The following is a 72,089-nucleotide window of genomic DNA, read 5'->3' as shown; positions in this document are numbered from 1 at the left end:
GAGCCTGATGGATTCCCTGGGAATTCTACCAAACATTCAAAGAAGAAATAATACCTATTCTCTGGAAGCTATTTCAAAAAATAGAAACAGAGGGAAGGCTTCCAGACTCATTATATGAAGCTAGCATTACCTTGATCCCCAAACCAGGCAAAGACCCCATCAAAAAGGAGAATTTCAGATCCATATCACTGATAAATATGGATTCTAAAATTCTCAACAAAATCATAGCTAATAGGATCCAACAATACATTAAAAGCATCATCCCTCACGACCAAGTGGGATTTATCCACAAGATGCAAGGTTGGTTGAACACTCGCAAATCAATCAATGTGATAGATAGCCCAGTGATGGGTATTAAGGAGGGTATGTACTGCCTGGACATTGGTTGTTATTCGAAAACAATGAATCTTGGATCACTACATCAATAAGGAAGGATGTATTGTATGGTGACTAACATAACATAATAAAAAATTAAAATTAAATGTATTATTCCCACAATCATGTTGGATTTATTCCTGAACTGAAGCGGTCGTACAGTGTTTGTAAATCACTCAACAGGATACACCACATTAATAAAAAAAATGATAAGAACCATGTGATCCTATCAATAGATGCAAATTTTAAAAAAAAAGCATTTGACAAAATACAGCCTCCATTCTTCATTAAAAAAAAACCCTAAACAAAAGAGGTATAGATATAAAATACCTCATCATAAATGCCATATATGAAAGACTCACAGCTAATATCATCCTCAATGGGGAAAAACTTTTCCTCTAAGATCAGGGTTAAGATAGTGATATCCACCCTCTTCATCATTATTAACATAGTACTGCAAGACCTAGCCTCAATAATCAGAAAACATAAAAGAATAAAAGACATCCAAATTGGCAAGAAAAGAAGTCAAACTTTTTCAGTATTTGCAGATGACATGATACTGTATGTAGAAAACCCAAACGGGGACGCCTGGGTGGCTCAGTCGGTTAAGCATCTGCCTGCGGCTCAGGTCATGATCCCAGGGTCCTGGGATCAAGTCCCGCATTGGGCTCCCTGCTCAGCGGGGAGCCTGCTTCTCCCACCGCACTCCCCCTGCTTGTGTTTCCTTTCTCGCTGTGTCTCTCTCTGTCAAATAAATAAATAAAATATTTAAAAAGAAAAAAAGAAAACCCAAACGGCTCCACCAAAAAATTGTTCAAACTAATACATGAATTAATCAACACTGCAGGATATAAAGTCAATGTACAGAAATCTGTTTCACTACAATACACACCAATAATGAAGCAACAGAAAGAGAAATCAAGTAATGTATCCCATTTACAATTACACCAAAACCCATAAGATACCTAGGAATAAACTTAACCATAAAAGATCTATACTCTGAAAACTATAGAAAACTTATGAAAGAAGTTGAACATGATACAAAGATTTGGAAAAGTATTCCATGCTCATGGATTGGAAGAACAAATATTGTTAAAATGTCTATGCTACCCAAAGCAATCTACACATTCAATGCAAACCTTATCAACAACACCAGCAGTTTTTGCAGAGCTAGAACAAACAATTTTAAAATTTGTATGGAGGGGCGCTTGGGTGGCTCGGTCATTGGGCATCTGCCTTTGGCTCAGGTCTTGATCCCAGGGTTCTGGGATTGGGCCCCACTTCGGGCTCCCTGCTCAGTGGGAAGCCTGCTTCTCCCTCACCCACTCCCCCTGCTTGTGTTCCTGCTCTCACTATCTCTCTCTCTCTGTCAAATAAATAAATAAAATATTTAAAAAATAAAAATAAAAAATAAAATAAAATAAAATTTGTATGGAGCCACAAAGATCCTAAATAGCCAAGACAATTCTGAAAAAGAAAAGCAAAGCTGGAGGCATCACAATTCCAGACTTCAAGCTATACTACAAAGCTTTAGACATCAAAACAGTATGGTACAGGCACAAAAACAGACACATAGATCAATGGAATAGAATAAAAAACCCAGAAATGAACCCAGAACTATATGGTCAACTAATCTCCAATAAAGTAGGAAAGAATAATTAATTGAAAAAAGACAGTTTCTTCAACAAATGCTGTTCTGTTAATAGGACAGCAACATGTAGTAGAATGAAAGTGGACCACTCTTACACCACACAGAAAATAATGGATGAAACACCTAAAGTGTTTTTGAAACCATCAAAATCCTAGAGGAGAACACAGGCAGCAACCACTTTGATCTCAGCCATAAAAACTTACTAGACACATCTTTGGAGGCAAGGGAAACAAAAGCAAAAATTAAGTATTTTGACTTCATCAAGATAAAAATCTTGTGCTCAGTGAAGGAAATAATCAACAAAACTAAAAGGCAGCCTGTGGAATGAGAGAAGATAGTTACAAATGATGTATCAGATAAAGGGCTACTATCCAAAATTTTTAAAGAACTTATCAAACTCAATACACAAATAAACAAATAATCCAGTTAAGAAATGTGCAGAAGACATTTTTCCAAAGAAGGTAATCAGATGGCTAACAGACAAATGAAAAGATGCTCAACATCACTCATCATCAGGAAAATATAAATCTAACCACAATGATATACCACCTCACACCTTTCAGAATAGCTAAAATTAACAACAGAAGAAACAACAGATGTTGGCAAGGGTGTGGAGAAAGTGGAACCCACTTACATTGTTGGTAAGAATGCAAACTGGTGCAGCCATTCTGAAAAACAATATGGATGTTCCTCAAAAAGTAAAAAATAGAACTCCCCTATGACTCAGCAATTACATTAGTAAGTATTTACCCAAAGGATAAAATAATACTGATTTGAAGGGGCACATGCAAATCAATATTTATAGCAGTATTATCAATAATAGCCTAATTATGGAGAGAGTCCAATGTGCATTAGATGAATGGATAAAGAGCATGTGGTACATATATGCAATGAAATATTATTCAGCCATCAAAAGGAATGAAATCTTGCCATTTGTTATAACATGGATGGACTTAGAGCATATTATGCTAAACAAAGTAAGTCAGTCAGAGAAAGACAAATACCATATGGTTTCACTCATATGTGGAATTTAAGAAGGAAAACAGATGGATATATGGGAAGGGGAAAAAAGAGATAGGGATGGGAACCATAAGAGACTCTTAAGTATAGAGAACAAACTGAAGGTTGATGGATGGAGGTAGGTGGGCCATGGGCTAAATGGGTGATGGGTATTAAGGAGGTCACTTGTTATGATCAGCACTGCATGTTATATACGAGTGCTGAATCACTAAATTGTACTCTTGAAACCAAAATTACACTATATGATAGCTAACTAGAATTTAAATAAAAATTTGAAACAACAACAAAAAAATAGAAGTGTTACACATCTTCTGATAAACTTATTCCTCAATATTTTATGCTTTGGAATGTTGTATATACAAGCATATTTCATTTGTTAATTTTTATTCCTATTATATAGAAATAAAATCGATTTTTAGGAACTGAAAAAAATTTAAAAATCAATCTTTTACATTAATCTCAAAAATATAGAGTTATATATATATAAATTTACCTCTAAATAGGTAAATTTAACCAAGAAACTGAAGGATCTGTGTAATGAAAACAATAAAACATTGATTAAAGTAACTGAAGATGGGCCTCAGTTAGACAAGATGGCAGGAGAGTAAGGGACCTCCTTTCATCTGGTCCCTTAAATTTGGCTACATAATTATCAAATCATTCTGACCACCTGTGAATTCGACCTGAAATGTAAGACAAGAATTGCTGGAATTCTACAAACAGTAAAGAGATGACTTTTTGCAAGGTAGGAGGTGAGAAGTGAATCTAAGGGGATATATCAGAAATTAATCAGTAGAGGGAGGGAGCCTCTGTAGGCCGGCTACCAGAAAGTGATATAACCCCAGAGTGCAAAGAACAGAACCTTTAGAAATCTGCTCCAGTGAGAGACATCTCTGCCTGAAAGGCGTTCAGGTGGTGAAGTGGGGCAGGATCCTACATGGGACATCATGGTCTCAGGATTCCCTGGGTCACAGAAAAAACAGGGGTCCGTGAGCCAGCAGAGTTCCCAAGCATTGGAGCAGGGAAACTGGTTAGGGTCAGTGAGTCCAGGAGGGGCTCTCAACTCAATCTGCCATAAACTGCAAACCACGCTAGGTTGGACAACAGCTCTCCTTATGAGGACCCTGTAAAGGTCAGAAAAAGTGGTGACCCTCCACCTTCCCCCAGGATGATCAGTGCAGGCGTGCAGCACAGGAGACTGCAGAGTTTGGCACACACAAAAGTGAAGACAGCTTATTCCTGAGGGTTTACTGAAGAGAGGGGACCACGATCTATCAGCTCTGGGGCTGGAGATCTGGGTACGGCCATTTTTATTTCCATCCTGTTAAGAGGCTCAGAAAGCCTTTAGGGAACAAAAGCCACATAGAGCAACCAGAAGCAGTTTACACTGAGCCCAACCCCCTGGCAAGGGGAGGTGCAACTCCACTCAGGAAAAGACACCTGAGAATCAGGGCACGAGGCCTTTCCCCCAGAAGACCAGCTGACAGAACAGGTGAACACCAAGTATACGTGCACACAAGATGGGAAAACTCCAGCATTAGGGGAAAATAGTATATAGCATTCAAGGGTTTTTCTCCTTATGATTCATTTAATGATCAGTTTAAAATTTTCCCTTTCTTTTTTCATTTTATTTTCCTTCTCACCTAGTTTCCTATTTTATCACCTCTTTGTTTTTAAGTCTTATTTAAACTTTCATTTTCTACATTTACATTTTATAGATATATTCTTCATTTTTAGCTTCCTTTCCCTGTACTCAATTTTATTTATGTATATATAACTTCTGCATTCTTTACAATTTGGGGATTTAGTATCTTCTAACAAACAGACCAAAATACACTCAGGACCAAGTAGATCACCCTGTTTGGACCACCTGGGACATTATATTCCCTCCTTTTTTTTCCTTTTCTTTATTCTTTCTTCTTTGGTTTCTGACCTCTTTAGATTTGTCTAGTTTGTATTTCACTTGGGTTGTGGTTGATATTTTGGTTTACCTTTCTCATTCACCCATTCTTCTCTGGGCATAATGACTATAAGGAAGACTTCACAACAAAAGAAAGAAAGAGAGGTAATACTCTTTGACACAGATCTACTCAATATGGATATAAGTAAAATATCACAGTGGGAATTCAGGATAATGATTATAAATTTACTAGCTTGGTTTGAAAAAAAAGCATAAAAGACACTAGAGAATCTCTTAGTGCAGAAAAAAAAATCTAATCAGTCCAAAATTAAAAATGCTTTAACTGAGCTGCAGTCTAAATTGGATGCTCTAAGAGCTAGGGTAAATGAGGCAGAAGAGAAAGTGACATAGAAGACAAAGTGATGGAAAGGAAGGAAGCTGAGGAAAAGAAAGAAAAACAACTAATGGACCATGAAGGGAGGCTTTCAGAAATCTGTGATACCATAAAGATAAACAATATTAGAATTATTGGGGTGCCAGAGGGAGAAGAAAGAGAGATGACAGAAGGTATATTTGTTTTTTTATATATTATGTTATGTTAGTCACCATACAGTACATCATTATTTTTTGATGTAGTGTTCCATTATTCACTGTTTGTGTATAACATCCAGTGCTCCATGCAATACGTGCCTTCCTTAATATTTGACCAAATCATAACTGAGAGCATCCTTAATCTGGGGAAGAAAGCAGGCATACAAGTCTAAAGATAGAGAGGACACCTCTCAAAATCAATAAAAATAGATTAACCCCCCAACGTATAATAATGAAGCTTGGAAATTTCAGAGATTAAGAGAAAATCCTGAAGGCAGCTTGAGACAAGAGGTTCTTACAGATGTACGAATATTAGATTGGCAACAGACCTATCCACAAAGATCTGGAAGGTCAGAAATGGCTGCCATGATATATTCAGGGTACTAAATGAGAAAAACATACAGCCAAGAATACTTTATCCAGCAGGACTGTCAATCAGAATGGAAGGAGAGATTATGAGCTTCCAGGAAAAACAGAAACTACAAGAAACTGTGACACTAAATTAGCCCTGCAAGAAATATTAAAGGGGATCCTCTAAGAGGAGAGACCAAAAGAAACATAGACCAGAAAGAAACAGACCATCTACAAAAACATGAACTTTACAGGTAATAGAATGGCATTAAATTCATATCTTTCTTTTTTTTTTTTTTAAAGATTTTATTTATTTGACAGAGAGAGACCCACAGCAAGAGAGGGAACACAAGCAGGGGAGTGGGACAGGGAGAAGCAGGCTTCCCACGGAGCAGAAAGCCCATTGTGGGGCTCGATCCCAGGACCCTGAGATCGTGACCTGAGCCAAAGGCAGACGCTTAACGACTGAGCCACCCAAGCACCGAAATTCATATCTTTCAATAGTTATTCTGAATGAAAATTGGTTAAATGCTCCAATCAAAAGACACAGGGTATCAGAGTAGATAAAAAAGCAAGACCGATCATATGCTGTCTACAAGAGATGCGTTTTAGACCTAAAAACACATCCAAATTGAAAGTGAGGAGGTGGAGAACCACTTATCATGCCAACGGACCTCAAAAGAAAGCTGGGGTACCAATCCTCATATCAGACAAATTAGATTTTAACCAAAAACTGTAGTAAGGGATGAAGAGGGACACTATATCATACTTAAGGAGTCTATCCAAAAAGAAGATATAAAACTTATAAGTATTTATGCTCCTAACATAGGAGCAACCAAATATATAAACCAATTAACAACCAAATTAAAGAAACACAATTATAATAATACAATATTAACAGGGGACATCAAAACCCCACTCACATTTAAGACCATCTAGACCATCTAACCAAAGATCAATAAGGAAACAAAGGCCTTGAATGACACACTGGACCAGATGGACTTCACAGATATATACAGAACATTCCATCATTTTTTTTTTAATTTCATTATGCTATGTTAGTCACCATACAATACATTATTGGTTTATGATGTGGTGATCCATGATCCACAGTTTTCGTATAACACCCAGTGCTCCATGCACTACATGCCCTCCTTAATACCCATCACCGAGCTAACTAATCCTCCCTCCCCCCTCCCCTCTAAAACCCTTTTTGTTTCTCAGAGTCCAGAGTTTCTCATAGTTCATCTCTCCCTCCAATTCCTGCTCCCCATTTTCCCCTTCCTTCTCCTAATGTCCTCCATGTTATTCCTTATGTTCCACAAATAAGTGAAACCATATGATAATTGACTTTCTCTGCTTGACTTATTTCACTTAGCATAATCTCCTACAGTCCCATCCATGTTGACGTAAAAGTTGGGTATTCATTTTTTTTTGATGGCTGAGTAATATTCCATTGTATATACGGACCACATCTTCTTTATCCATTCATCTGTTGAAGGGCATCTCGGCTCTTGCAACAGTTTGGCTATTGTGGCCAGTGGTTTATCGATCTTATTAATTCTTTCAAAGAAACAACTTCTAGTTTCGTTGATCTGATCTACCCTGTTTCTGGTTTCTAATTCATTGATTTCTGCTCTAATTTTAATTATTTCTCTTCTAATGCATGGCTTAGGGATCATGTGTTCCTTTTTGTCTAGTTCTTTAAGGTGTAGAGTTACTTGGTGAATTCAGGATTTTTCTATTTTTTTGAGTGAGGCTTGGATGGCTATGTATTTCCCCCTTAGGACTGCCTTTGCAGTATCCCATAGGTTTTGGACCAATGTGTTTTTGTTCTCATTGATTTCCATGAATTGTTTAAGTTCTTCTTTGATTTCCTGGTTGACCCAAACATTCTTGAGCAGAGTGGTCTTTAGCTTCCAAGTGTTTGAATTTCTGCCCAATTCTTTCTTGTGATTGAGTTCCAGTTTTAGAGCATTGTGGTCTGAGAATATGCAGGGAATAATCTCAATCTTTTGGTATCAGTTGAGACCTGATTTGTGACCCAGTATATGGTCTATTCTGGAGAAAGTTCCATGTGCTCTCAAGAAGAATGAGTATTCTGTTGTTTTAAGGTGGAATGTTCTGTAAATATCTATGAGGTCCATCTGGTCCAATGTATCATTCAAACCTCTTGTTGCCTTGCTGATTTTCTGCTTAGATGATCTGTCCATTGCTGAGAGTAAAGCGTTGAGGTCCCCTACAATTAACGTATTGTTATCAATATGACTCTTTATTTTGGTTAACAGTTGGCTTATATAGATGGCTGCTCCCATGTTGGGGGCATAGATATTTACAATTGTTAGATCTTCTTGTTGGATAGACCCTTTAAGAATGATATAGTGTCCTTCTGTGTCTCTTATTACAGACTTTAGTTTAAAATCTAATTTGTCTGATATAAGAATTGCTAACACAGCTTACTTTTGAGGTCCGCTGGCATGGAAGATGGATCTCCATCCCTTCATTTTCAGTCTGGATGTATCTTTAGGTTCAAAATGAGTCTCTTGTAGACAGCATATGGATGGGTCCTGTCTTTTTATCCAATCTGCAACCCTGTGCCGTTTTATGGCAGCATTTAGGCCATTCACGTTGAGAGTGATTATTGAAAGTTATGAATTAATTGTCATCATGTTGCCTGTGAAGATGTTGTTTTTATAGATTGTCCCTGTAAATTTCTGTTGTAGATCACTCTTAGGGTCTTTCTCCTTTTATAGGACCCCCTTTAATATTTCTTGCAGGGCCGGCTTAGTAGTCACATATTCTTTCACCTTCTGCCGGTCGTGGAAGCTCTGCATCTCTCCATCCATTCTAAATGAAAGCCTTGTCGGATAAAGTATTCTTGGCTGCATGTTCCTCTCATTTAGTACCCTGAATATGTCTTGCCAGGCCTTTCTGGCTTGCCAGGTCTCTGTGGATAGGTCTGACGTTATTCTGATGTTCCTCCCTCTGTACGTAAGGAATCTCTCCCCCCTAACTGCCCTTAAGATGGTTTCCTTGGTTCTAAGATTTGCAAGTTTTACCATTACATGCCAGGGTGTTGGCCTATTTTCCTTGATCTTGGGAGGGGTCCTCTCTGCCTCTAGGACTCGAAAGTTTGTTTCATTCCCCAGATTAGGGAAGTTCTCAGCCACAATTTGCTCAAATACATCTTCTAGTACTTTCTCTCCACTCCCTCCGGGATTCCAAATATTCTGACATTGGAATGCTTCATGATGTCAATTATTTCTCTGATTCTATTTTCATGGATTCTGTGTTGTTTTTCCTTGGCCTCCTCTTTTCCCTTTTTATCTATTATATTGTCTTCCAGGTCGCTTATTTCTTCTTCTGCCTCAGTTACCCTAGCTGTTAGATTATCTAGATTGGATTGAATCTCATTGATAGCATTTTTAAGTTCTGCCAATTCAGCTTTCATTTCTCCCCTTAGAGACTCTAGGTTGCCATTAATTGATTTCTCCATTCTAGCCATTGTCTTCACAATTGTTAGCCTGAATTCCATCTCCGACATCTTGTTTATATCTGCATCCATTTGTAAATCTGAAGCATAAGTCATAGTCTCTGAGCCTTTTGTATTTGGGGGGCTCCTCCTAGTCATTCTGTGGATGGGTGTTTGAGGGAATGTAGAGTCCAAATTATTGACCAGAACCCAAGCAAGATGCACCTGTTTTCTTGGGACCTTAGGGTTGCTGGCCTCTTGTTTTCCCAGCACGTTTTCTGTGGGAGGGGCTTGCCGTGCTGTTACTCAGGCAACCCTGTTTGGGCGGAGTTGCCCTGCCCCCGTGTGGTGGAGGATGGGCTAAGCGGGTATCAGTTTGGGGGGCTTTTGTTGTCTGGTGGCTTTCCCTGGTGGCTTTCCGCATCTCTCCCATGAGTCAGAGCAGAAGAGACTGTTTCCAACCCTCTGCCTCAGAGCAGAGAGATCACAGTCTGTTCTTCAGTGAGCTCTCCAGGCCACACCATCCCCGTTTCTGTCCACACTGCTATAAACTGCAGCGTCCTGGGTTGTGGGCCCCTCCCCAGCACTCCCAGTCCTGCCTCTAGGTCAGGGCACGTCTCTACCCTTTGTGCTTCTAAAACCACCAGCCGTTCCCAGTTCATGCGCGAGCAACCCCGCCACTCCAGGATTCTGACCCGGGGGTTGTAGTTCGCAGGTGCCACCCCACCGCTCCGGGTTTCCCTCTGTAGGCTGCAGTTCACCCGCTCTACCCCGCCGCTCCGTGTTTCCACCCTGGGGGCTACAGTTCATAGGCGCGATCCCACTGCTCCGGGTTTGCATCCCAGGGGCTGCAGTTCGCCAGCACGAACCCACCACTCCAGGTTTCCACCCCGGGGACTGCCCTAGATTCCTTTCCCTGTCACTACTGGTCTGCGAGTCTGTGCCTGTCCACAGCGCAGGAGGCTGTTGCTCACCAGTGGTGTTGGATCCCCATGCCAGGCACCCTCCCACTGCCATTTATCCTCCGATACCTGCCTGAAGAATCACAGCTCCCGCTTTGGACCTGAAAACCAACCGCCCGCAATATTCTGTTTGTAGAGATCCAGATCTTCTTACATCTCAGGCTGGTTTTGTGGGTGCTCAGAGTGGTCTAGTGGCTATCCAGCTCAATTCCGGGGACCAGTTGAAATAGGGTCCCCTACTCCTCCGCCATCTTTCCCCCTTCCCAGAGCATTCCATCCTAAAGCAACAGAATACACATTCTCCTCAAGGGCACATGGAACATTCTTCAAAATAGATCACATACTGGGTCACAAATGAGGTCTCGACCAATAGCAAAAGACTGGGATTATTCCCTGAATATTTTTGGATGACAATGCTTTGAAATCTGAACCCATTCACAGGAGGACTTTTGGAAGGTACTCAAACACTTGGAGGCTAAAGAGCATCCTACTAAAGAAAGAATGGGTGAACCAGGAAATTAAAGAATTAAAACAATTCATGGAAAAGAATGAAAATGAAAACACAGCTGTTCAAAACCTTTGGGATACAGCAAAGGCCTCTTAAGAGGGAAGTACATAGCAATACAACCCTTTCTCAAAAAATTAGAGAAGTCTCAAATACACAGGTAAACATATACCTAAAGGAGCTGGAGAAAGAAGAGCAAATAAAGCCTAATCTGAATAGAAAAGAAATTACAAATATTAGAGCAGTAATCAATGAAATAAAAACCAGAAGAACAGTAGAACAGATCAATGAAACTAGAAGTTGGTTCTTTGAAAAAATTTAATAAGATCAATAAATCCCTAGCCAGAATTATCAAAAAGAAAAGAGAAAGGACCCAAATTAATAAAATCATGAATAAAAGAGGAGACATCACGACCAACACCAAGGAAATAAAAACAATCTTAAGAAGATATTATGAGCAACCATATGCCAAGAAATTATTCAATCTGGAAGAAATGGATGCATTCCTGGAAATTTATAAACTACTGAAACTGAAACAGGAAGAAATAAAAAACCTGAGCTGACCCATAACCTGCAAGGAAATTGAAGTATTAATCAAAAATTCCCCAACACACAAGAGTCCAGGGTCAGATAGCTTCCCAGGGGAATTGTACCAAACATTTAAATAAGAACTAATATCTATTCTTCTGAAGCTGTTTCAGAAAATAGAAATGGAAGGAAAACTTCCAAGCTTGTTCTATGAGGCCAGAATTACCTTGATACCAAAAACAGACAAGGACCCCAATCAAAAACAATAACAGACCTGTATCCCTGATGAATATGGATGCCAAAATTCTCACCAAGATACTAGCCAAGAGGATCCAAGAGTACATTAAAAGGATTGTTCTCCATGACCAACTGGGATTTATTCCTGGCAGGCAAGGGTGGTTCAACATTCTCAAATCAATCAATGTAATACAATACATGAATAAAAGAAAGGATAAGAACCATAGGATCTTCTCAACTGATGCAGAAAAAGCATTTGACAAAATACACCATCCTTTCTTGATTAAAACTCTCCACAGTGTAGGGACAAAAGGAACGTACTTCAGTATCATAAAATCTATCTGAAAAATGCCCACAGTGAATATCATTCTCAATGGGGAAAAGCAGATCATTTCCCCTAAGGCCAAGACCATGACAGGGATACCCACTCTCACCACTGTTGTTCAGCAGAGTACTAGAAGTCCTAGCCTCAGCAATCAGAAAACCAAAAGTAAAAGGCATTCAAATTGGCAAAGAAGAAGTCAAACTCTCACTCTTTGCAGCTGACATGATACTTTATGTGAAAACCCAATAGACCCCACCTCCAAAATTGCTAGAACTCATACAGTAATTCAGCAACGTGGCAGAATATAAAATCAATGAAGAGAAATGAGTTGCATTTCTATACACTAACAATGAAACAGAAGAAAGAGAAATTAAGGAATTGATCCTATGTACAATTGCACCAAAAACCATAAAATACCTAGGAATAACCTTAACCAAAGAGATAAAGGATCTGTACTGTGAGCACTACAGAACACTTATGAAAGAAGTGGAGAAAGACACAAAGAATTTGAGTAATAATCCATGCTCATTGATGGGAAGAATAAATATTTTTAAAATGTCTATGCTACCCAGAGCAATCTCCACATTCAATGCAATACCTAGCAAAATACCATCAACATTTTTCACAGAGTTGGAACAAATAATCTTAAAATTTGTATGGAACCAGAAAAGACCCCGAATACCCAGTAGAATGTTGAAAGAGAAAATCAAAGCTGTTGAAATCACAATTCCAGATTTCAAGCTATATTACAAAGTTGTAATCATCAAGAAAGTATGGTATTGGCACAAAAACAGACATATAGATCAATGGAACCGAATGGAAAACCCAGAAATGGACCTTAAACTCTATGGTCAACTATTCTTTGACAAAGCAGGAAAGAATATCCAATGGAAAAAAGGACAATCTCTTCAATAAATAGTGCTGGAAAATTGGACAGCCACATGTAGAAGAATAAATCTGGAACATTTCCTTACACCATACACAAAGATAGACTCAAAATGGATGAAAGACCTAAATGTGAGAGAGGAATCCATCAAAATCCTAGAGGAGAAAACAGGCAGCAATCTGTTCGACCTCGGCCACTGCAACTTCTTGCAAGACACGTCTCTAAAGGCAAGGGAAACAAAAGCAAAAATGAACTATTGGGACTGCATTAAGATAAAAAAGCTTCTGTACAGTAAAGAAAACTAAAAGGCAACCTACAGAATGGGAGATATTTTCAAATGACATAGCAGATAAAGGGCTAGTATCCACAATCTATAAAAAACTTATTAAACTCAACACCCCAAAAACATCCACTCAACAAATGGGCAGAAGACATGAACAGACATTTCTCCAAAGAAGGCATACAAAAGGCAAACAGATACATGATAAAATGCTCCATATCACTTGGCATCAGGGAAATACAAATGAAAACCACAGAGATACCACATTACACCAGTCAGAATGGCTAAAATTAATAAGACAGGAAACAAGAAATGTTGGCGAGAATGCAGAGAAAGGGGAACAGTCTTACACTGTTTTAGGAATGCAAGCTGATACAGCCACTCTGGAAAATGGTATGTAGGTTCCTCAAGAAGTTAAAAATAGAGCTACCCTATGACCCAGCAATTGTACTACTAGGTATTTACCCCAATGATACAAATGTTACAAATGTTGAGATCCGAAGAGCACTTGCACCCCAATGTTCATAGCAGCAATGTCCACAATAGCCAAACTGTGGAAAGAGCCAAGGTGTCCATCGACAGATGAATGGATAAGGAAGATGTGGTATATATATATATATACAATGGGATATTACTCAGCCCCCAGAAAGGATGAATACACTGCATTTACATTGATGTGGATGGAACTGGAGGTTATTATGCTGAGCAAAATAAGCCAAGCAGAGAAAGACAATTATCATATGGTTTCACTCATATATGGAACATAAGAAACAGGACAGAGGATCATAGGGGAATGAATGGAAAACAGAATGGGAAGTCATCAAAGTTGGCAAAAAAACATGGGAAATTCTTAACTATAGGAAACAAACTGAGGGTTGCTAGAGGGGAGGTGGTTGGGAGGAGGGGGTATTTGGGTGATGGGCATTAAGGAGGGCATGTCATGTGATGAGCACTGGATGTTATAAGAAACTGAGAAATTCCTGAATACTACATCTAATGTAGAAACTAATGATGTACTGTAAATTGGCTAATTGAATTTAAATAAAATTTTAAAAAAGAAAGAAAGTGAAGATGATGCAAATAAATGTAAAGATTTAATGTGTTCATGGATCAGAAGATTTAATAATGTTAGAAAGTCCATACTACACAAGGCTATCTACAGACTTGATGCAATGTTTACCAAAATTCTGATGTTGATTTTTCACAGAAATTTTTTAAAAATCCTAAAATTTATTTGGAACAACAAAATACCCTGTATAGCTACAGCTATGTGATGGAAGAAGAACAGAGCTGGAGGCATCAAACTTATTGATTTCAAAATATATTACAAAGCTACAGTAAACATATCAGTATGCCCCTGACATAACAACAGACATATAAACCAATTGAACTGAATATAAAGCCCAGAATTTTTTAAAAAGTTATTTATCAAAAGTGATATTTAACAAGAGTTCTAAGAGCACACAATGAGGAAATGGTAGTCTCTTGAATAAATGCTATTAGGAAAAGCAGATATCCACCTACAGAATAATAAAACATGACACTAATCTCAAATTATATTAAAAAATCAACCAATTTCAAGCCTAAAGCATAATTATTCAACCCATAAAACTTCAGCAAAAAAATAAATAAATAAGGAAAAGCTTATTGACATTGGTTTAAGCAATGATTTTTTGGATATGCCATCAAAAACACAGACAACAGAAGCAAAAGTAGGTAACTGTGATTTTATAAAACTAAAATGCTTCTACAAAATAAAGAAAACAATCAACAGAGTTAAGAGACAACCTAAAGAATGAGAGAAAACATTTGCAAACAATACATCTGGTAAGTGGCTTATATTAAAAGTATTTAAGGAACTCAACTCCTTAGCATAAAAATGTAAATATCTGGATAAAAAAAATAGGCAAATTATCCGGACAGACATTTCCCTAAAGAAGATATATGAATGGCCAACAGATATATGAAAGGGTGCTCAAAATTTCTAATCATCTGGGAAATGCAAATCAAGACCACAATGAGATCTCTCACAAATCTTTGAATGGCTATTACCAAAAGACAAGACACTACAGCAGAGAACTACAAGAAGGCTTTAGGATCCAGGGTTACTTCCAGCTGACACCCAGTAAAAACAAAAACTCTTAGTCATAGAACCTAAAGAATATTAGTTCTGCCAAATCCTGAATGAATTTGCAAGAACATTCTTCCTCAGCCAAGCACTCAGGTGACAAAAGAGAAAAGAGAAAAGAAAAGAGCCTAACACCGTGGATTTTATGAGATATTACAGGTGTCTTATTGTAAGCCGTTAATTTGTGATAATGTGTTATGCAGCAATACAAAACTAATACAAGTACCAAAACTGACTCAAGAATAAATAGAAAACGAATAGATCTGTTCCTGCTGAAGTAATTTAATTTATAATCAACAACTCTCCCACAAAGAAAATAGGAACAAATGGTTTCTCTGGCAAGTTTACCACATTTAAATTTTTTTTTATTTTAAGATTTTTAAATTTTTTATTTCATTTATTTGAGAGAGTGTGAGCCAGTGAGAGAGACAGAGAGCACAGGCAAGGGGGAGGAGCAGAGGGATAAGCAGACTCCCCATCGAGCAGGGACCCCAAGGTGGGACTCTATCCCAGAACCCTGGGATCATGACGCAAGTGGAAGGCATACACCTAACAAACTGAGCCACCCAGGAGCCCCAAGTTTACCACATTTATAAGGTACCAATCCTACACAATGGTCTAAAAAATTGATTGAAAAACCCCCTTGAGGCCAGCTTTACCATGATACCATAAGCAAACAAAAATATTAAAAGAAAACTACAAAATATTTTTCATTAACATAGATTCAGCTATTTAAAAATATTAACAAATTGAACTCACCAACACTTAAAATGAAGATAGTTTATCCCCAAAATACCAAGAGTGAGTTAACATTCAAAAGTCAAATAATTTAATTTACCATAGTAGAATACAGCTTTAATCTCAATAAATGTAAATACTACAAATTGTTCACAAACTAAAAATAGAAGATAACATTCTCAACTTGATAAAGTAAATCTAAAAAACCCTACTAAAGTTAATATGTCCATAATGGGGAAGAAGTGAAAACTTTCCCCCAGGATCAGAAATAGAGTAAGCATGTGCCCATCACTATTTCTATTCAGCATTGTACTGGATTTCTTATATGATACAATGAGGCAAGAAAAATAAATAAAAGACATAAACATTTGAATGAAATAAGTAAAATTAAATTCATTCAGAGATAACATGGCTGTTTACATGGAAAATCCCAAAGAATCTATACAAAAGTGAGGGGGGGAAAGATGGCGGAGGAGTAGGGGACCCTATTTCACTGGTCCCCAGAATTGAGCTGGATATCTACCAGATCACTCTGAGCACCCACAAACCAGCCTGAGATGTAAGAAAATCTGGATCTCTACAAACAGAATATTGCAGGCGGTTGGTTTTGAGGTAAGAATTGGAGAGCCATGATTCTGTGGGCAGATATCTGAAGATAAATGGCAGCAGGAGGGTGCCTGGCTGTGGGGATCCTACACCACCAGTGAGTAACAGCCTCCCGCGCTGTGGACAGGCACAGACTCGCAGACCGGCAAGGTCGGGGACAGGACTTTAGGGCAGCCCCCAGGACTGAAACCCAGAGCGGTGGGGTCGCGCGCAGGCGAACTGCAGCCCCCCAGATGGAAACCCGGACTGGCGGACTCGCGCGCAGGTGAATTGCACCCGCTGGGGCGGAAACCCAGAGCGCCGGGGTCGCGCCAGTGAACTGCAGGTCCCAGGGTGGAAAACCAGAGCTCCGGGGTTGCGCGCAAGCGAACTGCAGCTCCCGGGTCAGAAACCAAAGTGGTGGAGTCACACGTGCATGAACTGGGAGAGGCTGGCAGTTTTAGAAGCACAAAGGGCAGAGACGTGCCCCAACCTGGAGGCAGGACTGGGAGCACTACAGTGGGGCGCACAACCCAGGACACTGCAGTTTAAAGCAGCACGGACAGAAATGCAGACAGTGTGGCCTGGAGGGCTCATTGAAGAACAGACTGCAGTCTCTCTGCTCTGAGGCAGAGGGTTGGAAAAGCTCTCTTCTGCTCTGACTCGTGGAAGAGATACGGAAAGCCACCAGGGAAAGCCACCAGAGAACAAAAGCCCCAAAGACTGATTCCCACTGAGCCCATTCTCCACCACAGGGGAGTATGGCAACTCCGCCCAAACAGGGTTACCTGAGTAACAGCACGGCAGGCCCCTCCCGCAGAAGACAGGCTGGGAAAACAAGAGGCCAGCAACCCTAAGGTCCCAAGAAAACAGGTGCATCTTGCTTGGGTTCTGGTCAATAATTTGGACTCTATACTTTCCCTCAAACACCCATCAACAGAATGACTAGAAGGAGGAGCCCCCAAAACAGAAAAGACTCAGAGATTAGGATTTATGCTGAAAATTTACAAATGGATGCAGATATAATCAAGATGTCAGAGATGGAATTCAAGCTAGCAATTGTGAAGACAATGGCTAGAAGGGAGAAATCAATTAATGGCAACCTAGAGTCTCTAAGGGCAGAAATAAAAGGTGAATTGGCAGAACTTAAAAATGCTATCAATGAGATCCAATCCAATCTAGATAATCTAACACCTAGGGTAACTGAGACAGAAGAGAGAATAAGCGACCTGGAAGACAATATAATAGATAAAAAGGGAAAAGAGGAGGCCAGGGAAAAACAACTCAGAATCCATGAAAATAGAATCAGAAATAAGTGACACCATGAAGCGTTCCAATGTCAGAATAATTGGAATCCCGGAGGAGTGGAGAGAGAGAGAGGACTAGAAGATGTATTTGAGCAAATCATAGCTGAGAACTTCCCTAATCTGGAGAATGAAACAAACATTCGAGTCCTAGAGGCAGAGAGGACCCCTCCTAAGATCAAGGAAAACAGGCCAACACCCCGGCATGTAATAGTAAAACTCGCAAATTTTAGAACCAAGGAAACCATCTTAAGGGCAGTTAGGGGGAAGAGATTCCTTACGTACAGAGGGAGGAACATCAGAATAACGTCAGACCTATCCACAGAGACCTGGCAAGCCAGAAAGGCCTGGCAAGACATACTCAGGGAACTAAATGAGAAGAACATGCAGCCAAGAATACTTTATCCGGCAAGGCTTTCATTTAGAATGGATGGAGAGATGCAGAGCTTCCACGACCGGCAGAAGGTGAAAGAATATGTGACCACTAAGCTGGCCCTGCAAGAAATATTAAGGGGGCTTGTATAAAAGGAGAAAGACCCCAAGAGTGATCTACAACAGAAATTTACAGGGACAATCTATAAAAACAACATCTTCACAGGCAACATGATGATAATTAATTCAGAACTTTCAATAATCACTCTCAACGTGAATGGCCTAAATGCTCCCATAAAACGGCACAGGGTTGCAGATTGGATAAAAAGACAGGACCCATCCATATGCTGTCTACAAGAGACCCATTTTGAACCTAAAGATACATCCAGACTGAAAGTGAAGGCATGGAGATCCATCTTCCATGCCAACGGACCTCAAAAGTAAGCTGTGTTAGCAATTCTTATATCAGACAAATTAGATTTTAAACTAAAGTTTGTAATAAGAGACACAGAAGGACACTATATCATTCTTAAAGGGTCTATCCAACAAGAAGATCTAACAATTGTAAATATCTATGCCCCCAACATGGGAGCAGCCATCTATATAAGCCAACTGTTAACCAAAATAAAGAGTCATATTGATAACAATATGTTAATTGTAGGAGACCTCAATACTCCACTCTCAGCAATGGACAGATCATCTAAGCAGAAAATCAGCAAGGCACCAAGAGCTTTGAATGATACATTGGACCAGATGGACCTCATAGATATTTACAGAACATTCCACCCTAAAACAACAGAATACTCATTCTTCTCGAGAGCACATGGAACTTTCTCCAGAATAGACCACATACTGGGTCACAAATCAGGTCTCAACCAATACCAAAAGATTGAGATTATTCCCTGCATATTCTCAGACCACAATGCTCTAAAACTGGAACTCAATCACAAGAAAAAATTGGACAGAAATTCAAACACTTGGAAGCTAAAGACCACTCTGCTCAAGAATGTTTGGGTCAACCAAGAAATCAAAGAAGAACTTAAACAATTCATGGAAATCAATGAGAACAAAAACACATTGGTTCAAAACCTATGGGATACTGCAAAGGCGGTCCTAAGGGGGAAATACATAGCCATCCAAGCCTCACTCAAAAAAATAGAAAAACCCTGAATTCACCAAGTAACTCTACACCTTAAAGAACTAGAGAAAAAGCAACAAACGATGCCTAAGCCATGCATTAGAAGAGAAATAATTATAATTAGAGCATAAATCAATGAATTAGAAACCAGAAACATAGTAGATCAGATCAATGAAACTAGAAGTTGGTTCTTTGAAAGAATTAATAAGATTGATAAACCACTGGCCAGACTTATCCAAAGAAAAGAGAAAGGACCCAAATTAATAAAATGATGAATGAAAGGGGAGAGATCATGACTAACACCAAGGAAATAGAAACAATTATTAGAAATTATTATCAACAACTATATGCCAATAAACTGAGCAATCTGGATGAAATGGAGGCCTTCCTGGAAACCTATAAGCTGCCAAGACTGAAACAGGAAGAAATTGACAACCTGAATAGGCCAATAACCAGTAATGAGGTTGAAGCAGTGATCAAAAACCTCCGAACAAACAACAGTCAGGGCCTGATGGATTTCCTGGGGAATTGAAACAAACATTCAAAGAAGAAATAATACCTATTCTACTGAAGCTGTTTCAAAAAATAGAAACAGAAGGAAAACTTCCAAGCTCATTCGATGAGGCCAGCATTACCTTCATCCCCAAACCAGGCAAAGACCCCATCAAAAAGGAGAATTTCAGACCGATATCCCTGATGAATATGGATTCCAAAATCCTCAACAAAATCCTAGCTAATAGGATCCAACAATACATTCAAAGTATCATCCACCATGACCAAGTGGGATTTATCCCCAGGATGCAAGTGTGGTTCAACATTCTCAAATCAATCAATGTGATAGAACACATTAATAAGAGGAGGGAGAAGAACCATATGGTCCTCTCAATTGATGCAGAAAAAGCATTTGACAAAATACAACATCCTTTCCTGATTAAAACTCTCCAGAGTATAGGGATAGAGGGAACATTCCTCAAGCTCATAAAATCCATCTATGAAAAACTCACAGCGAATATCATCCTCAATGGGGAAAAGCTGAGAGCCTTTCCCTTAAGTCAGGAACACGTCAAGGGTGCCCACTCTCACCACTGTTGTTCAATATAGTACTAGAAGTCCTAGCAACAGCAATCAGACAACAAAAAGAAATAAAAGGTATTCAAATTGGCAAAGAAGAAGTCGAACTCTCTCTTTTCGCAGACGACATGATACTTTATGTGGAAAACCCAAAAGACTCCACCCCCAAATTACTAGAACTCATCCAGCAATTCAGTAATGTGGCAGGATACAAAATCAATGCACAGAAATCAGTTGCTTTCTTATACACTAACAACGCAACTGTAGAAAGAGAAATTAAGGAAACAATTCCATTTACAATAGCACCAAAAACCATAAGATACCTCAGAATAAACCTAACCAAAGAGGTAAAGGATCTATACTCTAGGAACTACAGAACACTCATGAAAGAAATGGAAGAAGACACAAAAAGATGGAAAAATATTCCATGCTCATGGATCAGAAGAATAAACATTGTTAAAATGTCTATGCTACCCAGAGCAATCTATACCTTCAATGCCATCCCGATCAAAATTCCCATGACATTTTTCAAAGTGCTGGAACAAACAATCCTAAAATTTGTATGGAATCAGAAAAGACCCCGAATCACGATGGAAATTTTGAAAAAGAAAAACAAAGCCTGGGGCATCACGTTGCCCGATTTCAAGCTATATTAAAAGCTGTGATCACCAAGACAGCACGGTACTGGCACAAAAATAGACATACAGACCAATGGAACAGAATAGAGAAGGGAAGCACTCTAAAAGTGAATAATCTCCTCCTGCATGACCCAGGAGTTTTTCAGATCCCTGTTTCCACACTGTCTGCCTCTGGGTTGTTAACCTGCCTTCTCCCCAGTAGTCCAGTGCCCTCAAGGCTCTATCCTAGCTACGACTACTAAAATTCCAGGCTTTAGGGATGTGGTGTGGGCAGGGGTCTGTGCTGGTCTTCTGAGGGAGAGGCCCACCATGCTGGAACTGAGGCAAGCTTGGCAGACAAGGGCAGTCATGCGAAACATGGGGCGGGGGGGACCTGGTATAAGTAAGTTAGACAGCCAGTGTCCATGCTGCACTGCTTACCACAGGTAGCTCTGTTCATGCTAAAGTGCTGGGGAGGGAAATGGCACCAACTGGTCCCTTTGCCCCCCTCGAAGCATCTCCACGAACACTCAGGGACTCACTCCAAGAAGACAGAATAATCTCTCTCCTTTGTGCCCCAGGTGTTCTTCAGATCACTGTATCATGCCATCTATCCCCCAGTTGTTAGCTGCCTTCTCTCCAGGAGTAGGGCAGTACTCTCAGGGCCCTATCCCAGCCAAGCCCACTGACCTTTAAAACTCCAGTCTTTAAGCCCTGCTGGTTGCAAGAACTCATAAAAGTTATCCCCTCTCATTTTTCCAGCCAATGGCTTCTCCTTGTGCATTCCCCTGTATGCTTCTCTCTCACACACATTTCTCTATGACCGCAGCTCCATCCCTTCTGCAATACCCATGGTTCATTTCTCCTCTAAACCAAGTCTGCATACTTCCTACCTTCTTCAATGTGGCTTCTTCTCTCCCTTTAACTGTTGACTTTGATCTGCCAGTCTTCAGGTTGATTTCTGAGGTATATAGAATGCTTTGATAGTTATCTAGTTGTGTTCCAGGGAAGAGATGAACCTAGGGCCTCCTATTCCACTGCCACAGTAGCACTCAAAACTTAGTATAATTAATTAGTGATATAAATCATCAAGGTTGCAGGACAAAAGTCAACGTATAAAAGCACCGCAATGTTTATAGCAGTATTATTAAAATAGCCAATATATAGAACAGCCCAAGTGTCCATCAAGTGTTCATCAATTGATGAATGAATAAAGAATATATATATATATATTCTTTATATACACACATATATATATGTATGATCCTCAGTGATAAGTACAACTTCTATCATGGTGGGTATATTTTACTATCTCATTCCAGGAGCTATGGCTACAAACTGCTGGGCAAACATGCTGAACCCTCCCTTCTGGAAGCCCCTAACATAGGCTGACTTGCTCTTGTCAGTGTTGAAAAATAACTCTAACTGGGTAGGAGGAACCTCCTTCCCTTTTTCCCAACCCCAGCTTAATGGCTCCTTCTGGGCTCCTGTGCCATATAATGAAAACTTGTATCCCACAATTCTTCCCATATGCACCTCCCTGTATGATCCTCTTTGCATAACTGTCTCACCACAAATTTGGTTGCATTTTGTGCCCAAAGACACAATAAATAAGCTCAACTAACATTTATCTCTGTTGATAGTATCTGTCATGGCACTCAGACCCATAATAAAAGCGACTCCTCCTTCCCTCCTGAGAGAAAAGTATTATATGGACTGCATCATCAATATGGGTAACATGGGCAACATGTAGAGAGCTCTTAATCCCCATATTCTTTTTTTTCATTATGTTCAATTAGCCAACATTTAGGATGTCATTAGTTTTTGATGTAGCATTCAAAGATTCATTAGTTGCATATAACTGTGCTGATAACCACACGTGCCCTCATTAATACCTATCACTGGTTACCCCATCCCCCCCCCACCTTCCCTTCTGTAACTCTGTTTGGTTCCCAGAGTCCAGAGTCTCTCATGGTTTGTCTCCCACTTTGATTTCTTCCCATTCAGGTTTCCCTCCCTTCCTCTGTGGTCCTGTGCTATTCCTTATCTTCCACATATGAGTGAAACCATATGATAATTGTCTTTCTCTGATTGACTTACTTCACATAACATAATCCCCTCCAGTTCCATACATGTCGATGCAAATGGCAAGTATTCATGCTTTGTGATGGCTGAGTAATATTCCATTATATATATGTACCACATCTTCTTTATTCACTCACCTGTTGAAGGACATCCTGTGTCCTTCCACAATTTGGCTATTGTGGACATTGCTACTATGAACATTGGGGTGCATGTGCCCCTTCTTTTCACTAGATCTGTATCTTTGGGGTAAATACCTAGCAGTGCGATTGCTGGGTCATAGGGTAGCTCTATTTTTAACAGCTTGAGGAACCTCCATACTGTTTTCCAGAGTGGCTGTACCAGCTTGCATTCCCACCAACAGTATAAGAGAGTTCCCCTTTCTCCACATCTTCACCAACATATGTTGTTTCCTGTCTTGTTAATTTTTGCCATTCTAACTGATGTAAGGTGGTATCTCATTGTGGTTTTGATTTGTATTTCCCTGATGACTAGTGATATTGAACATTTTTTCATATATCTGTAAGCCATTTGTACGTCTTCTTTGGAGAAGTGTCTGTTCATGTCTTCTGCCAACTTCTTGGCTGGATTAATTGTTTTTTGGGTGTTGAGTTTGATAAGTTCTTTATAAATCTTAGATACCAGTCCTTTATCTGTAATGTCATTTGCAAATATCTGCACTTAGGTTTGTTGACTGTTTCCTTTGTTGTGCAGAAGCTTTTTATCTTAATGAGGTCTCAAAAGTTCATTTTGCTTTTGTTTCTCTTGCCTTTAGAGACATGTCTTGAAAGAAGTTGCTGTGGCCAATGTGGAAAAGGTTACTGCCTATGTTCCCCTCTAGGATTTTGATGGATTCCAGTCTCACATTGAGATTTTTCATCCATTTTGACATTATCTTTGTGTATGGTGTGAGAGAATGGTCCAGTTTCATTTTTCTGCATGTGGCTATCCAATTTTCCCACACCATTTATTGAAGAGACTGTCCTTTTTCCATTCGATAGTCTTTCTGGCTTTGTCAAAGATTAGTTGATCATAGAGTAAAGGGTCCATTTCTGGTGTCTCTATTCTGTTCCATTGATCTATGTGTCTGTTTTTGTGCCAATACCATGCTGTCTTGATGATGACAGCTTTGTAATATAGCTTGAAGTCAGGCAGCATGATGCTCTCAGCTGTGGTTTTCATTTTCAACAATCCCCTGGCGATTCAGGGTCTTTTCTAGTTCCATACAAATTTTAGGATTGTTTGTTCCAGCTCTGTGAAAAAAAAATGGTATTTTGATAGGGATCGCATTGAAAGTGTAGATTGTGCAGCATAGACATTTTCACAATATTTATTCTTTCAATCCCTGAGTATGGAACATTTTTCCATCAGTTTGTGTCTTCCTCCATTTCTTTCATAAGTGTTCTGTAGTTTCTAGAGTATAGATCCTTGACCTCTTTGATTAGGTTTATTCCTAGGTATCTTATAGTTTTGGTGTTATTGTAAATGGAATCGATTCCTTATTACCACATGCTTCAGTCACATTGTTAGCATATAGAAATTCAACTGATTTCTGTGCATTGATTTTGTATCCTGCCACATTGCTTAATTTCTGTATGAGTTCTAGAAATTTGGGGGTGGAGTCTTTTGTGTTTTCATCTGCAAAGAGAGATAGTTTGACTTCTTCTTTGACAATTTGAATGCCTTTTATTTCTTTTTGTTGTCTGATTGCTGAGGCTAGGACTTAATGTTGAACAATAATGGTGAGAGTGGGCATCCCTGTCATGTTCATAACCTTAAGGGAAAAGCTCACAGTTTTTCACCATTGAGAATGATATTCGCTGTGGGCTTTTCATAGATGGCTTTTATGATATTGAGGTATGTTTCCTCTATCCCTATATTTTGAAGAGTGTCAATCAGGAAATGATGCTTTATTTTGTGAAATGCTTTTTCTCCATCCATTGAGAGGATAATATGGTTCTTGTCTCTTCTTTTTTCAATGTGCTCTATCACGTTGATTGATTTGTGAATGTTGAACCACCCTTGCATCCCAGGAATAAACCCCACCTGGTCATGGTGAATAATCCTTTTAATATACTGTTGGATCCTATTGGCTAGGTTCTTGTTGAGTATTTTGGCATCCACATTCATCAGGGATATTGGTCCATAATTCTCCTTCTTGATGGGGTCTTTGTCTGGTTTTGAGATCAGGGTAATGCTGGCCTCATAGAACGAGTTTGGAAGTTTTCCTTCCATTTCTATTTTTTTGAAACAGCTTCAGTAGAATAGATATGATTTCTTCTTGAAATGTTTGGTAGAATATCCTGGGAAGACATCTGGCCCTGGACTCTTGTTTTTTGGGAGGTTTTTGATTACTGTTTCAATATCCTTCTTGGCTATTGGTCTGTTCAGATTGTCTATTTCTTCCTGTTTCAGGCTTGGTAGTTGATAAGTGTCCAGGAGTGCATCCATATCTTCCAGATTGCCTAGTTTGTTGGCATATAGCTGCTCATAATAATTTCTAACAATTGTCTCTATTTCCTTGGTATTGGCCATGATCTCTCCCCTTACATTCATGATTTTATTGATTTGTATCCTTTCTCTTTTCTTTTGGATAACTCTGGCCAGAGGTATATTGATCTTGTTAATTGTTTCAAAGAACCAGATTCTGCTTTCATTGATTTGTTTTACTGTTCTTCTAGTTTCTATTTCTTTGATTTCTGCTCTAATCTTTATTATTTCTCTTCTCCTGCTTGGCTTAGGCTTTATTTGCTGTTCTTTCTCCAGCTCCTTTAGGTGTGAAGTTAGTTTGTGCTTTGGGGATTTTTCTAATTTTTTCAGAGAGGCTGGATGGCTATGTACTTCCATCTAAGGACTGTCTTTGCAGTATCCCATAAGTTCTGAACCGATGTGTTTTCATTCTCACTGGTTTCTATGATTTGGTTAAGTTCTTTAATTTCCTGGTTGACCCATTCATTTTTTTAGCAGGTTGCTTTTTAACCTCCAAGTGTTTGAGTTCCTTCCAAATTTTTCCTTGTGGTTGAGTTCCAGTTTCAAAGCACTGTAGTCTGAAAATATGCAGGGAATATTCTCAATCTTTTGATATCAGCTGAGACATGATTTGTAACACAGTATGTGATCTATTCTGGAGAAAGTTCCGTGTGCACTTGAGAAGAACGAGTACTCTATTGTTTTAGGATGGAATATTCTGTATATATCTACAAAGTCCCTCTGGTCCAATATCTCATTCAAAGCTCTTGTTTCTTTGTTGATCTTCTGCTGAGATGATCTATGTATTGCTGTGAGTGGAGTGTTGAAGTCTCCTACCATTAATGTATATTATCAGTATGATTCTTTATTTTCATTATTATTTGGTTTGTGTAGATTTCTGCTCCCATGTTGGGGGCATAGATATTTACAATTTTCTTGTTGGATAGACTCTTTAAGTATGATAGAGTGTCCCTCTACATCTCTTACTACAGTCTTTGGTTTAAAATCTAATTTGTCTGATATGAGAATTGCTACCTCAGCTTTCTTTTGAGGTCCGTTGACATGGTAAATGATTCTCCATCCCCTCACTTTCAATCTGGAGATGTCTTTAGGTTCAAAATGAGTCTCTTATAGACAGAATATGGATGGGTTCTGATTTTTTATCCAATCTGAAACCCTGTGTCTTTTGATGGGAGCATTCAGCCCATTTACGCTGAATTATTGAACGATATTAATTTAGTGCCATCATATTACCTATAAAGTTCCTGTTTCTACAGATTGCCTCTGTTAAATTCTGGTCTATATTACTCCTGGGATCTTTCTTCGTTTATAGAATCCCCCTTAATATTTGTTGCAGGTCCCATATCCTTTCAGTTTCTGCCAGTCCTGGAAGCTCTTTATCTCTCTGTCTGTTCTGAATGACAGCTTAGATGGATAAAGTATTCTTGGCTGCATGTTCTTCTCATTTAGTACCTTGAATATGTCTTGCCAGCCCATTCTGGCTTGCCAGGTCTCATTGGATAGGTTTGATATTATTCTGATGTTCCTCCCTCCATACATAAGAAATCTCTTCCCCCTGGGTGGCTCAGTCGTTGGGCGTCTGCCTTCAGCTCGGGTCATGATCCCAGGATCCTGGGATCGAGCCCCACATTGGGCTACCTGCTCTGCAGGAAGCCTACTTCCCCTCTCCCCTCCCTCTGCTTCTGTTCCCTCTCTCACTGTGTCTCTCTCTGTCAAATAAATAAAATCTTAAATAAAAAAAAAAAAGAAATCTCTTCCCCCTAGCTGCTCTCAGGATAGCTTCCTTGGCTCTAAGATTTGCAAGCTTCACTATTATATGTCTGGGTGTTGATCTATTTTTATTAATTTTGAGAGGGGCCCTATCTGCCTCTTGGACATGAATTTGGGAAGTTCTCAGCTATGATTTGTTCAAATATACCTTCTAGTACTCTCTCTCTCTCCACCCCTCCAGGATCCCAATAATTCTGACATTGGAGCATTTCATGGCATCATTGATCTCTCTAAGTCTATTTTCATGGGCTACTAGCTACCTATCCCTATCTTCCTCAGCTTCCTTCCTTTCTATCAGCTTATCTTCTAGATTACTAATAAATTAGTGATCTAACAGCCATTTACCCTGGCTGTTAGAGTATCCAGTTTAGACTGCCTCTCATAGCATTTTTAATTTCGGCCGGATTAGATCTCATTTCTGCCCTTAGAGATTGTATATTGTCACTAATGCTTTTTTCAAGTCTAGCTATTGACTTCATGATTGCTATCCTGAAGTCTGTCTCTGACATCTTGCTTATATCCATATCCATTATTTCTGTGGCAGAGGATATTGTCTCTGGTTCTTTTCTTTGTTGGGAGTTCCTCCTCCTAGTCATTCTGTTGAGGGATAGTTTAGGGAATGGACAGAGTCCAAAATATCAATGACTACCCAAGCAAAATGCACCTTAGAAAAAATCCAAAGTGGTCAAAAGCTACCACAGATATGCCACAAAAGCCAAGATGATCCAAAACATTAAATAGAATGAAAAAAGAAAAGAAAGAAAGAAAAAAAAAACAAGAAGGGGCGGGGAGAGAGATTATAATCTCTCAGGGTGGACAAAGTCGGGTGATCTGCATGTTCCTGCTTGATTTTTGGTCTGTGTGTTAGAAGAAACTATATCCCAAATTTGCAAGGAAATCAGAACTTGATAGATTAGATAGATAAATAGATAGATAGATGATAGATAGATAGATAGATGATAGGTAGATAATGGATAGATGATAGAGATATAGAGATAGATATCAAGACAAAATTGAATAGAGTGAAAAACGGGCTAGTATGGAGCATAAATCTATAAAACATATATGTGAAAAACATGAAAGTTAAGAAAGGACTTAAAAACATAGGTTGGGAAATAAGAATCTATTTGAAATGGGAACAGGTTTAAAATAAAAAGAAAGAATAAGAAAAGAAACTAAAAAAGAAATGTAAAAATTTAGCCTGAAGTATAAACAGGTCATGAGGGAACACCTGGTGCTCATTATATTATTTTCCCCCCCGGCACTGGAGTTTTACAGTCTTGCAGGAAATAAGCTTATCATTCACCAGTTCTTCCATTCTGTCTTCTGGGGGAGGGGCCTTCTGCTAGGCTTCTAAGGCATCTTTGCCTGGGTGGAGTTGCCCCACCCCTTGTCAGGGGGATGGGCTTAATGTGAGCTGGTTGGCTGCTTGGCTTTTGTTCCCTGGCATCTTTCTGCTTCTCTTTAGAGGGTCAGAGCAAATATGGCCATTCAAGAATCTCTGGCCCAGAGCCGCAATGTTGTGGTCTCTCCCTCCCCCACAACAAATCCTCCAGATCAATCTGTCTCTACCTCTGTGTGTAACAGACTCCACAGACTCGCACAATTCATTCCCACCACACCTCTACTGGGAGAGTCACTGGGACCTGCAAGCGTCTCTGTGCTTTGTGACTCTGCAATTGCTAGTGGCCATATGCTCTCATGTGCACCCTCTTCTGCTGCTCCCTGGTCACACTGGGTGCTGTCCCAATGTCCCTGCAAGGGCCACAACACCCTCAAAGTTTTGACCACCCATGGGTGCAGGCTCTTTGTGTGCCAAACTGCCAAATCCCACAGCTCCCACCAGCTGCACTTCTCCTGGGGGAGTTACAGGGACCCAAGAACAACTGCCAGTGGCCCTGGGCTCTCGCGTGCACCCTCTTCCACAGCTCCCAGGTCATGTTGGGTGCTGCCCCAGCATCCCTATGTGGGCCACTGAGAGCTGTCCCTGTCATGGGTGCAAGCCATTTTATATTTCCCCTAGGATGTTAGACAGCCCCCACCTCCTAGTCCTTTTCAGGCAGAGGGCGGTCTCCCTACCAGGTTGGCTCATGGTTTATGGTGACTAGAGCTGAAAGTCCCCTCTGGGCTCACTGACCATCACCAGTCTCCCCACTCCACTGCTTGGGCACTCTATTGGTTTGGGATCCCCCATTCTTTCTGAGTCTCCTGGAATCTGAGACCACAATGATCGACCTAGAATTCTGCTGTATTCAACCCCTCTGCCCTTTTCAGAAGGGAGTGCCTCTCACTAGAGCAGATTTCCAAGGATCCCAATTTTGTTTTGCTCCAGTGTTATATCACTTTCTGGTGGCCAGCTTTTGGAGGCCCCCTCCCACTCCGCTTATCCCAGAAGATTCAAGGTTTCACACCTCCTACCTTGCAAAAGTAGTCATTTTTTCTGTTAGTGGAGATCCAGATAAATCTTCTTACATCTCAGGTTGAATTCATGTGTGTTCAAAAGGGTTTGATAGATATCCAGCTAAATTTGAGGGACCAGATGAAACGAGGTCCCCTACTCTGCCACCATCTTTCCCCTTAATCCCCATATTCTAAATCTAGATAATCATACTATTACAGACTGGAGTCCAAGAGGACATTTAATAGCTAATAAGACAGAAAATAAAGTCCATCCAGCTGGCAAAGGAAGGTGGATCAGCAGAGCACCTTCCCCTATGATCTGGTGTGAAGGAGGCCTTAGCTCTCCACTTCCTCAGCTAGAGCCCCTTCCAATTCAATTGTCCCTCTGGAGGCTAGGACATATAATTCCCCCCCTCTTTGTGTGGCATGGAGAGTACTACAATTCCTCAGGTAATTACTCCATGATTTTTCATAAGAACTTTACTGATCATATTCAACTCTGTATACCACATCCTTATGTTTTCTTATTGGGAGCCAATATATCTCTATCTAAGGAGGATGGACTCTACATTATCAAGACCTCCAACAGGTGAAAAACATATTGTGCAGCCTGCCTAAGTAATTACATTACTTACCACAAAGCTACTCACATCATTCTTTCTTTTTTTTTTTTTAAGATTTTTATTTTTTTTTTTTACAGAGAGAGGCACAGCGAGAGAGGGAACACAAGCAGGGGGAGTGGGAGAGGGAGAAACAGGCTTCCCGCGGAGCAGGGAGCCCGATGTGGGGCTCGATCCCAGGACCCTGGAATCATGACCTGAGCCGAAGGCAGACACTTAACGACTGAGCTACCCAGGTGCCCCTCACATCAGTCTTTCAAAAAGACAGCCTTTTAACTTTATCCCTCTCAACCTTACCAGGCCTTGGGAGGAATTTAAATTATTCAATATTCTTAATCAGGCATTTAGTGAATTAAAAAGGCCACACAGGTTTCTAGGCCTACTCATAACAGGTATTGTAGCAGCTGTCTCCATTTTGATGGCCATTAGCATTGCCAGAGCTGCCTTTACCCATACCATCCAAACTGCTCAATATGTTGATCAAGTTTTATATAATGTAACTCAAGAATTTCAACTACAACAGACAATTGATCAAAAATTGTTGGGGAGACTCCAACTGATGGAAGGAGCAATAGAATACCTGGGAGAAAAACAAGAGGACTTGGCTTTTGGCCAGCATCTTAATTGTGATTAAGCTCATAAAGTCATTTGTATAACCCCTTTACACTGGAATAGCATTCAATATGATTGGGAAATAATTAAAAAGCATCTTCAAGGCTCCTTTCATGACAGCGTAATCTTAGATATTCACAACTTAAAGGAAGAAATTTTAGCTTCTCTCACCACCATTAATGAACATGAGTACAAACAAATAACTTTGGGTATTCTCTCTGACAATCTACAATGGTTTAATCCAAAAAACTGGTTTTCCTATACTAAATGAGGACTCATCAGACTGTCTATTGTTTTACTTATTTCTTTGTTACTTTTGTTCATAGTCTGCAAAATTGGAGTGACAACACTTTCCCAAGCAGGAGACACCTGAGACCTGTACCTGGCACAAGTACAGTGAGACCTCCTATTTACAAAGAATAAAAAGGGGGAAAACGTGAGAATTTGTAATGCCAGCTAGGTAAGATTTAATAAATACATGCCTCTGTGGGTGAGATAAATTGAAAAGCAAAGAAGGAGTGTGCAGAAAACTGGGCCTTTTTTGCAGTTTCTGGCTTGAAAACAGCTGGATCCTTGTTGCAGCTCAGTGCACTCATGTGGGGAGTAGGTGCTTAGGAGAAACATTTATCTTTGGTGGTCACGTACTCCCTGCCTGCATGCATGTCACAAGCATAGCTTGTTATAATCAGAGGATGCTCCCTATGTCACTGTCCTGATTATTAAAACTTCACACTCCTTTTTGTTTTTCTTATTCCCTTGATGTATTGATAACGTTCACAATAAAAGTGGAGGCAGAGCTTGGCTCTGGACCTTCTGCCACTAGAGCGTCTGGTCCCCACACCTTCTCCTTTCTCCTACTAAAGTCTGGGGTAATCTTTTCATTCACCACCTTGGGGTTTGTTGGCCAAACACAACAACTAAAGGTAGAGAAGAGGCCACATCAAAGAAGGTAAGAAGTATGGAGAGATGGTTTAGGGAAGAAACATTGCAAGTATTGCAGAGTGGAGGGAGCCATTGTCAGGGAGAAGGGCAAGAGAGAGAGAGGAGTATACAGGGGAACACACAAAGAAAACATTTCCTCAAAGTCATTGGCTTGGAAAACAAGGGGGGGGGCTGAATTTCATGGGTTCTTGCAAACTGCAGGGCTTAAAGCCTAGACTTTTAAGAGTCAGCAGACTTAGATGTGTTAGAGCCTGGAGGCACTACACTACTCCTGAGGAGAAGGCAGGCAAACAACCTGGAAGCAGAGAGCATGGAAACGGAGATCTGAAGAATGCCTGGGCATATAGTAGGGAGATAAGTCACTCTTCTTGGAGTATGACCTTGAGAACAACTTTAATGGAGATGCCTCACTAGCAACAAAGGAGCTGGCTGAGAGTGGCAGGCATGAGAATAAATTGCAGAGGGTTGCCAGCTGGTTCCAGTCGTCATTGTTGGAGTTGTTCTGTTGTGCCCAAGGGCTCTACAAGATTGGCGACCCATCGCTGCCTTGTAGGCTGGTGCAATGGCGCTTTTCCGCAGCCTGTGGAGCTTGCTGAGTACCCTGGGAAAGTCTGGAGTGGACCTCTGAGCGGGCTGTGGAAGTCGATTGCTCTCTCCTTTCCGTTTTGCGTATGTACTGAGATGTTTTTCATCCACTGTGAATAGTAACCCAAAGCCTCTGACTTCATACAATTGATTTTCTAAAGAACAGCTACCCATATTTAAAGCTCAAAACCCAAATGTGAAAACTTCAGAATTAGAAAAATCACCCAACTCTGGAGGGAATTTCCTGATTCAGAGAAAAAAAATATATGAAGAGGCTTACAGGGCACACTGGCAGGCATACAAAGAAGAGATAAACAGAATTCAAGAACAGTTAACTCCAAGTCAGACCGTATCTTTGGAAAAAGAAATGCTGCAAAAACGTTTTTTTAAAAAAAAGCATTAATTAAAAAAGAGAGAGAGAGAGTTAACAATGCTTGGAAAACTGAAAAGACCTCACTCAGCTTATAACATTTTTATACCAGAAAGTTTCCTGGAAACTAAGGATGGTACATCACAGGTAAAGCTGAAGAATATAAATGAAAACTGGAAAAATCTCTCTAGTTCTCAAAAGCAAGTATATATTCAACTTGCTAATGATGATAAAATTCATTATTATAATGAAATGAAATCATGGGAAGAACAAATGGTGAAAGTTGGATGAAATGCTCTTCTATGTTGCACAGTAAAGCACCAAGGAAAAGATGCACACTGAGGAGTATTAAAATAGAAGACTGAGTTATGTTCATAATGGATAGGCACAAGAAACCAATTAGGTTTCAATATCTGAAGCCATTGAAAATTAGAAAGGATAAAGTTGGTGAACATTTTATTTTTAATTCCTATTTCTTTAGTCCATGGACTGCTGCCATTTCAATACATTTTGTATTACTATCTTGCTTTGCAAAACCCAAACAGATAAAAAGTTCATGCGAAATTTATTTTGTATTGAGGAACTACTGAGGATCAAAATAATCCGTGAAATGCAGTGGTGAATCATTTTAACTTTGATAAAGATAAATCAGACTGTGAAGTTTTTTTTAAACTTGATGACTGGAAAGAGTATTCTTGTTTCCTTATATATATATATATGGAGGCAGGAGTTTCATATTCAAAACTGTCCCAAACTGGAGAAGTCATAGTGTTCTATGATATAATTGTACATTTTAGAAGAGCACCCATAACTCATCTAGGTAAATTCCAATATCTAGGTATAATTCATATGTTCAGAGTTGATGATTGTACATGCAAGGAATTGCTGATTTCAGTAGCAGTATTTTATAAAAGGGGTGGAGATATTTATAAAACATTTCTTCATTTCCTTTTTCCCAAAGTAAAAACAAAGAAATTATGTACCAAATCTATGCACATTGTTTTATACTACATAGAATAAAAATTTTAAATGTTTCCTAATTATATATCTTAAGGTGAAACATTCATTTTGCAGACTTTGTTTTCTTTCTTTATTATGTTATGTTAATCACCATACATTACATCATTAGTTTTTGATGTAGTGTTCCATGATTCATTGTTTGCATATAACAGCCAGTGCTCCATTCAGTACATGCCCTCTTTAATACCCATCACCAGGCTAACCCATCCCCCTACTCCGCTCCCCTCTAGAACCCTCCGCTTGTTTCTCAGAGTCCATAGTCTCTCGTGGTTCGTCTCCCCCACCCATTTCCCCTGCTTCATTTTTCCCTTCCTGTTATCTGATTCTTTTTTTTTTTTTAACATATAATGTCGTACTAGTTTCAGAGTTACAGGTCTATGATTCAATAGTCTTACACAATTCACAGCACTCACCATAGCACATACTCTGCCCAATGTCTATCACCCAGCCGCCCCATACCACCCAACCCCCACCACTCCGGCAACCTTCAGTTTGTTTCCTGAAAATAAGAATTCCTCATATCAGTGAGATCATATGATACATGTCTTTCTCTGATTGACTTATTTTGTTCAGCATAATACCCTCCAGTTCCATCCACATCTTTGCAAATGGCAAGGTTTCATTCCTTTTGATGGCAGCATAATATTCCATTGTGTATATATACCACTTCTTCTTTATCCATTCATCTGTCGATGGACATCTTGGTTCTTTCCATAGTTTGGCTATTGTGGACATTGCTGCTATAAACATCGGGATACACTTACCGCTTCAGATCCCTGCATTTGTAACTTTGTGGTAAATACCCAGTAGTGTAACTGCTGGGTCATATGGTACCTCTAGTTTCAACTTTTTGAGGAACCTCCATACTGTTTTCCAGAGTGGCTGCTGCACCAGCTTGCATTCCCACCAACAGTGTAGGAAGGCTCCCCTTTCTCTGCATCCCCACCAACATCTGTCATCTCCTGACTTGTTAATTTTAGCCATTCTGACTGGTGTGAGGTGGTATCTCATTGAGGTTTTGATTTGGATTTCCCTAATGCTGAGCGATGTTGAGCACTTTTTCATGTGTCTGTTGGCCTTTTGGATGTCTTCTTTGGAAAAATGTCTGTTCATGTCTTCTGCCCATTTCTTGATTGGATCATTTGTTCTTTGGGTGTGGAGTTTAATAAGTTCTTTATAAATTTTGGATACTAGCCCTTTATCTGATACATCATTTGCAAATGTTTTCTCCCATTCTGTCAGTTGTCTTTTGGTTTTGTTGACTGTTTCTTTTGCTGTGCAAAAGCTTTTTATCTTGATGAAGTCCCAATAGTTCATTTTTGCCCTTGCTTCCCTTGCCTTTGGCGATGTTTCTAGGAAGAAGTTGCTGCAGCTGAGGTCGAAGAGGTTGCTGGCTGTGTTCTCCTTTAGGATTTTGATGGACTCCTGTCTCACATTCAGGTCTTTCAACCATTTTGAGTCTATTTTTGTGTGTGGTGTAAGGAAATGGTTTAGTTTCATTCTTCTGCATGTGGCAGTCCAATTTTCCCAACACCATTTGTTGAAGAGACTGTCTTTTTTCCATTGGACATTCTTTCCTGCTTTATCGAAGATGAGTTGACCATAGAGTTGAGGATCCATTTCTGGGCTCTCTATTCTATTCCATTGATCTATGTTTCTGTTTTTGTGCCAGTACCATACTGTCTTCATGATGACAACTTTGTGATAGAGCTTGCAGTCCAGAATTGTGATGCCACCACCAGCTTTGCTTTTCTTTTTCAACATTCCTCTGGCTATTCAGGGCCTTTTCTGGTTCCATACAAATTTTAGGATTATTTGTTCCATTTCTTGGAAAAAAGTGGATAGTATTTTTATAGTGAATGCTTTAAATGTGTAGATTGCTCTAGGTAGCATTGACATCTTCACAATATTTGTTCTTCCAATCCATGAGCATGGAACATTTTTCCATTTCTTTGTCTCTTCCTAAATTTCCTTCATGAGTATTTTATAGTTTTCTGAGTACAGATTCTTTGCCTCTTTGGTTAGATTTATTCCTAGGTATCTTCTGGTTTTGGGTGCAATCGTAAATGGGATCAACTCCTTAATTTTTTCTTTCTTCTGTCTTGTTGTTTGTATATAGGAATGTGACTAATTTCTGTGCATTGATTTTATATCCTGCCAATTTACTGAATTCCTGTATGAGTTCTAGCAGTTTTGGGGTGGAGTCTTTTCGGTATCCACATAAAGTATCATATCATCTGCAAAGAATGAGAGTTTGACTTCTTCTTTGCCAATTCGGATGCCATTTATTTCTTTTTGTTGTCTGATTATTGTGGCTAGGACTTCTAATGCTATGTTGAATAGCAGTGGTGATAGTGGACATCCCTGCCATGTTCCTGACCTTAGGGGGAAAGCTCTCAGTTTTTCCCCATTGAGAATGATATTCGCTGTGGGTTTTTCATAGATGGCTTTTATGATATTGAGGTATGTACACTCTATCCCTACACTCTGAAGAGTTTTGATCATGAAAGGATGCTGTACTTTGTCAAATGCTTTTTTCTGCATCTATTGAGAGGATCATATGGTTCTTGTTCTTTCTTTTATTGATGTATTGTATCACATTGATTGATTTGCGGATGTTGAACCAACCTTGCAGTCCAGGAATAAATCCCACTGGTCTTGGTGAGTAATCCTTTTAATGTACTGTTGGATCCCACTGGCGAGTATTTTGGTGAGAATTTTTGCATCCATGTTCATCAAGGATATTAGTCTGTAAATCTCCTTTTTGATGGGGTCTTTGTCTGGTTTGGGGATCAAGGTAATGGTGGCCTCATAGTCCATTTCTATTTTTTAGAGCAGTTTCAGAAGAATAGGTATTAATTCTTCTTTAAATGTTTGGTAGAATTTCCCCTGGGAAGCCATTTGGCCCTGAGCTTTTGTTTGTTGGGAGATTTTTGATGACTGCTTCAATTTCCTTAGTGATTATAGGTCTGTTCAGGTTTTCTATTTCTTCCTGGTTCAGTTTTGGTGGTTGATACATCTCTAGGAATGCATCCATTTCTTCCAGATTATCTAATTTCGTGGCATAGAGGTGCTCATAATATGTTCTTATAGTTGTTTGTATTTCTTTGGTGTTGGTTGTGATCTCTCCTCTTTCATTCATGATTTTATTTATTTGGCTCCTTTCTCTTTTCTTTTTGATAAGTCTGGCCAGGGGTTTATCAATCTTGTTAATTCTTTCAAAGAACCAGCTCCTATTTTTGTTGATCTGTTCTACTGTTCTTTGGTTACTATTTCATTGATTTCTGCTCCAATCTTTATTATTTCTCTTCTTCTGCTGGGTTTAGGCTTTATTTGCTGTTTTTTCTACAGCTCCTTTAGGTGTAGGGTTAGGTTTCTTTTTTCTTGAGAAAGGCTTGTATTGCTATATACTTTCATTTTAGGACTGCTTTACTGCACCTGAAACATTTTGAACAGTTGTGTTTTCATTTTCATTTCTTTCCATGAATTTTTGAAATTCTTCTTTAATTTCCTGGTGGACCCATTCATTCTTTAGTAGGATGCTCTTTGGCCTCCATGTATTTGAGTTCTTTCTGACTTTCCCCTTGTGATTGAGTTCTAGGTTCAAAGCGTTGTCGTCTGAAAAAATGCAGGGAATGATCCCATCTTTTGGTACCGTTTGAGACCTGATTTGTGACCTAGGATGTGATCTATTCTGGAGAATGTTCCATGGACAGTAGAGAATAATGTGTATTCTGTTGCTTTGGGATGGAATGTTCTGAATAGATCTATGAAGCCCATTTGATCCAGTGTGTCAGTTAAAGTCTTTATTTCCTTGTTGATCTTTTGCTTAGATGATCTGTCCATTTCAGTGAGGGGGGTGTTAAAGTCCCCCACCATTATTGTATTCTTGTTGATGTATTTCTTTGCTTTTGTTATTAATTGGCTTATATGATTGGCTGCTCCCATATTAGGGGCATAGACATTTACAACTGTTAGATCTTCTTGTTGGATAGACCCTTTAAGGAGGATATGGTGTCCTTCCTCATCTCTTATTATAGTCTGTGGTTAAAAATCTAATTTGTCTGAAATAAGGATTGCCACTCCAGCTTTCTTTTGGTGTCCAATAGCATGGCAAATTGTTTTCTACCTCCTCACTTTCAATTTGGGGGTGTCTTTGGTTCTAAAATGAGTCTCTTGCAGACAGCATATCGATGGGTCTTGTTTTTTTATCCAATCTGATACCCTGTGTGTTTTGATTGGGGCATTTAGCCCATTTACATTCAGGGTAACTATTGAAAGATATGAATTTAGTGCCATTATTTTGCCTGTAAGGTGACTGTTACTGTATATTGTCAGTTTCCTTTCTGGTGTATGTTACTTTTAGGCTCTCTTTGCTTAGGGGACCCCTTTCAATATTTTTGTTTGTCCTGGAAGTTTTTTATCTCTCCTTCTATTTTCAATGACAGCCTAGCTGGATATGGTATTCTTGGCTGCATATTTTTCTTCTTTAGTGCTCTGGATATATCATGCCAGTCCTTTCCGGCCTGCTATGTCTCTGGGGATACAACTGTTGCCAATCTAATGTTTCTACCATTGTAGGTTACAGATCTCTTGTCCCGAGCTTCTTTCAGGATTTTCTCTTTGTCTCTGAGACACATAAGTTTTACTAATAGATGTTGGAGTGTTGACCTATTTTTATTGATTTTGAGGGGGGTTCTCTGTGCCTCCTGGATTTTGATGACTGTTTCCTTCCCCAAATTAGGGAAGTTCTCTGCTATCATTTGCTCCACTATACCTTCTGCCCCTCTCTCTCTTTCTTCTTCTTCTGGGATCCCAATTATTCTAATATTGTTTCATCTTATGGTATTGCTTATCGCTCGAATTCTGCCCTCGTGATCCAGTAATTGTTTATCTCTCTTTTTCTCAACTTCATTATTTTTCATCATTTGGTCTTCTATATCACTAATTCTCTCTTCTGCCTCATTTATCCTAGTAGTTTGAGCCTCCATTTTTTTTAAGATTTTATTTATTTATTTGAGAGAGAGAATGAGAGAGAGAGAGAGAGCACATGAGGGGGGGAGGGTCAGAAGGAGAAGCAGACTCCCTGCTGAGCAGGGAGCCCAATGTGGGACTCGATCCTGGGACTCCAGGATCATGACCTGAGCTGAAGGCAGTCGCTCACCCAACTGAGCCACCCAGGGGCCCTAGAGCCTCCATTTGTTATTCCACCTCATCAATAGCCTTTTTGATTTCGACGTGGTTAGATTATAGTTCTTTTATTTCTCCAGAAAGGGTTTCTCTAATATCTTCCATGGTTTTTTCAAGCCCAGCTAATATCTTTAAAATCATCATTCTTAACCCTAGTTCCAACATCTTACTAATGTCCATATTTATTAGGTCCCTGGCAGTCGGTACTGCCTCTTGTTCTTTTTTTTTGAGGTGATTTTTTCCATCTTGTAATTTTGTCCAGAGGAAAATAGATGAATGACAGAACAAAATGCTAACAGGGTAAAAATGACCCCAGAAAAATATACACTAAACAAATCAGAAGAGACCTGAAACCGGGGGAAAAGAAAGGGAAAGAAAGAAAAAAGAAAGAAAAAGAAAACAATAAAAAAAACAAACAAACAAAAAACCAGAATATGATCAAATATGATCAGGCTGGTGCATAGATCCATGCCACACCCTAGATTTTGGGTGTATTTTGGTCTGTTAGAACAAAGTGTCCTCCAAAATTTTAAAGAAAGAAAAGCTTATACATGTACAAAAATAAGGGTAAATATGGTGAAGGGATGGAATATGACTGTAAAGTAGAAAATTAAAAAAGATTTTATGAAAAGAATTGGTAAGATTAGAAGTTGGTTGAAAAAAGAGAAAAGGATTTAAAAAAAAAGGATAGAGAATGTGATCAGCAGGAGACTAGAACAAAGCCATATACTAGAGATTTAGGGTATATTTTGGTCTGTTAGAAGAAACTGTATCCCAAAATTTTAAAGAGAGAACAACATATATATATATATATATGCCCAAAATAATGTTAACTACTATGAAGGGATAGAATATGACACTAAAAATGAAAAAAAAAAGATTTTTTTAAAAAGGGATTGATAAGATGTTGGTTGAAAAAGGGAAGAAGAAAAATTCAAAAGAAAAGAAAAAGAAAAAAAGGAAATTAAAAAAATTAACTTTGAAAGACTAAAGGATCATGGGAAAAAAGCTGTGAATTCTATGTGCAGTATTCCCTTAGTGCTGGCATTCTGCCATTCTCATTGATGGGTAAACTTGGTCTTGGCTGGCTGTTCTTGCTGATCTTCTGGGGGACGGGCCTGTTGCAGTGGTTCTCGAATGTCTTTTCCGGAGGCGGAATTGCCCCACCCTTGCTGGGGCCGGGCTAAGTAATCTGCTCGGGTTTGCTCTCAGGAGCTTTTGTTCCTTGCATGCTTTCCGTACAGCTTTGGAGGACGAGAGTGAAAATGGCAGTCTCCCAATCTCTGCCCTGGAGGAGCCGAGAACTCGGGGCCCTACTCCTCAGTGAGCCCCTAGAGAAAAGCCGTCAATCACTCCCGTCTCCCCGGTCTCTGGCCTTACTCCGTGCTCACCCAGCCTGTGACCAAGCGTTTCTATCTCTGGCACACGAGCCCGTTTGGAGTCTCCAAACCCAGGAGATTCCTGTGGTGCACTCCCGCGCCACTCCTCCTGAGGGAGGAAGGGGAGTCTCCCCCAATCTGCTGCTTGTTAGGTCCCTGCTAGAAGAGCAATGGCCCAACTAAGCCATGGATCATGGTTTATCACAACCCCGAGCTGAGAGCCCATTCCTGGGCTCCATCTTTGTAGCCGGACTCCCTGCTCCTGTACCTGGGAGCTCTGACACATTCAGGCACCCTTGGTCTTTCTGTGACCGTGAGGGTCCTGAGACTACACTGTCCAAGCAAAGGATCCACCCCTTGCTTAGCCACTGGAGCAACGTCCCTCAGCAGAATCGACTTCTAAAATTTCCGATTTTGTGCTCTGTTGCTCTATCACTTGTCAGTAGCAGCTGATGGAGGCCCCCTCCCCCGCCATCTATCTTCCCGAATATCACCTGGGATTCACTTCTCCACACGTCCTACCTTCCAGAAAGTGGTCGTTTTCTGTTCACAGAGTTGTTGTTATTCTTTTCTTCGATCTCCTGTTGAGTACGTTGGTGTTCAGAATGGTTTGATCCCTCTCTAGCTGAATTCCTGGGACCAAATGAAATTTAGGTCTCCTACTCCTCTGCCATCTTGCTTCTCCCCTGTTTACTTTTTTTCATAGAGATATGTATTCTGAATTATTTTTTTTTCTTAACTGAGTATATTTAACCAGGGAGGAGATAACTTGACTGGTATAAGTTTTAAAACGAGAGATCTAAAAAACAAGTCTCCAAAGTCTTTAGCCTTAGATTTTAAACATTTTGCATAAGATATATAACTCCATATATAATGCATAGCCAGCTCGGGCCTGTGAGCCAAATCCAGCCCAATGCCTGCTTTTTTTTAAATTTTATTTTATTTTATTATATGATATTAGTCACCATACAGTACATCATTAGATTTTGATGTAGTGTTCCATGATTCATTTTTTTCATATATACCAGTGCTCAATGCAGTACATGCTCTCCTTAATACCTATCATAAGGAAAACTCATCACCCTAACCCTGTCCCCTCTAAAACCGTCAGTTTGTTTCTCAAAGTCGATAGTTCCTCATAGTTCTTTCCCTCCCCAATTACCCCCTTCCTTTTTCCTTTCCTTCTCCTAATGTCCTCCATGCTATTCCCTATGTTCCACAAAAAAAGTGAAACCTTATGATAATTGAGTTTCTCTGCTTGACTTATTTCACTTAGCATAATCTCCTCCAGTCCCATTCATGTTCATGTAAAAGTTGGGTATTCATCCTTCCTGATGCCTGAGTAATGTTCTATTGTATATATGGACCACATCTTCTTTATCCATTCATCTTTTGAAGGGCATCTTGGCTCTGTCCACAGTTTCGTTATTACGGACACTGCTGCTATGAACATTGGGGTGCATATGGCCCTTCTTTTCACTACATCTGTGTCTTTGGGGTAAATACCCAGGAATGTGATTGCTGGGTCATAGGGTAGCTCTATTTTTCATATTTTGAGGAAACGCCACACTGTTTTCCAAAGTGGCTGTACCAACTTGCATTCCCACCAACCATGTAAGAGGGTTCCCCTTTCTCCACAACCTCTCCAACATTTGTTGTTTCTTCCCTTGTCAATTTTTCCCATTCTAACTAGTGTAAGGAGGTATCTCAGTGTGGTTTTGATTTGGATTTCCCTGATGGCTAATGATGATGAACATTTTTTCATGTGCCTCTTAACCATTTCTATGTCTTACTTTGAGAAGTGTCTGTTCATGTCTTCTGCTCATTTTATGACTTGATTATTTCTTCTTTGGGTCTTAAATTGAGAAGCTCTTTATAGATCTTGGATTTCAGACCTTTGTCTGTAGAATCATTTGCAAATATCTTCTCCCATTCTGTGGGTTACCTCTTTGTTTTGTTGACTGTTTCCTTTGCTGTGCAGAAGCTTTGGATCTTGATGAAGTCCCAAAAGTTCATTTTTGCTTTTGTTTCACTAGCTTTTGGAGATGTATCTTGAAAGAAGTTGCTGTGACCGATGTCAAAGAAGTTAGTGCCTATGTTCTCCTCTAGGATTTTGATGGATTCCTGTCTCACATTGAGGTCTTTCATCCACTTTGAGTTTATCTTTCTGTATGGTGTTAGAGATTGATCGAGTTTCATTGTTCTCCATATGGTTGTCCAATTTTCCCAGCACCATTTATAGAAGAGACTGTATTTTTTTTCCATTGCATATTTTTTCCTGCTTTATTGAAGATTATTTGACCATAAAGTTGAGGGTCCATATCTGGGCTCACTATTCTGTTCCATTGGTCTATATGTCTGTTTTTGTGCCAGTACCATGCTGTCTTGGTGATCATGGCTTTGTACTATAGCTTTAAATATGGCAACGTGTTGCCCCCAGCTTAGTTTTTCTTTTTCAACATTTCCTTGGCAATTCAGAGTCTTTTCTGATTCCATACAAATTTTATCATTGTTTGTTCCAGCACTTTGAAAAATGTCATTGGAACTTTGATCGGGATGATGTTGAAAGTGTAGACTGCTCTGGGTAGCATAGACATTTTAACAATGTTTATTCTTCCAATCCATGAGCATGGAATACTTTTTCAGCTTATTGTGTCTTCTTCCATTTATTTCATGAGTGTTCTGTAGTTCCTAGAGTATAGATCTTTTACCACTTTAGTTAGGCTTATTACAAGGTGTCTTATGGTTTTTGGTGCTATTGTAAATGCAATCGTTTCTCTAATTTCCCTTTCTACAGTCGCATTGTTAGTGTATAAGAAAGCAACTGATTTCTGTGCATTGATTTTGTATCCTGCCACATTACTGAATTGCTGTACGGGTTCTAATAATTTGGGGGTGTAGTCTTTTGAATTTTCCACATAAAGGATCATGTCATCTGTGAAGAGAATGAGTTTGACTTCTTCTTTGCCAGTTTGAATGCATTGTATTTCTTTTTGTTGTGCCATTGCTGTTGCTAGGACATCTAGTAATATGTTGAACAATAGTTGCGAGAGTGGGCATCCTTGACGTGTTCCTGATTTTAAGGGAAATGCTCTCATCATTTCCCCATTGAGAATGATATTCGCTGTGGGTTTTTCATAGATGGATTTTATGAACTTGAGGAATGTTCCCTATATCCCTATATTCTGAGGAGTTTTAATGAGGAAAAATGCTGTATTTTGTCAAATGCTTTTTCTGCATCAATTGAGAAGACCATATGGTTCTTCTCCCTCCTCTTATTATTGTGTTCTATCACATTGATTAATTTGTGAATGTTGAAGCTCCCTTACATCCCAAGGATAAATCCCACGTGGTCGTGGTGGATGATCCTTCTAATGTATTGTTGGATCCTATTAGCTAGGATTTTGTTGAGGATTTTGGAATCCATATTCATCAGGGATATTGGTCTGAAATTCTCCTTTTTGATGGAGTCTTTGCCTGGTTTTGGGATCAAGGTAACACTGGCTTCATAGAAATAATCAAGTCATAAAATGGGCAGAAGACATGAACAGACACTTCTCGAAGTAAGACATAGAAATGGTTAAGAGACACATGAAAAAAATGTTCATCATCATTAGCCATCAGGGAAATCCAAATCAAAACCACACTGAGATACCTCCTTACACTAGTTAGAATGGGAAAAATTGACAAGGGAAGAAACAACAAATGTTGGAGAGGTTGTGGAGAAAGGGGAACCCTCTTACATGGTTGGTGGGAATGCAAGTTGGTACAGCCACTTTGGAAAACAGTGTGGCGTTTCCTCAAAATATGAAAAATAGAGCTACCCTATGACCCAGCAACCACATTCCTGGGTATTTACCCCAAAGACACAGATATAGTGAAAAGAAGGGCCATATGTACCCGAATGTTCATAGCAGCAATGTCAGTAATAGCCAAACTGTGGAAAGAGCCAAGATGCCCTTCAACAGATGAATGGATAAAGAAGATGTGGTCCATATATACAATGGAATATTACTCATCCATCAGAAAGGATGAATACCCAACTTTCACATGAACATGAATGGGACTGGAGGAGATTATGCTAAGTGAAATAAGTCAAGCAGAGAAACTCAATTATCATATGGTTTCACTTATTTGTGAAACATAAGGAATAGCATGGAGGACATTAGGAGAAGGAAGGGAAAAATGAAGGGTGGGAAATTGGAGGGAGAGATGAACCATGAGAGACTATGGACTCTGAGAAACAAACAGGTTTTAGAGTGGAGAGGGTTAGGGGGATGTGTTAGCCCGGTGATGGGTATTAAGGAGGGCATGTATGGCATGGAGCACTGGGTATTACACGAAAACAGTGGATCGTGGATCACTACATCAAAAACTAATGATGTATTGTATGGTGACTAGCATAACATAATAAAAAAAAAAAAAGAATGATATAGTGTCCTTCTGTGTCTCTAACTACAGTCTTTATCCTAAAATCTAATATCTCTCATCTAAGAATTTTTACCCCAGCTTTCTTTTGAGGTCTGTTGACATGCAAGATGGATCTCCATCCCTTCACTTTCAGTCTGGATGTATCTTTAGGTTCAAAATGAGTCTCTTGTACACAGTATGGATGGTTCCTGTTTTTTTTATCCAATCTGGAACCTTGTGCTCTTTATGGGAACATTTAGGACATTCACTTGTGAGTGATTATTGTAAGATATGAATTTATTGTCATCATGTTGCCTGTGAATTCCTTGTTTCTATAGATTGTCTCTGTAAATTTCTGTTCTATATCACTCTTGGGGTTTTTCCTCTTTTACAGATCCCACCTTAATATTTCTTGCAGGGCCGGCTTAGTGGTCACATATTCTTTCAACTTCTGCCAGTGGTGGAAGCTCTGCATCTCTCCATCCATTCTAAATGAAAGCCTTGCCGGATAAAGTATTCTTGGCTGCATGTTCTTCTCATTTAGTACCTTGAATGTGTCTTGGAAGGCCTTTCTGGCTTGCCAGGTCTCTGTGGATAGGTCTGATGTTATTCTGATGTTCCTTTGTATGTAAGGAATCTCCAACTGCCTTTAAGATGGTTTCCTTGGTTCTAAGATTTGGGAGTTTTACTATTACATGCTGGGGCATTGGCCTGTTCTCCTTGATCTTGGGAGGGGTCCTCTCTGCCTCTAGGACTCAAATGTTTGTTTCATTCCCCAGATTAGGGAAGTTCTCAGCTATGATTTGTTCAAATATATCTTCTAGACCTCTCTGTCTCCACCCCCTCAGGGATCCCAATAATTCTGACATTGGAACGCTCCATGGTGTCACTTATTCCTCTAGTTCTATTTTCACGGATTTTGACTTTTTCTTCCCTGGCTTCCTCTTTTTCCTTTTTCCTATCAGTTTGTCTTTTAGATCACTAATTTTTTCTTCTGCCTCAGTTACCCTAGCTGTTAAATTATCTAGATCAGATTGGATCTCATTGATAGCATTTTTAAGTTCCGCCTGTTCAGATTTCCTTTCTGCCCTTAGAGACTCTATGTTCCCATTAATTGATTTCTCCATTCTATCTATCGTCTTCATAACTCTTACCTTGAAATCCATTTCCAACATCTTGATTATATCTGTATCCATTTGTAAATCTGTGGCAGACATCATATTCTCTGAGTCTTTCCTATTTTGGGGATTCCTCCTCCTAGTCATTCTGTTGAGTGGTGGTTGAGGGAATGTACAGAGTCCAAATTATTGACCACAGCTCAAGCAAGATGCACCTGTTTTCTTGGGACCTTAGGGTCGTTGGCCTCTTGTTCTCCCAGCCTGTCTTCTGAGGGAGGGACCTGTCATGTTGTTACTGAGGCAACCCTGTTTTGAGCAGAGTTGCCCTACCCCCTGTGTGTGGGGGATAGGCTCAGTGAAAACTGGTTTTTGGGGGGCTTTTATTCTCTGGCAGCTTTCCCTGGCAGCTTTCCATGTTTCTTCTGAGAGTCAGAGCAGAAGAGACCATTCCAACCCTCTGCCTCAGAGCAGAGAGATCGCAGCCTGTTCTTTAGTGAGTTCTCCAGGCCACAATGTCTCCATTTCTGTCTGTGTTGCTAAAACCATGGTGTCTTGGGTTGTGCGCCCCAGAGCAGCACTCCCAGCCCTCACTTCCACATCTAGGCATGTCTCTGCCCTTTGTGCTTATAAAACCATCAGACACCCCCAGGTCACAAGAGTCCCTACTGCTCCATGTTTCAGTCTGTCTGGCTGCCCTAAAGTTCTTTCCCCACTGTTACTGGTCTGCACATCTGTGCCCAGTCCCTAACGTGGGAGACTATTGAGCTTGGGAGGTGCAGGATCCTGAAGGCTCTCTTCCTCTTCTATTTATCTTCAGATATCTGCCTGTGGAATCATGGCTCCCTGCTTCATACCTCAAAATCAACCACCTGGGATATTCTGTTTGTAGAGATCCAGATATATCTTCTTACTGATTCTTTTTTTTTTAAGATTTTATTTATTTATTTGACAGATAGAGAGCACAAGTAGGCAGAGAGGCAGGCAGAGGGAGAGGGAGAAGCAGACTCCCCGCCAAGCAGGGAGCCCGACGTGGGGCTCAATCCCAGGACTCCAGGATCATGACCTGAGCCGAAGACAGCCGTTTAACTGACTGAGCCACCCAGGCGCCCCATATCTTCTTACTGGTTCTTACTTGGCTGATTTTGTGGGTGTTCCGAGTGGTCTGGTAGATATCCAGCTCAATTCAGGGGACTGGTTGGAATAGGGTCCCCTACTCCCCCCCATCTTTTCCTCCTCTTTTTTCCCAATGCCTGCTTTTCATGGCCTATGTGCTAAGAATTGTGTTTACAATTTTAAGTCATTAAAAAGAAAATTTCAAGACACATGAAAATTAATATGAGATTCTGTGTCCATAAATAAATGAAGTTTTATTGGAACACAGTTATACTTACTTTTTTATTCATGGTTTATGGTTGCTTTTGTGCAACAGTGACAGTTGAGTAGTTGTTTCAGAGTCTGTACCCTGCAATGCCTAAAATATTTACCATCCAACCCCTTACAAAGTAAGTTTGTCAGCCTATGGTCTATAGTACAGATTAGTGTGACTAGTGTTCTAATGTATAAATGTGTTGGGGTATTTATTTAAAACTCTTGTTTTAGAATCTTAAGAGAAAATAACTCAAATCTCTGAAAAAGTTAAACAAACTTGCTCCAGTGTTAGCAAGGAAAATTATCTTTAGTTTCAAATTATGTTGCAGTATAATAAAAAAAAAAGGTCCATATAGTGTGAAAAAAGAAAAGGAGCTGGCTGACACCAATGCCTCCCCTCACCCTCCAGGATAAACACAGAGCCACTCGTGGGAAGCACGAAGCTCAACAGCACCTACAATGACTGCCTAAATTGCATACACTAAGCCGCAGCCCCCTGCACTCTGGCGGGCCTACCCTTTTCAGTTTAGCTTACCTCAGTCCCAAAGCAAAGGGCTCCTGCTCCAGAAGACCAGGACAAAACCCTACCCACACCACATCAACCAACCAGAGTTCTCCAGGCCTCAGTTCCAGTGGAGCTGGTGTCAAGTTTCATTACACAGGAAGACCGGAACCCACCTGGATAAAAGTTTCCACATTCAGGCCAGGGACCAAATACTACCCACAGTAAGCAAGAATATGTATGCAAACTATTGGCCTGATGGATACAAGCCAAAACACAACAGCAGAGTTCACAGCACACACCACAGACACTCCCTGAAGTGCCAGAACCTAGGCACTACATGACCTCTTGTTCATAAGGCCTTTACTTTCAGGATAAGGAGACATAACTGAGTTTCACCAGAGGGAGGTGGATTTTGTTTTAGGGCTTCCATTTTGCTCTAGTGAATTAAGTTAGAGAAAACTCATTTTAAAAAAGCACAGGCAGCAAAAGAAAAAATAGAATAAACTCCTCAGAATTTGGGTGCCTGGGTGGCTCAGTCAGTTACACTGTCTGCCTTCTGCTCAGGTCATGATCCCAGGGTCCTGGGATTTAGTCCCATGGTGGGCTCCATGCTCAGTAGGGAGTCTGCTTCTCCTTCTCTCTCTGCCCACCCCCCACCCCACTCATGCTCTCTCCCTCTCAAATAAATAAAATCTTTTTAAAAAATTCCTCAGAATTTAAAAATTCTGTGCTTCAAAATATCCTATCAAGAAAGAAAAAAAAAGAGGGAACATTTGTAAATCATGTATCTGATAAGGGATTTATAGAGAATTTATAGAATATTTGCAACCCAATAAGAAAAAGAAAAATATAGGTGCAAGAAATGACAGCGCATCAGGGTGGGGCACAGTTTTGGCTCCCCTTTCCCCCTTGTTGGGCATGAGGAGTCTATGGGGCACCCGCTGCTGCTGCTGCTACTGCCACCACCACCACAACTGGTTGCTATCTCTATGGCAAGGAGGAGGAGTACTAGTTCAGTGACACAAGTACAAAAATAAAGGATAAAGTATTTTATGAAACAAATCTTCAATTGAGTATAACATTTTGATGCTTGGTATCTAGATTCCTTGTGCCCTCACTATGCCAGCAGTAACTGTAGATCATAGCCAAAGAATTTGTGTAGTTTGGGCTTGCCAACTGGATGAAGAGATGGAAAAAATTCATCCAATTATTTGAAAATATAATTACGTTGCTATGGACACAGAGTTTTCAGGTATGGATGCAACACTTATTGGAGAATTCAGGAGCAATACTGGCTATCAATACCAAATATTATGATGCAATGTAGACTTGTTAAAGATAATTCAACTAGGACTGACATTTATGAATGAGCAAAAAGAATATCCTCCAAGACCTTCAACTTGGCAGTTTCATTTTAAATTTAATTTGACAGAGGACATGTATGCCCAGAACTCTATAGAGCTACTAACAACATCTGGCATCCAGTTTAAAAAAACATGAGAAGGAAGGAATTGAGACTCAGTACTTTGCAGAACTTCTTATGACATTGGGAGTGGTCCTCTGCAAAGGAGTCAAATGGTTATCATTTCACAGTGATTATGACTTTGGCTATTTAATCAAAATGCTGACAAACTCTAACTTGCCTGAAGAAGAACATGACTTCTTTGAGATACTTTGATTATTTTTTCCTCTCATTTAAATGTGAATTACTTCATGAAGAGCTGCAAAAATCTCAAAGGTGGTTTACAAGAAGTTGGTGAACAGTTAGAGCTAAAACCAGTAAGACCACAACATCAAGCAGGATCTAATTCATTGCTCACAAGAATGACCTTTTTCAACATGAGAGAAGTATGAAAACATCAGTGCCTTTTTCTCAATTGGTTCTCAGGTTGAGAACACTAAAAATGTTATGGCAAAAAAAGAAAGAAAAACATAACTAAAAATGAGCATATTATCTGAATAGACATTTCTCCAAAGATGATATACAAATAGTCATTAAGTGCAGGAAAAGATACTCAACATCATTAGTCATTAAGGAAATGCAAATCAAAACCACAATAAGATGCTACTTTATATCTATGAGGATGGCTATAATAAAAATGCTAAATAATGACAAGTTTTAGTGAAGATGTAAAGAAATTGAAACCCTCACACACTCCTAATGGGAATGAAAAATAGTTCAGCCTCTTTGGAAAACAGTCTGGCAGTTCCTTAAAATGTTAAACACTAGGGGAGGGGGGAAAGATGGCAGAGGAGTAGGGGACCCTATTTCCCCGGAATTGAGCTGGATATCTACCAAACCACTCTGTGCACCCACAAAACCAGCCTGAGATGTAAGAAGATCTGGATCTCTACAAACAGAATATCTCAGGCAGTTGGTTTTGAGGTAAGAAGCAGAGGGCCGTGATTCTGCGGGCAAATATTGTAGGATAAACGGCAGCGGGAGGGTGCATGGACATGGGGATCCTACACCGCCGGTGAGTGACAGCTCCACGAGCTGCAGACGGGGCAGACTCACAGACTGGTAGCGTCGGGAAAGAACTTTAGGGCAGCCCCCAGGGTGGAAAACCAGACTGGTGGGGTTGCGGGCACATGAACCGCAGCCCCCCCGGACAGAAACCGGAGCCACAGTCACACACACGCGAACTGCAGCCTCCGAGATGGAAACCCAGTGTGCCAGGGATGCGCCGGTGAACTGCAACCCCCAGGGGTTGAAACCCCAAGTGGTGGAGTCGTGCACGTGTGAACTGGGAAAAGCTGGTGGTTTTAGGAGCACAAAGGGCAGAGATGTGCCCCGACCTGGAGGCAGGACTGGGAGCACTGCAGAGGGGCACACAACCCAGGAAGCTGCAGTTTATAGAAGCACAGACAGAAACAGAGACAGTGTGGACTGGAGGGCCCACTGAAGAATAGACTGAGGTCTCTCTGCTCTGAGGCAGAGGGTTGGAAACGGTCTCTTCTGCTCTGACTCACGGAAGAGATGCGGAAAGCCCCCAGGGAAAGGTGCCAGAGAACAAAAACCCCAAAGACTGATTCCCACTGAGCCCATCCCCCTCCACAGGGGTGCAGGGCAACTCCGCCCAAACAGTGTTGCCTGAGTAACAGCGTGGCAAGCCCCTCCCGCAGAAGACAGGTGGGGAAAATAAGAGGCCAGCAATCCTAAGGTCCCAAGAAAACAAGTGCATCTTGCTTGGGTTCTGGTCAATAATTTGGACTCTATACATTCCCTCAAACACCCATCAACAGAATGACTAGGAAGAGGAGCCCCCAAAACAGAAAAGACTCAGAGATTAGGACTTATGCTGCAGATTTACAAATGGATGCAGATATAACCAAGATGTCGGAGATGGAATTCAGGCTAGCAATTGTGAGGACAATGGCTGGAATGGAGAAATCAATTAATGGCAACATAGAGTCTCTAAGGGCAGAAAAAAAAGCTGATTTGGCAGAACTGAAACATGCTATCAATGAGATCCAATCCAATCTAGATAATCTAACAGCTAGGGTAACTGAGACAGAAGAGAGAATAAGTGATCTGGAAGACAGTATAATAGATAAAAAGGGAAAAGAGGAGGCCAAGGAAAAACAACTCAGAATCCATGAAAATAGAATCAGAGAAATAAGTGACACCATGAGGGGTTCCAATGTCAGAATAATTGGAATCCCGGCGGGAGTGGAGAGGGAGAGAGGGCTAGAAGATGTATTTGAGCAAATCGTAGCTGAGAACTTCCCTCATCTGGGGAATGAAAAAAAAATTCGAGTCCTAGAGGCAGAGAGGACCCCTCCTAAGATCAAGGAAAACAGGCCAACACACCGGCATGTAATAGTAAAACTCGCAAATCTTAGAACCAAGGAAACCATCTTAAGGGCAGTTAGGGGGAAGAGATTCCTTATGTACAGAGGGAGGAATATCAGAATAACGTCAGACCTATCCACAGAGACCTGGCAAGCCAGAAAGGCCTGGCAAGACATACTCAGGGAACTAAATGAGAAGAACATGCAGCCAAGAATACTTTATCCGGCAAGGCTTTCATTTAGAATGGATGGAGAGATGCAGAGCTTCCACGACCGGCAGAAGGTGAAAGAATATGTGACCACTAAGCTGGCCCTGCAAGAAGTATTAAGGGGGCTTGTATAAAAGGAGAAAGACCCCAAGAGTGATCTACAACAGAAATTTACAGGGACAATTTATAAAAACAACGTCTTCACAGGCAACATGACAATTAATTCATATCTTACAATAATCACTCTCAACGTGAGCCTAAATGCTCCCATAAAATGGCACAGGGTGGCAGATTGGATAAAAAGACAGGACCCATCCATATGCTGTCTACAAGAGACTCATTTTGAACCTAAAGATACACCCAGACTGAAAGTGAAGGGATGGAGATCTATCTTCCGTGCCAGTGGACATCAAAAGAAAGCTGGGGTAGCAATTCTTGTTTCAGACGAATTAGATTTTAAAATAAAGTCTGTAATAAGAGACACAGAAGGACACTATATCATTCTTAAAGGGTCTATCCAACAAGAAGATCTAACAACTGTAAATATCTATGCCCCCAACACGGGAGCAGCCATCTACATAAGCCAACTGTTAACCAAAATAAAGAGTCATATTGATAACAATACGTTAATTGTAGGAGACCTCAAAACTCCACTCTCAGCAATAGACAGATCATCTAAGCAGAAAATCAACAAGGAAACAAGAGCTTTGAATGATACATTGGACCAGATGGACCTCACAGATATTTACAGAATATTCCACCCTAAAACAACAGAATACTCATTCTTCTCGGTGCACATGGAACTTTCTCCAGAATAGACCACATACTGGGTCACAAATCAGGTCTCAACCGATACCAAAAGATTGAGATTATTCCCTGCATATTCTCAGACCACAATGCTTTAAAACTGGAACTCAATCACAAGAAAAAATTCGGCAGAAATTCGAACACTTGGAAGCTAAAGACCACTCTGCTCAAGAATGTTTGGGCCAACCAAGAAATCAAAGAACTTAATTCATGGAAATCAATGAGAACCAAAACACATCGGTCCAAAACCTATGGGATACTGCAAAGGCGATTCTAAGGGGGAAATACAGAGCCATCCAAGCCTCACTCAAAAAAATAGAAAAATCCCGAATTCACCAACTAACTCTACACCTTAAAGAACTAGAGAAAAATCAACAAACGACACCTAAGCCATGCATTAGAAGAGAGATAATTAAGATTAGAGCAGATATCAATGAATTAGAAACCAGAAACACAGTAGATCAGATCAACGAAACTAGAAGTTGGTTCTTTGAAAGAATTAATAAGATTGATAAACCACTGGCCAGACTTATCCAAAAGAAAAGAGAAAGGAGCCAAATTAATAAAATGATGAATGAAAGGGGAGAGATCACGACTAACACCAAGGAAATAGAAACAATTATTAGAAATTATTATCAACAACTGTATGCCAATAAACTGAGCAATCTGATTGAAATGGAGGCCTTCCTGGAAACCTATAAGCTGCCAAGACTGAAACAGGAAGAAATGGACAACCTGAATAGGCCAATAACCAGTAATGAGATTGAAGCAGTGATCAAAAACCTCCCAAAAAACAAGAGTCCAGGGCCTGATGGATTCCCTGGAGATTTCTACCAAACATTCAAAGAAGAAATAATACCTATTCTACTGAAGCTGTTTCAAAAAATAGAAACAGAGGGAAAACTTCCAAACTCATTCTATGAGGCCAGCATTACCTTCATCCCCAAACCAGGCAAAAACCCCATCAAAAAGGAGAATTTCAGACCGATATCCCTGATGAATATGGATTCCAAAATCCTCAATAAAATCCTAGCTAATAGGATCCAAAAATACATTAAAAGGATCATCCACTACGACCAAGTGGGATTTATCCCCGGGATGCAAGGGTGGTTCAACATTCGCAAATCAATCAATGTGATAGAACACATTAAGAAGAGGAGGGAGAAGAACCATATGGTCCTCTCAATTGATGCGGAAAAAGCATTTGACAAAATACAACATCATTTCCTGATTAAAACTTTCCAGAGTATAGGGATAGAGGGAACATTCCTCGAGCTCATAAAATCCATCTATGAAAAACCCACAGCGAATATCATCCTCAATGGGGAAAAGCTGAGAGCCTTTCCCTTAAGATCAGGAACACGTCAAAGGTGCCCACTCTCACCACTGTTGTTCAACATAGTACTAGAAGTCCTAGCAACAGCAATCAGACAACAAAAAGAAATAAAAGGTATTCAAATTGGCAAAAAAGAAGTCGAACTCTCTCTTTTTGCAGACGACATACTACTTTATGTGGAAAACCCAAAAGACTCCACCCCCAAATTAGTAGAACTCATCCAGCAATTCAGTAATGTGGCAGGATGCAAAATCAATGCACAGAAATCAGTTGCTTTCTTTTTTTTTTTTAAGATTTTATTTATTTCGGAGAGAGAGAATGAGAGACAGAGAGCATGAGAGGGAGGAGGGTCAGAGGGAGAAGCAGACTCCCCGCCCAGCAGGGAGCCCGATGCGGGACTCGATCCCGGGACTCCAGGATCATGACCTGAGCCGAAGGCAGTCGCTTAACCAACTGAGCCACCCAGGCGCCCAATCAGTTGCTTTCTTATACACTAACAATGCAACTGTAGAAAGAGAAATTAAAGAAACGATTCCATTTACAATAGCACCAAAAACCATAAATACCTCGTAATAAAACTAACAAAAGAGGTAAAGGATCTATACTCTAGGAACTACAGAACACTCATGAAAGAAATGGAAGAAGACACAAAAAGATGGAACAATATTCCATGCTCATGGACCGGAAGAATAAACTTTGTTAAAATGTCTATGCTACCCAGAGCAATCTATACCTTCAATGCCATCCCAATCAAAATTCCCATGACATTTTTCAAAGTGCTGGAACAAACAATCCTAAAATTTGTATGGAATCAGAAAAGACCCTGAATCGCCAAGGAAATGTTTAAAAAGTAAAACAAAGCTGGGTGCATCATGTTTCCCGATTTCAAGCTATATTACAAAGCTGTGATCACCAAGACAGCATGGTACTGGCACAAAAACAGACATACAGACCAATGGAAAGGAATACAGAGACCAGATATGGACCCTCAACTCTATGGTCAAATAATCTTTGACAAAGCAGGAAAAAACATGCAATGGAAAAAAGAAAGTCTCTTCAATAAATGGTGCTGGGAAAATTGGACAGCCACATGCAGAAAAATGAAACTCGACCATTCTCTAACACCATTCACAAAGATAAACTCAAAGTGGATGAAAGACCTCAATGTGAGACAGGAATCCATCCAAATCCTAGAGGAGAACATAGGCACTAACTTCTTTGACATCGGTCACAGCAACTTCTTTCAAGATACGTCTCCAAAAGCTAGTGAAACAAAAGCAAAAATGAACTTTGGGGACTTCATCAAGATCAAAAGCTTCTGCACAGCAAAGGAAACAGTCAACAAAACAAAGAGGCAACCCACAGAATGGGAGAAGATATTTGCAAATGACACTACAGATAAAGGGCTGGTATCCAAGATCTATAAAGAACTTCTGAATTCGAACACCCAAAAAACAAATAATCAAGTCAAAAAGTGGGCAGAAGAGATGAACAGACACTTCTCTGAAGAAGACATACAAATGGCTAACAGACACATGAAAAAATGTTCATCATCATTAGCCATCAGGGAAATCCAAATCAAAACCACACTGAGATACCACCTTACACCAGTTAGAATGGCAAAAATGGACAGGGCAAGAAACAACAAATGTTGGAGAGGCTGTGGAGAAAGGGGAACCCTCTTACACTGTTGGTGGGAATGCAAGTTGGTACAGCCACTTTGGAAAACAGTGTGGAGTTTCCTGGAAAATTTAAAAATCGAGCTACCCTATGACTCAGCAATTGCACTACTGGATATTTACCCCAAAGACACAGATGTAGTGAAAAGAAGGGCCATATGCACCCCAATGTTCATAGCAGCCATGTCCGCAATAGCCAAACTGTGGAAAGAGCCAAGATGCCCTTCAACAGACGAATGGATAAAGAAGATGTGGTCCATATATACAATGGAATATTACTCAGCCATCAGAAAAGATGAATACCCAACTTTTACATCAACATAGATGGGACTGGAGGAGAGTATGCTAAGTGAAATAAGTCAAGCAGAGAAAGTCAATTATCATATGGTTTCACTTATTTGTGGAACATAAGGAATAACATGGAGGACATTAGGAGAAGGAAGGGAAAAATGGGCGGGGGGAATTGGAGGGAGAGATGAACCATGAGAGACTATGGACCTGAGAAACAAACAGGGTTTTAGAGGGGAGGGGGGAGGGGAGATTGGTTAGCCCGGTGATGGGTATTAAGGAGGGCACGTACTACATGGAGCACTGGGTGTTATACGAAAACAATGGATTGTGGATCACTACATCAAAAACTAATGATGTATTGTATGGTGACTAACATAACATAATAAAATTAAAAACTACAAAAATAAAAAATAAATAAAATGTTAAACACCTGGTTACTATATGACTTTCCTAGGTGTATACTCAAGAGAAATGTAAACATTGTGTCTACATAAATACTTGTATGTGAATGTTCATAACAATGCTATTCACAATAGCCAAAATGTAGACAACCCAAGAGTCCATCAACTGATGAATAAGTAAATAATATGGTATATCTGTAGAATGGATGTTTCTTTGGAAATAAAATTAGTGCTACAAAATGGATGAGCCTTGAAAAACATTTTGCTAAGTGAAAGAAGCCAGACACAAAATATCACATATTTTATGATTCATCTATGTTAAAAGACTAGAATAGACAAATCTATACAGACAGAAAGTAGATTTGTGGTTGCCTATTGCTTTGGGTTCTGCTGAGAAATGGTCAGTGACTGCAAATGGGTGCAAAGTTTCTTTCTGGGGTAATGGAAATTTTCTTAAACTAAGTGTGGTTATGTTTGCCCAATCCTTTAAATACTAAAGCTACTGAATTACATAATTTTAAAAGGTGAATTTTATAGTATATGTATTATATCTCAATAAAGCTGTTATAAGAATCAATGAAATCAATTCTCTTTACAACCAAGGAAATAAAAAGTGTATTAGTATCTCAATTAATGGAGGAAAAGCATATGACAAAATTCAACATATATTTGCAATAAAACCTTTCAGCAAACAACAAGTAGAATGGAACTTCCTTAACATGATAAAAGACATCCATAAATAATCTATAACATCATATTTAATCATGAAAGACTGAATATTTAAAAATAGTAAGAATGACCTCTCTCACCACCACATTTCAGCATCATACTGGAAATGCAAGCCAGGTTAATAGGAGGGAGGAAAAAAGGAAAGAAAAATCTAAAGTGCAAAGAGAGAGAGAAGTTGGGATAAGAAATAAAGACACTAATGATGGCGGAGATGAGGAAAATGATGATGATGATGTGAAGAAAAGCAGAGAGATATCCGGGGCAAGAGGTGCTGCATGACAGCTCTGGTATTCCCCACTTTATTGCCTTGCTACTTGCAGCAGGTCCTGGAATGACAGCTGGATCCTATAACTTTGTCTCATGGCAGTTCTGCTAGGTGACAGTGGTAAGAGAAAATAGCCCAAGAGAGGTCAAATTCTTATGGTATAACAGGGCTGGGTTGGGCCTCAATGGGGACCCTGTACCTCCTAAGTCAGGTGATTTTGCCCTGAAGGAAGGAAAAGTTCCAACTTATCCATTGTCATCGGCTCCAACTGTAACTGAACATAGCTAGAAAGTGGCTAAAAATGGAGGTAACAACACAGGCAGAAGTCCGGCTTGACAATTTGACCTCTGAAATTCTGTCCAATCCCATGATTCTCATGTATATAATGTACGTTTCATAAAATGCTATCTTAAAACTCATAATTTTATTAAGTCTCCATTTAAGGTATTTTATACTCACATAAATAATAGCAATAAAATCAAAAGAGAAAAAAGGGAAATTGATTATAGAAGACTCCTCAAAAAGGCCTACATATTTGTAAGTAAAAAATAAAACTCTCAAAAAAAACTCTCTCTCTGTTTACAGACCATATGATTGTCTATGTAGAAAATCCCAAAGTATCTGCAAAAAAAACCTCCTAAAGCTAATAAATGAGTTCAACAATTTTGCAGGGTATAGAGCCAATATACAACAGTTGGTGACATTTCTATATACAAATACTAAACAAATGATATAAGATTATTAAAAATTACATTCATATTAGCACCAAAAATGTGGTACTTAAGACTAAATCTAATAAAATATGTGCAGGATCTGTGTGCAGAAAAATATAAAACACTGATGAAAGAAATCAAAAGCCTAAGTAAATGGAGAGATATAACGATGATTAGTTAGAATACTAATAGTGTTGGGACATCAGTTCTTCCCAGTCTGATCTAGAGACTGAACAAAATCCATCAAGAGTTTTGTAGATATCAACAAGCTCATTCTAAAATATGTACATAAAGTCAGGGTAAAATAGAAGAGCCAAACATGTATATTAAAGGAGTAGAGAAGAAAATAACATTGGAAAAGTCACACTATCAATTTCTAGACTTATTCTAAAGCTCTGTAATTGAGAGAGTGGGTTATTACAAAAAAAAGGGGAGGAGTTTATGTGAGATGATGAATATGTTAATTGACTTGATTGCAGTAATTCTTTCACAAAATATACATATATTAAAATACCATATTGCATACCTTTAAAAAATCATGTTATACAACCCAAATATGTATCATGTTTTTGTCAACCATGTATCAATAAAGCTGGGGGAAAAAAAGAGGGTTTTGGTGAAAAGATAGACCACTTGTTCAGTGGAACAACATAGAAAGGGTCAAAATAGATGTACACAAATGTAGTCAACTGATTTTGGACAAAGGGGCAAAGGCAATTCAAAGAAGAAAGGATAGACTTTTTAGCAAATAGTATCAGAAAACTAGACAACTATTTGCAGAGAAACAAATTTCAATACAACCTCATACCTTAAACAAGAGTTCATTCAAAATGGGCCATAGACCTAAATGTAAAGTGTAAAATTCTAAAATTTACAGAAGAAAGCACTAGAGAAAATCTACATTGGTTTGGCAAAGAGCTTTAGACATAGAACCCACAACAGAATCCATAAAATAAAATAAAAAATAATGGCACTTCATCACAATTAAAAACTTCTGCTTTGTGAAGAATACAGTTAAAGGTCTAAAAGTACAAGCCACAGAAAGGGAGAAAAATATTTACAAATCACATAGATGAAACCCTCAAAACTCTAGAATAAGAAAACATGGACCCAGGTTTTTTTTTAAAGGCAAATATTCAGAAAAGACACTTTAACAAAGAAAATATACAGATGACAAATATGTTTATGAAAAGATGTTCAGCATCATTAATCATTAAGGAGATACAAATTAAGACCACAATGCAACTGGTTAGTGTACACCAATGAGTGTGGCTAATAAAAAATAAAATCGTGACAATACCAAATGCTGAGGAGGATCCAGAGCAAATCAATCTCTTGTACATGCTGGTACACTTTGCAAACTGATCCCAGATTTCTTTCTTTTTTAAAAAAGTTTTTTTTAAGATTTAATTTATTTATTTGACGGAGAAAAACACAGCGACAGAGGGAACACAAGCGGGGGGGGGGAGGTGAGAGAGGGAGAAGCAGGCTTCCTGCTGAGCAGGGAGCCCTACGACGGGCTGGATCCCAGGATCCAGGGACCATGACCTGAGCAGAAGGCAGACGCTTAACGACTGAGCCACCCAGGCGCCCCCCAGATTTCTAAGAGATTAGAAAAAAGATGAAGGAAATAAAGAGTGCTAATATTTTGCTGCAAAACTTGGAGAATGAGAAGTGGATTTAAGGTGGATTGTTTTATTCAAATGAATTCTCTGAATTTTACACGATTTCCACACTGTGCATGCAATTCTTTTGTAATCAGTGGAAAAATTTAAAAAGAGAGGAAAAAAGAAAAATATCCTCAAGATGTAAAGTCTGGTAATAACCAGATACTAAAAATTATATAGATATTGGGTCAGGATGGCAGATTGAGGCGCGTTTCTCTCGTCCTACTTCAAATCCTTTTTAATGACAGGAAAGGCAGGTTTCGGTATATAAAGAATAACTCCAGAAGGGCACGGGGAAAAGAAAGGGCAGATTCTTGGAAGATGGAAAGCAGATGGGGCAAGGGCACTGAGGTGGGGGCTGTGGTGAGAAGACTAGGGGCCCTGAACTGAAGAGGGGGCGCCGGGGGCGGGGGATTGTGGGCCCAGAGGCTCCCTACTTTGGAAAGGGGCGGAGCTGGGAGCCAAGGAGAGCCTCCCAGGTCCAAGGCAATGGTGGGTGTGAGTCTTGGGGATGGGGTGGGGGAGTGCGGTGTTTGGCAGGAAGGGGAGGCCTCTCTCCTGGCAGGAAGCTGCGCTACGGGAAGAGGGAGGAGACTGCGGCGGCGGCAGAGGCTGGTGGGAGCCAGATGTGGCAGTGCAGCTGCCGCCAACAGTGAGGCTGAGGGCCCGTGAGCCGTGAGCCGAGTGCTGGGGACACCGCATCAATCCGCTTCACCTTCCTCACTGCCCTCCAATACACGCTTCCCGTCTACGGATCCTCCCCTCTCAGCTCGTGCAAGCACTCAGCTCATCGCCTGCTGATCCTCTTTCACCACTGGCTCACAGCGGAGGCAGCGCTGCAAGGTGTCCCATTTGGGCACGTGAGGGCCGCGATCCCCGGACTTGGGGAGGTGGGCCCTGGACTAGAAAACTGGAGGTTGGGGGTTGGTGGGTGCCCGGCGGGAAAATTGGGGTCGGTGCTCCGATGGGTGATGAGGGAGACTAAGAAGGGTAATTTGGGAGCTGTGGTATGTGTGTTGGGGGGAGCTGAAGAACACCTGAATGATGTACAAAGGTAGCCAGGCATGAAAATACATTTGTTGTAGGCGCTCAACAGGAATATGGGGATGACCAGGAAGAAACATGAAGGAGAGATGAACACCAGGCATGGGGATGGGAGGCAAAAGGGATGAAGAATAGATGGCAATAGGAAGGGGACAAGGGGAGTGGCAACATCAGTAGAAATGGAGTAATGGCGTGGGGGCTAAGAAATGGTAAATATCTGTGTTTGGGATGGGGGCTCTAGGATGACAACAGAGGATCAGGCATTATGCAAAAGAGCCTACTCCCTCTATCTGGGGCCTCAAACCACTATAACCACCACAACCACCTCCTCTCTAATCCTGCAGCACAGCCAAAGAAGCCTGGAGGGAGGGCACTGAAGGCAAATATGCAATAGCATCTTGATAGCCAGTATTCCTGCTGGACACATCTGAATAACTTGGGCAGAATGTACGTGGTGCCCAGGGAATTTGCAATACAGAGGGGAAAAAGCTCACACTATAATACACCAAATATTTCTCCCTAGCCTCTTTCCACCTCCTGCAGGTATGAAGACCCTTCACAAAAAGGCAGCTGCAGGGCAGCAAACCAGAGAAACTGTTGATCATCACATCAGATCTGCAAATATGAGGAAGAAAAAGACCTGTCAAAAGAAACAGAGGGGCAGACCTTCATCCCAGCCTCGAAGGAACATAGTGGGCTGCAGAATTTCACATGGATGGAAGGAAGGTGATGAGCCCATCACTCAGTGGAAAGGAACCGTTCTGGATCAGGTGCCTATCAATCCCTCTCTTTATCTGGTCAAATATGATGGAATTGACTGTGTCTATGGACTGGAACTTCACAGAGATGAAAGGATTTTAAAGCTTAAAATCCTTCCTGATAAGGTGCCATTTTCTCGAGTCAGAGATGTGCACCTTGCAAATACCATAATTGGTAAAGCTGTGGAACATATGTTTGAGGGTGAGCATGGTTCTAAGGATGAATGGAGGGGAATGGTCTTAGCCCAAGCACCTATCATGAAAGCCTGGTTTTATATTACCTATGAGAAGGATCCTGTTTTATACATGTACCAGCTTCTAGATGATTACAGAGAAGGAGACCTCCGTATCATGCCAGAGTCCAGTGAGTCTCCTCCAGCAGAGAGGGAGCCAGAAGGAGTTATAGATGGCCTCATAGGTAAACATGTGGAATATACCAAAGAAGATGGCTCCAAAAGGACAGGCAAGGTCATTCACCAAGTCAAAGCCAAACCCTCTGTGTATTTCATCAAGTTTGATGATGATTTCCATATCTATGTCTATGATTTGGTGAAAAAGTCCTAACTGTTAGGGTAAACTTTGCCACATTTGTGGAGGCAAAAATATGTTTTGGATACACACAAAAATGTTACTTTTCAGTGCATTTAAACTTAAGGATCGCTTTTAACCCAAAATCTTAACCAGCATAACTGTTACTTGTTCTGAAAAATACAATTGTATATGGACATGACATACTGTGTAAGGAATTTGTCTTGTTGAAAAGATTGGGTGTGTTTGGTGGATGGAGCATGAAAGGAAGGGACAGCTGTAAATGCAGGCTATGGATAAACTTAGGCTACTATCATAATTAGTCATCTAAAAAAGGAATAAGAATTAGCTGATCTGGTCTAGAGAGGGAGGAGGAGAAGGAACTAGAGATGGCCTCTGGGGGGAGGAAGAAGGGGAGGTGACTGCTTAGGAAGAGGTGGGGCAGAGCCAGAAATGGAGAGGCTCTCTGGGGGAGAGATGACCTAAGAGAGAGGCACCCAAGTGGGAGGGGGTGGAGAATTAACAGAGAGAGTGAAGTCTTGGGGCTTAGAGGAAAACAGAATACCTTGAGAAGAAAGGGAGACAAAGAAGCTTTGAAGAGGTCCAGAGCAAGGAGGAGAAACAATTTGGTAGGAATCTGGAGAGGGGCTAAAGGATACTCAAAAGGAGGGTCTATGCATGAGTAAGGAGCCAGAAGGGGAGGAACACTGAGGAAGAAAGAATTCCACAGAGAAAGACTGATAGAGGAAGTGAGAACACAGAAAAGGAGGTATGGGGAGTGGGGCTCGTGAGAGATGGGGAGGCCCAGGAAAAAGTTGGACTTCTGGCAGTATGCACATTGTTCTCCCTGGCTCTGTGCAGAAAGGATGTGAGAGCTGTCAAAGAACCAAATGGATTGTAAGTTCCCTAGAATGGAATTTTGACAAGGATGACTCAAAAGTTAAGCAGGAGCCAACTTTATACCTAAAAGGCTTTTCTTACTTCAGGGAGCTCATGCCACACCTGCCAAGTAGAACCCCAAACCTTAGCCTAAACACACTGACCTGACACCCCATGAGCAGGGGGCTGTGAACAACCTCCTCACTTTTCCCAGAGGACCCAGGTGCAGTAAATCTTGGACCTGAAGTTCTTGGTTCATTCCCCCTATGCTGGATAAACTGTTCTTGTGGGGAATGGGTCAGCGGGGTGCTCAGGACTTAAGAGATGTGCCACCTTGGGATTGGAAAGTATTTTATCAAAAAAAAAAAAAAGGAACCTTGCTGAACACAGGTACAGGAGTCCCCTCGCTGTTCTTTCCCCTACTGGACTGTGCCTTGCCTCCCTATAGAGGAGGGGCATCAGAGGATTGAGCCTAATGTTTCTCTCCAGGACATGGGGAGTACTTGACAGTCCATGCTTCTCTCAGCAGCTGCCTGAAACCACAGGTGGCTCCACCCAATGCTTCACTGAATGGAGGTCTGCTGCCTCCAGAAGCCCCATTCAGGCTATACCCCAACAAAGCTGGTGGCTACCGACCCTTCACACGTACATCCTGGCCAGTCTTGCCCACGGAAGTTTGCGCAGTTCTGTTTCCAGATAAGATGAATGGCATGGAGCAGTTGGGCTGGGAGTTGTGACTTTGTATAACTAACTCCTTCAACTGTATAATGCCACATACAGGGGTGGTGGATTGTGGGGAGAGGGTGAAATAATCCCAATAAAGTCCCTCAGAAATACTGTGTCCTGACACATTGGGTCTGTGTTCTCTTTTTCTCCTCCCTCCTTGCCTTTCTCCAGTCCTGCTGTGGAAGTTTCCTTCAAAACCCTCTCTCACACTTCACTAAATATACCCCTGCCCTCGAAGAAGATATAAGGTGACCCCACTGCCCAGCCTTCCCTAACTCCATGCATAGGAGGGAGAGGGAGAGGCAGAGAGCTTCCAGAAGTCAAAAGGTGGTAATTCCATTTCATTCTTTCCACCCAACATAACCTGAAGCTGTTTGCTTCAAGAAATACAAAAAGCAAGCCCACCTCAGCATAGCAGGCATTAGTTTTCTTTCATACATCACAAAATTCAGTCTGACAAAATACCTGCTGGCCACCCATTGGCCAATTTCAGCCAGCTATCATGTTTTGTTTGATCCTGATGTTTTCATTTGTTATTTTTAAATTAGCTACTGAGACATGTGGGAAATTTCACATTAAAAAATCCATAATTCTGGCCTGCCTGAAAAAAAAAAAAAAGCAATAAACTGAGGATTAGAGCCCATATTCCAGCAAGGATACATGCAGGTGGGTGTGAGGAAGGGCTCAGCCCATTTTAGACTCTGAATGCTCTCTCAGCTTGGCCATACCTCTAGTTGGCCTGCTTCACTCCAATAAAAATCCCAGTTGTCCCCTGGAGGCATTTGCCTTTACAGTTTTGGAGCTAGATCCATGGGAAACTGCCTAGCCCCCCTTTTGCCTTACTTTCTCCCCATTTGCCTTTGAATTCATTTGTTTTATCTTTGTCCTCCAATACTTATTTTAGGTGGGGTTTCTGCCAGGGAGTCTTCTAGGGACAGGTACTGATGATATAGTAATGAACAAAAGAAATAAATAAAATAATCTTAACCTCATGAGACTTACATTTTAGTGTGGGAGACAGATAGTAGCCAAGATACAATAAGTAAAATACAAAGTATTTTCAAAGTGGTAAGTGTTAAGAAGAAAAAATAAATAAGGCAAGGAATGGAAAATAGGAACTTCAGGTTAAAAGCTGAAATTATACCAATAGGGAGTCCGGAGAAGGTCTCACTGAGAACATGACTTTGGAGTAAAGACCTGAAAGCAATTAGAGAACTGGCCCTGTGGCTATCTGGGTAAGGAACATTCCACATAGAACAACAGCAAGTGTTGAGGCTCCAGCCAGGAGTAATCTTGGCATGTTCAAGGAATACTGAGGATACCAGCATTTCTGAAACTGATTGAACAAGGTAGAGAATATCAGAAAGTGAGTTCAGAGAAGTGATTTGGATCTGGGAGAAGCAGATAGCTTAGAGACTTTAAGGTCCTAGAATGAAATTTGGTTTATACACTGAATGTGATGGGGAGCCATTTGAGTATTTTTAGCATAAGCACGACTTAATTTGTCTCATATTTGAACAGGATCACTCTGGCAACTCTGGAAAGTAATGTGTATGGGGTTCAAAGATGGAAAAGGGGATTTCAAATATACTAACAAAACAGTGGAAAGCCCTAGAAATAAGTTTGCATATAGGAAACTTGAATCATAATAAAAGTGACATTTCACATGAATGATGAAAAGACATTTTATTCAATAAATGATGCTGCAACAATTTTTTTGTCATATGCCAAAAAATAAACCCCTAACACAGATAATACATTCCAAGTGGGAAAAAAAGGTAATGCTTCAATTTGGAAAGTAACACTTATAAAACTTTAAAAATATAAAATAGAAGGGGCACCTGGGTGGCTCAGTCATTAAGCTTCTCCCCTCAGCTCATGTCATGATCCCAGGGTCCTGGGATCAAACCCCACATCGGGCTCCCAGCTCAGCAGGAAGCCTGCTTCTCCCTCTCCCACTCCCACTGCTTGTGTTCCTGCTCTCCCTATCTCTCTCTCTCTGTCAAATAAATAAATAAAATATTCTTAAGAAATTTAAAAAATTAAAAAAATAAAATACAAAATAGAAGTTGATATTTATATTTTTTCCTATGAAAATGCATAAGATTTCATTTCAAGATAAAAAACACCACAGGTATTAAAAGAAAAATCTAATAAATTTGATTATTTTAAAATAGACATGTTTTCATATTCCTATACATTTTATTCATTTTCATATTGCATATTTTAAAATATGCAAAATTTCAAAAACCATCATATGCAAAGTGGAATAAAATGAGATTAAGCTACAAATTTTGATAGTTAAAATGAATGAAATAACAAAACTACATTCAATGATAAAAAACCAAACAGTCCATAGGAAACTTGGCAAAAAATATGAACAGGCAATTCACAAAGAGATCACATGATCAAAAAACATATATTATCTTAATCTGCTCCCCATTACCTTATTGTATCTTTTCTATAACATATGTCATCTTCTAACATACTATATAATTTACTTAGTTAATATATATATTGTTTTCCTACCAGAATGTAATCCTTGAAAGTGCATGATTTTCCTTGCTTTGTACTCACCAATGTATTTCAAGTTCCTATAAGAGTACCTGGAATATAGTAGGTGCTTAATATATATCTGTTGACTATATGAATCTCATCATCAAATACAAAAATGGTAATTAAAATAACATGTTTTCACACACATCAGATCAACAGCATATGTGAAGTTGGAAAATATGTATTGACCAGTTAAACAAGTGGCATATTCCATCCGCTGTAGGTGAGTGTTTAATCAGAGAGAAATTTGCCATTATCTAGTGATTTTCAAGATGGCATATTTCCAGCAATTTCACTCTTGTATATTGATGGAAGGCAATTTTGTATGTATCTCATATGTTTTTGCACATTTTGCAAGCAAGACACTGTTCTTTTTTTAAAAGCTATCTTTTGGAAGATGTTTGAATGGGAAACTGCTTTGGAAGATAAAGACAGGATCTCTCTCTGAAGTAAAGAGCAAGTTTGCTTAGAATGTTTGGAAGTTAGAGAGTGATTCCCTCTGGAGCAAAGTACAGGAATGCTTTTTCCAATAAAGTATTGTCTCCTTCAAGAACAAACACAAAGGATGCTTCCTGCTCATTATAAAAGTCTGAAGTTTCCACACTGAGGTTTCCTCCATTGTAATGCAACCTACCTTATAGGTAGTGTCATGTGACAAATTTGCATCACCCTATGGAAAGTGGGACTCAGTTTTCTAGGATAAAAATGCTGATATTCAGACAATTGCTATTACTGCAAATAATGAACTACCCTTTGTCTCTGACTCAGAAATCTCAGGTTTTCTTCAGGCACCCAAGAAACAATGGCAGACTACATCATTAGCTCACAAATAATTTTATAATCTTCACAGTTCTTGATACTTGTAGCAATGAGGATAGGATGCTGATAGAAGCATGGCTTTCTGTAAGAGGAAGAATGAAGACCTCACCAGATAATTAATGGAATTTGAAGATAATTTATGTGAATTGGTGGTGAATTACAGACAAGCTATGAATAAATACTCTTCCCTCTTTAAATGGAGAGGAATTGGAGAAGTGGTTGCAAAATGAGAGCTGGTGGTTCCCTGTCCACAATGAAGATCAAACTTTATATGCACCCATCTAAATATGCCAGAAAATTTTGGCAAAGAGAGAAAATCAAACTTCTATGGCTCTGTTAGATAGGGATGCTCAAAACATGATTCTATAATCAAACAAAAAAAGCAGAATCAGTGAAATTTTGGGGGCAAATTCTGTGTACTCTGGGTGTTACCTCTAAATCTGAGTATATAGCAGGAACAGATGCTTGTATTTCCCTGCTCCATAAGGCCCAAATGAGATTCAGCCACATGTAGAGAAGTGTTAGTGGAACACATAAATCACTCTCCCACCAGTCTCCCTGTCTCCTCCTGAGTGAATACAATCCCAGGAGGAAAAATGAAAATTACAGGTCAAAGACTTAAAAAGAAGCACAGGTAATAAGTAAGAGGTTGAAAGATGTGTAAAAGTCCAAGATCTTTTTGCATGCAAGTAAAAATGTCTCCAATTATGTTCCTTATACTCCTTTAGGGTTGCCTAAACTCACTGACATTTGCCAAAATTGTATAGGTCAGAATTTAGTGCAAGTGCTTCTATACTTTGATTTCCAAAATTTTCACTACATACTTGATGCCCTGATTATTGGCAATCAGAAGTCTCTATCTCAACAATTCAGGCTATGGTATCACACATTCCCTAGAAAGGGTAGCCAAGAAACCCCAACAAAATTCCAGAGCCTACTTACCAAGTAATGATTCTTAGTACTATGTAGGCAATATTTATAATACTCATATAACCAAACTCGAGTCTGTCTACCTGATGTACAGCAAAGTCAATCACTGAAACATCAGGTAGGCAGCAAGTAAAGAGTTTAATTGAGACAAACCAAATGAATAAGGCCTTAAATCTGCCTCCTGGAATGGGGAAAGAACAAGTTTTTGTTTGTTTTTTCATGATCATAGGCATTGAGATTGCACACATATTGATGAAAAGTGTGGAGAAATTTATGACTATTCATGAGGAAAGATGTAGCATGTGCATTGAGCAGACATATATGTAACATATATAACATGTTCAATTTGGGGTGGAGACTTACTATCAGAAGGAGGCAAAATTCACCCCTGAAGTCAGGAGGTTATCTTAAGACAAGAAGGTGGGGCTATGGGTATGCTCAGAGAGCTGTATGAACTGGACTGGGTCTTAGGATATTTATCTAAGGAAAGAAATTCAGGGCCTTGCTTATTCATAGGCTGGAATCATATCATTTGATCTTGAGTCCAGGCTTCTGCAAAGACGGGGGGTGGATTTGTTAGTAGGGTCTGAAAAGACATGATGGCTGATTAGAGAGAAATAGTTCTCTGAAAAACAAGCTGTAAGCTTTCTGCTAGTTTCAAACTTATTAACCATATGGGGCACAGTTTCAAATCCCTCCTGAGTTATGATCAATTCTCAGTCTTCAGAAATTGGAACGATGACTGCTGTGGCTACTTTCTTATCTCTGGTAAGGTAGGTTTTGGGTAAAGAGCAATTTTTGCAAATTTAGCTGTAACGTGCCTATGTGTAAGACTAAGTAGAAGTTTCTAATTTATATGTCACATCAGCAAGAAAATAGAAGCAACAAGGAGTGAGACATGCTAAGCATTTCCTTGTTATAATTTGTCCTTCAGGCAATCAAAGAAAACTTGTTTCTTCATCCCCTTTATAATGAAAAATGATGCCGAACACCTAAGTGAACATTTTGGACATTGAAAATGTTAATGATTGCTGGGGTATTCTGCTTTGTGCTTTATATCTAATATCTACAAATCACCATCTTTTGAATGGGGCCCGCAAAAAAAATCTGTTATAAAAACTGCCACACACGCTGTGTCATGCTCTCTAATTTTGGAGCCACACAACAGTAATGAACCATTTGAGCTATAAGTATCTGAGAGTGACTATCCATTGGACCCTCCAAAAAGGGTAAGCAATCTCTGTCTGGATGCATAGTTACATTACTAAAATTTTTAAGCATTCAAGACAATGCTGCTTTTTTGTAGATATGAGGGTATTCTAAAATCATAATAACATACATAGGGGGATGCCTGGGTGGCTCTGTCAGTTAAGCAGCTGCCTTCGGCTCAGGTCATGATCCCAGGGTCCTGGGGATCGGGTCCCACATTGGGCTCCTTGCTGAATGGGGAGCCTCCTTCTCCCTCTGCCTGCTCCTACCTCTGCCTGCTGCTCCCCATGTTTGTGCTCACTTGCTCTTTCTCTCTCTCTGACAAATAAATAAAATCTTTTAAAAAATAATAACATACATAGGAACAAAAAATAATAAACTTGGTAGTAGAGGAAGATGGAAGTGGAGTAGGGGGACACCAGGCTTGTCTAACCCCACGAACACAAGATAACTATCAAACCATCCAAAACACACACACACACAGAAATAGACCTGAAGACTGACAGAACAAACTCAACAACTAAATATAGAAAAGAGGCCACATTGAAGAAGGTAGGAGGTGAAGAGACGTGACTTAGGGGAGAAATTTATTGCAGGTGCAGCAGAAAAGAAAGAGCCCTGGTCATGGTAAGGGCAAGAGAGAAAGAGGAGCACACAGAGGAACACACAAGGAGAACATTTCCCCAAAGCCATTGGCTGAAAGGAGCTGAATTTCTTGAGTTCCTGCAACCAGGAGGGCTTAAAGCCTGGAGTTTTAAAGGTCAGCTTGCTTGGCTGGGATAGAGCCCCCAAGGCACAGCTCTGCTCCTGGAGGAAAGGCAGGCAAAGAACCGAGGGGCAGACTGCAGGAAAACAGTGATCTGGAAAATGTTTGGGGAACACAGGGTGGTGATTATTCGTTTTTCTCTGAGCTTGACCCTGAGAAGCAGCATTTGTTCCCCTGGAACAAAGGAGCTGAATGGTGCCATTTCCCTCACCCAAACCTAAGCATAAACACAAAGCCACCTGCAGAAACTCACCAAAGAAATAATGGCTTTGAATGACACACTAGACCAGATGGACTTAACAGATATATTCAGAGCATTTCATCCTAAAGCAGCAGAATACACATAATTCAAGTACACATGGAACATTCTCAAGAATAGATCACATAGCCTGGTGATATGTATAAAGGAGGGCATGTATTGCATGGAGCACTGGGTGTTATATGAAAACAATGGATCATGGATTAGTACATCAAAAACTAATGAAGTATTATATGGTGACTAACATAACATAATAAAATTTAAAAAAAATAGATCACATACTAGGTCACAAATTAACCCTCAACAAGTACAAGAAAATCGATCAAACCATGCATATCATCAGACCACAATGGTATGAAACATAACTACAAGAAAAAATTTAGAAAGATCACATATAAATGGAGGTTAAAGAACATCCTACAAAAAAAAAATGAATAGGTTAACCGGGAAATTAAAGAAGATATTTTTTAAAAATACATGGAAGCAAATGAAAATGAAAACACAACAGTCCAAAACCTTTGGGATACAGCAAAAGCAGTTCTAAGAGGGAGGTGTACTTCAATACAAGCCTATTTCAAGAAGCAAGAAAAGTCTCAAATACACAACCTTACACCTAAAGGAGCTATAAAAGGAACAGCAAACGAAGCATAAAACCTGCAGAAGAAGGGAAAAAAAGATTAGAACAAAAATAAACGATATAAAAACAATCAAACAAACAAAAACAGTAGAAGAGATCAATGAAATTAAGAATTGATTCTTTGAAAGAATTAATAAAATCAATAAACACCTAGCCACACTTGTCAAAAAGAGAAAGGACTCAAATAAATAAAATCATGAGTGAAAGAGGAGAGATAACAACCCACACTAAAGAAATACAAACAACTATAAAAGAATATTATGAAAAACTATATGCCCACAAATTGGGCACTCTGGAAGAAATGAACAAATTCTGGGGTGCCTGGGTGGCTCTATTGGTTGGGCATCTGCCTTCCACTCAGGTGATGATCTTGAGGTCCTGGAATCGAGCCCCATATTGGGCTCCCCACTCAGCGGAGAGTTTGCTTCTCCTTCTCCCTCTGCTTGCTCTTCTGCCTGCTTGTGTTCTCCCTCTCTCTCTGTCAAATAAATAAATAAAATCTTTTTAAAAAAAGGAAATGAACAAATTCCTAGAAACCTAAAAACTACTAAAGCTGAAACAGGAAGTAACAGAAAATCCGAAAAGCCCATAACCAGCAGTAATCAAAAATCTCCCAACAAACAGAAGTCCTAGACCAGATGGCTTCCCAGGGGAATTCTACCATACTTTTAAAGAAGAGTTAATACTTATTATTCTCAAATTGCTCCAAAAAAAAAAAATAGAAATGGAAGGAAAACTTCCAAACTCATTGTATGAGGCCAGCATTACCTTGATTCCAAAACCAAAGACCCCCCCACCAAAGGAGAATTACAGGCCAATACCCCTGATGAAAATGGATGCAAAATTTCTAATGAAGATACAAGTAAATTGAATCCAATAGTACATTAAAAGAATTATTCACCACGGTCAAGTGGGAATTATTCCTGGGCTACAGAGGTGGTTCTATATTCGCAAAGCAATCAACATGATACACCACTACAATAAAAGAAAGGATAAGAAACATATGATCCTCTCAACAGATGCAGGAAAAGCATTTGGCAAAATACAGCATCCATTCTTCATAAAAACCCTCAATGAAGTAGGTATAGATGGAGGATACCTCAACATGGTAAAGGCCATATATGAAAGACACACAGCTAATATCATCTTCAATGTGGAAAAATTGAGAGCTTTTCCTCTACAATCAGGA

The 72,089-nt window shown here is 39.9% G+C and overlaps 1 protein-coding gene and 2 pseudogenes across 4 annotated transcripts; all 3 read left to right on the top strand.

Moving 5' to 3' along the window:
• The first annotated feature begins 31,833 nt into the window (after nucleotides 1-31,833).
• On the top strand, nucleotides 31,834-33,784 carry LOC123856861 (transcription factor A, mitochondrial-like; annotated as a pseudogene).
• A 15,363-nt stretch (nucleotides 33,785-49,147) lies between these two features.
• LOC123841698 (CCR4-NOT transcription complex subunit 7-like) lies at nucleotides 49,148-51,087 on the top strand (annotated as a pseudogene).
• Nucleotides 51,088-60,372: 9,285 nt separating this feature from the next.
• LOC123846857 (spindlin-2) lies at nucleotides 60,373-62,321 on the top strand. 4 transcript variants are annotated; one of them, XM_064574131.1, is made up of 2 exons: nucleotides 60,373-60,632; nucleotides 61,377-62,321. In XM_064574131.1, exon 2 carries the CDS (start codon nucleotides 61,379-61,381, stop codon nucleotides 62,153-62,155), a length of 777 nt encoding a protein of 258 aa, XP_064430201.1. In that variant the 5' UTR covers nucleotides 60,373-60,632; nucleotides 61,377-61,378; the 3' UTR covers nucleotides 62,156-62,321. The 4 variants fall into 4 exon arrangements, with proteins under 4 accessions (XP_064430201.1, XP_045734800.1, XP_054364199.1 ...); XM_045878844.3 differs by having other exon boundaries at nucleotides 61,357-62,321; XM_054508224.2 differs by having other exon boundaries at nucleotides 60,373-60,679.
• Nucleotides 62,322-72,089: the final 9,768 nt, after the last annotated feature.

Source organism: Mirounga angustirostris, unplaced genomic scaffold (assembly GCF_029215605.1).
Source record: "Mirounga angustirostris isolate CCGP_5_RB_7025 unplaced genomic scaffold, mMirAng1.0.hap1 SCAF_11, whole genome shotgun sequence".
Classification (NCBI taxonomy): Eukaryota; Metazoa; Chordata; class Mammalia; order Carnivora; family Phocidae; genus Mirounga; species Mirounga angustirostris.
The sequence above is the reverse complement of the archived record's forward strand: the minus strand, read 5'-3'. Positions and strand labels throughout refer to the sequence as shown.

What these genes read in the sequence shown, in the direction of transcription:
- LOC123846857 (XM_064574131.1), top strand. Translation starts at nt 61,379, where the DNA reads ATGAAGACCCTTCACAAAAAGGCAGCTGCAGGGCAGCAAACCAGAGAA.